Genomic DNA, 72,089 nt, shown 5'->3' on the forward strand with positions numbered 1-72,089 from the left:
TGATGACATGGTCATTATAGGCATCTCACTGCCTGACTTCAATCTTCTCCTGCCCGGGCTCATCTGTGCCTTCAGTTAGAGGATCCGTTGGGTTTGTGCGGATGGTTAACCCAGTTCTTAAAAGGTGCTGGGGGGGACAGGAGGTGGGGAACACAGCTCAGGGGCAAAAGAAACAACTCCAAGGACCCCAACTCTTCTGGACCATGCTGAAGCCTGCAGACTTCTGCTAGTGGTATCGCCGGTTAGAAGTGTGAAAAATAACTAGTTACAGCTGTAACTGTTCAAGCAAAACCAAACTGTAGTGAGGAAGTGGCACTTGAACTATCTTTTGTTTCACTTCAGGACTTGTGTTACTAAATGCCATTGCAGCTGTGCTCACACAAAGCCTTGATGTAGCAGAACCAAACATGTCTGCTGGTCTTTGTGTTACAAACACGGCCTTCCCTGGTACTGGTAATCTTACACACAGCAAACTACAAGAGAAAGCAGCAAAACCCACTAACTGTGCTTCGGTGTCTTTGAAAGTTATTTTTTTCCCTCGTGAAATACGCTGCCACGAGTACTCATCGTTGATTGCTGAGCAGTTAAAGGCTGCATGCGCTTTTACAGCACGGAGCTTTAATGTCCCCATTTTTCTAGTATTTCTGCTGCCACAGACGACTCGTGGAAGACTCTCTTTTTCCACATGCACGGCTACCATACCCAGGGAAACCTGTGACGGCCTAAACCAGGGCTTTGCCAAGATTGTTATCCAGCTTTAAACTCCCTCAGTGGGAGACCCCGTTCCACCGAACGCCCGGGCGTTCGGTGGGACGGGGTCTCCCACTGAGGGAGTTTAAAGCTGGATAACAATCTTGTGGAACGCGGCTTCCCTAGGAGGGCACCAACGCGTCCCGGCTGCCACCCCGCCCCCGTGGGGGCCGCTCCGACGGGCCACAGACTCTCCCTGCGGGGCCCCGTCCCGCCGCCATCATGGCGGGCTCCGCCCGACCGTTGGGGCGCGCGCCCAGGGAACGCCCTCCCCGCTTCGCGCGCGCCGGCGCCTCGCGCAAGGCCCGGCGCTTCCTTCCGGCCGCCATTTTATCCGCTGTGCCTGGCCTCGCCGCGCTGCCGCCGTTGCTGCCCGAGGAGCGGAGAGCGCGTCCCGCCGCACCCAGCCCGGCCACCCCCGGCCCACCGCCCGCCCGACCCACTGCGGCGTCCTAGCGGCTGCCTGCCGCCGCCATGTCCAAGCGCCACCGTCTAGATCTGGGGGACGATTACAGCTCTAGCAAGAAACGCAGCACCGACGGGTGAGGGGCGGCGCGGCCTGCGGCGGGTTGGGGGGGGCGGGGATCACAGCGGCTCCCGCGGCAATCCGCTCCCCATCCTCAGCTCTGGCCGCTCCTGGTGGGGCTGGGCTTCCCCGGGGAGCGGGGCGGCCGCCGTGAAGCGGGGAGGGAGAGGGTTGCAGCGGGCGAAACCCCGGTGGCGCCGCCTGGGCTGGGCAGGCCCAGCAGCCTTGGCGGCTCCCTGGAGCTCCAGGCCCGGGCCCGCCATCGGCCTTTGCGGTGGGGCCAAACCCCTCGGTTGTGGCGGTGGAGGCGGATGGCGGCAGCGGCGTGGTGGGGAGAGCCTGGCGCGGCGGCGGGCGGGGGAAGCGGGGGAAGGCGCCGGCCCAGCCGCCTGGGCGAGCTGGGCTGGGCTCCCTGTGGCGGCGGAGCCGGGGGCGGCGCGCTGCTCGGCCCACTCCCCGCGCCCGGCTTTGTTTGCGGCCCTTCTCGTTCCTCATCTGTTTTTTTGTTTGGTTTTTTTTTTTTTCTCCTTTTTTGTTTATTTCTTTTCTCCCCTCTCCGGCATGAGAGGTCTGGCAGATGTGGCCCTAGAGGTCAGCACGAGGTTTGTTCCGCCTGTATAATTAGTGTCTAGCCTAGTAGGAACGTTATTCCTTTGTTAACGTCTTTCAGTCAGTAGCCGGCAGGGATATGCTTGACTTTCAGTAGGAATCAGTGGTGAGGTGGGTTTCGGGATAGGGGTCGACGGGGAAGAATTATATTTTTTCTTTAGTTTTGCAAAGGTTAAAGTTTTAGGACTGTACTGCACAAGCTTTAGTAGTTTTCTTTAAGGTTAATGAAATTGTAGGAGCACAGACAATATGCTGATGGCTGTCCCTTTATACACAGTTGTTTTAGAGCCATCTCTGCATAATCTCTTACCCTCTAGTTGGGGGGGGGAGGAAGGTGGGCGGCTCTTTCAAGAAAATTTCTGAAGTCTAAAGGAACACAAATAAATATTATTTTTATCTAGTCTGTTCTTGATGGAGCACAAAAGACTTCCGTGAATTAATCCACTTCTAAAGTCCAGAAACATTGTTTTGGACTGGAGTATTTATCTAAGAAAAATACTTAAGCTAGTTCTCGAAGCTTGCAATAAAAATAAGTCTACTGTAGCAGTTAGTGTTTATCAATAAACAGTCTCTGCAAAACTCACCTTTTATTTTTAAAGGTGAGCTTGTATAGCTTCAGTTTTTAGTCCCTAGAGTTTAATGCTTTTTTTTCTCTGCTAAGAAAAAGTGAATGTTTATTACTGAACATCTATTTCCTGTGTGTAGGATCACTGTGATCTTATTTTTTAAATAAATGTATTGAGCTATTTATCTCATTTGATAGATTTTTTTGTGTGGTTTCCCAGAAGTTGAAATAGCTCTTCTGTGTGTACAGAGAAGTTGTACATATGCAGCTTCTTTGTACATAGAGATTTTTGTAAAACTTTCAAATGGCTATGCCAAAACTGGGCATTGTTTAAGTGTGGTACAACTGTTATGGTTGGTTGTAAAGATACTCTCAGGTCAGTATTTCCTTGTTTGTATGTTGGTGGGTTTTATAGTTTTGGTATAGTTTTATTTGGCATTGTTTTTACTGATTATCTTCTGTCATCCTGAACTCTCTTAGTCTTACCATTTTGTATATACTGTGATGAGTTCCCACCAGTGGTAAAACTTTTTAAGCAGAAGTCTTTGACCTTTATGGTGCTTAAGAACTAAACGAGTGCTAGTCTTGTGCCCCTTCCTTGTCCCCTCCTCATCTGCAAATAAAAGCATTAAATGGCACAGAACTGAGAACAAGTCACCACAAGCATAATTGAGTGTGATTATTTCTAGTATTACTTGAAATCTTAATTCATGTAACACAAGCCATGCTAATATTACATTGTCTTGATTTATTTTAGGGTAGTTTGTCTTTACAGCTTTTGGAAGGCTGTAAGGAAGATGCATAGAGATATTCTTGTTAATAGCATGTATGTACATGTCTTGCTCTGTACCAAGAGTGCCTTTACGCAATTTAGTTGCTTTTGGAGCTGGATTAAGCTGAATTAGCTCCTTGAATGGTTACCACTTCACATGTAGAATAGTAGTTTATCTTGCATTCAACCTGGACCACATGAGTAAATATGAAAGTTGTATCAAGTTACCTTCAATTTTTTTAGTTCCTTTTTAATTGAGGCCTGTATTGGTATGTGTGGCCCTACATGGCAACGATGCCAGGCCATCAGGCTTGTAATTCTTTGTGTAATCTTAAGCATCAGCATGACACCTGTTTTCTTCCACTCTTGAAGTGCCATCTAAAGTAAAAAACTTTTGGAAAAAATGGGAATTGTATAGAAAGTTTTTGGTTACAGTGTTTGTGTGAATTGCATACATACTGTTTAAAATCTGTTTGTTTTTTTTCCAAACATACTTCAGTTGTTGTTGTGTAACATCACAGTTGCTGTGTTAGTGGGATGTATTATTCAGACTAACTGTACTTTGTTTTTTTTTATGTATTGAACAGAAATTCTCCTTTAGCTGCATTGGCTTTATTGCATGAACTATTGCCAGGTTTAGTAATGGAGAAAAACCACTGATATTCTATTAGACGTGCTTAGACTTTCACTGTGATGATCAGGGGTTTTACTTTGTACCGCTTTCACTTCTACATGCTTTTCATCCTCTCATTAGTGAATGCTACAGTGTTTCTTTTGTATCCACATGTGTATGTTATATATATAATAGGGTGGTGAGGCACTGGAACAGGTTGCCCAGGGAAGTTGTGGATGCCCCCTCCCTGGAAGTGTTCAAGGCCAGGCTGGATGGGGCTTTGAGCAGCCTGGTCTAGTGGGAGGTGTCCCTACCTATGGCAGGGTGTTGGAGCTAGACAATCTTTAAGGGCCCTTCCAACCCAAACCATTCTGTGATATATGTATGAACATAAGGAAGTGAAAGCAGGTAGACCAGACTACTTCACTTAAAAAACAAAGTAAAAAACTCCTAAACTCTTCTGATTACGGAGGCTGTTAACGAGACTCAGGCACAAGATAAATGTGATTAAATTTTGAGTCTTCTATTGTTCATTTCTGGGTTTGAGATCAGTCTTCTCTGTGCAATAATGAAAAGTAACTTAAATGTGACACTTCATAAATGAGGAACTGACAAGTTGCATTTTTAGAAAGTTTAGTAAATTCATATGGCAGCATAAATGTCATTGCTCTTGTTCGTTGTTGACCAAAGGAGTCTGGATGTGCCTGCTAAGTTTCAGTAATAATGGGAGATTGGAAAACATTTGTGGGGGGGAAGTGCTACTATAAATAGATAAGTATTAAAGAGTAAGTTTGAGGGCATGTTATATGTTGTGGTTTTCTATGCTGAGATCTAGTTGCCCCTGCTTCTCTTCTTTTTTTTTTTTTTTTTTTTTTTTTTTTTTAAAAACAAGAAAGAGAGACAACTCTCTTGATTAACCCATAAGCAGTTGTTTACTTCTGAAACGTAGATAGAACTTGATAGGTTTGTTTTCTTATTTGTATGATTAAACGGCTGGAAGAGCTGAATGAAGAAACTGAGAAATGGGGGATTAACAGGACTTTCCATTCTGGATCATATTTGTAGTCCATTTAATCCACTGTCTTGTTCTTGAGGTTGTATTTTTATCTATGCCTTAAGCCCACACTAATTGCTACCAGCACAGAAGAACACAGTGCTGCCCTCTCCCTTGTGCTGCAGGTGAGTGTAAGACTAGATCACAATTAGAATTGACGTTAGTGGAGGGGGCCTAGGGAGGACTTGTGCTTCACAAGGCTGTTGAAATGCTTGTACCAACACATGGGAAGGGTGTTGTCTGTTCATTTTAGTGTGGGTCTGTTCATTTTAGCAGTAGCACTGGTTTATGTGAGGCTGAAGCATACATGAAAGTACACTTGAAGCTTCTGACATCATACTGTTTAAGTAAATGGTTATGGAATGGTTTGGGTATTTTTGGTGGGGGTTGTTTGGTTGTTTTTTGCTTTGTTTTTTTTTTCTTTTTTACACTTTGACTAGATACCAATGAAGAATAAAAGTCTTTCAGAAGCACACAAACCCACCAAAACCCAAACCTTAACCCCCCCTATTATTAGTGTGCTTTATTCTTCCCCCGAGTGAAGTGTGTGCTGTTACCACGTTGTTGCCGTTTACCATTCTTAAATTGGTTTTATACCTGTATTACCTTTTTTTATTAATGATGTCACTGTCTGACCATGCACTTGTTTATCTCAGTGCTTGCAGATATTTAAAAATCTGATTGTGAATAGCTCATTAACTACAAGTCCAAAGCTTTATTCCTGTCTGATACGTGCTATTAGACTCTTCCACCATTAAAAGTAGCATAACAGAACCTAGTTCCTTCAGTTTGTAACAGGGGTAACTTTTCTATACCAGAGAATATGAACCTATTGTATTCGGCAATGTTTGCCTGCCATTTTACAATAAGAAGAGATTTCTAGCTTCTACGATATTTAACTGTGTTAGAAGTAAGGGTATTTCAGATTCAAGCAAATTACCTAAAAGAACCTTAATTTTCAGACAGTTCAGTGCCTGATGGTTTAGGAGAATCTATGTACAAGTGACGGTAAACAGTATGTTTTGTAATCCTTCATTCTTTTCAATGGATCTGTGTTAAAAGAAGTTTTCTTAGAAAAAACAAACTTACGGTGGCAACCTCTGAAGCCATAATATATTGAAGTATTGCAGGGGGGGAAATACAGCCTGTTCGTTTACATAAGATCAAGAGTGGTGGTTGTTTCCAATGTGCAGCCCATTTTGAATTAAAATTTATAGAATCAATTCTAATATAATCTTGATTACTTCATTTTCTCTATGGGTAGGAATTTGTTTATTACTTCACCAGTTATATTTGCATGCCAGCTGCATGGTAAAAAGAAAAAAAAAAAGCCATGGAGAGGAGTGTTGGCCAACAGTTTTCTTCAGAAATGCTCTCTTTCTTTCAGGCATGCCTGAGTGCTGGTAAAGATGAGAGGGAGTTTTTGTTTTCCCTAAATGACTATTCCTAAAAACGTTTATATCTGCATTTACTATGAAGTTGGTGTTGACTTCACTTGTTGTTTTGCCGTTTTGATGGGATTCCAGTTAATGTAACGCACAAAAGAAGCTGAAGCTGAGGATATCCTCAGTTCTGCAGGCAAAGGTGCCGCTAATCTTTTGACTTCGACCGGTTTAGAATGTGGTGGGGTGTTTTGGTAAAGTGGGGCTTATTTCAAATTGCTGAATTAGGATAAAATTGGGATTTTTATCAAAATCATGTAGCTATAGTTCTTTGCGTCAAACTGGGTATTTCTTTGCAAGTGTTTCAGTGTAGGGAGAGTGAGATTATGTGCAAGAACAAGTACGTGGATTTGCAAAATCAGAAACTGCCACTAAGACTGAGGCCAGAGACTGAAATTTGAGTGGATAACTACAGTGAAAATAATACTGTTTTTCTTTTGCAAGTGCAATGAGCTTTTTTTTGTCTTTATATTTGGAACAAATGGGAATACATAAATGCTGGTCATATTAAGTGTGTGGTAGGAGGTAATACTGGACAAGGTGGTACAACTTGGTAGTGCTAGGTTAATGGTTGGACTTGATGATCTTAAGGGTCTTTTCCAACCTAATTGATTCTATGAACTGTAGTGGCTGGTTTTAAGTCTTAAGTTTCAGACTCAACAACCTGTATATGTTGATTGAGTCAGAATTTTACGGAAGACTATGACGAAAATAACCTACAAAGTAATTGTGTGATGTTAAAATAAAAATTTTTCTTCTAGGGCTTGCTTAGCATCTTGAGTTAGTTTTTGTGTCTTAGCATAATTCCCTTGCTAGGTAGGCAAGAATACTAGTGTTCTCTTATTTTTCTGCAGCAGCAGCAAGTACAGGTGGAAAGAATTGTGAGAAAAGTCTGGAACATACAGCTGATTCCTTACAGTCATTAAATGAAGAGGGTGAAAGTGATGCTGTCTTCATGTGATAGCTTTCTTCAGTTTTGCCTGTTATGAGATGCACTGTGGCAGTGCTTATGTACAATGGGCGTAATATGTATACTTCATGTTCAGTATGCATCATGCACTGTTTCTCTTTGATGCTTATTCTTCCAAGTAGCTGTTGCAAGGCTTTTTAAAAGATTTGGTTTATGTCCACTTTGTACTAGATACCTTTAAAGTTGTATTGTATATAAATTCCTACTCTGCATTTAAATATTCAAGTATTTCTTTTTTCTGCTGTGTCTCTTAACTCATTATAGGAAAGATCGTGACCGGGACAGGGACCGTGATGACCGTTCTAAAGATCGTGACAGAGATCGTGACAGAGATAGAGATCGTGACAGAGAAAGGGACAAGGAAAAAGATTTGCGAGCTACATCTAACTCTACGTATTACGCGGCTGCTGGGTTACCAACTATAAAGCCAGCAATGATTCCACACAGTATTAACCCTTTCACAAATCTACCACATACACCACGATATTATGACATCCTGAAAAAAAGGCTACAACTTCCTGTCTGGGAATATAAAGAAAGATTTACGGATATTTTGATTAGGCATCAGTCGTTTGTGCTGGTCGGAGAGACTGGGTCTGGTAAGACAACACAGGTGAGTTCTTACCTATACGATGCTACAGTTTTTTAAAGGTTAAGACTGTTGCTAGGTGTGCGTGTGAGGGAAACTTTCTTTGGTTTCTTGAAATCCATTGTATATGAACACCTCACAAACTGTGAGCAAAACTGATTTGATTAATATTTTATTATCTTAATGAATATGAAAGTGAAAGGAATCTTTCAGCATTTTCCCCTTTCACAGTCTAGTCTTGTTGTCTGGCCCCTTATAATTAGGGCCTTATAGTTGGTATTTATCTTTTTTGGTAAAGGAAGGTAAGAGATTTTAATGGCTAGACAGAAGTGTACTAATTCACAAACTGAGATGGTGGTTCCAAATTTACATCTGTAGTTTATTTAGCTGCTTGTGTAGGTAGCAGCTGGAAAGTAGGAAAAAAATCACAGAAGTGGGGACTTGTTAGTGTTTTATGAAACTTGCTGCTACAAATATGAACTTGAAAGGGAATCAAAATGTCAGACACAATTCTGACATGATCTGATTGGATCATGTGTTTTGCTGATATTCAAACTTAAGAGGAAGTGACTTGTAGATTCATGGCTTTAAAAAAATCTTCCTCAGCACTGAAAATAGTGGTAACAGATATGCAGATCCTCCTCAACCCTTAAGAAGAATTTTGAGGACCAGTAAACAGGGAAGATCTAAGATACAAGGAACATCACTGTGTATTTATAGCAGGACAAGCTTGCTCAAAACTTTAATCTATCCTCTGGTTTGCTGCTAAAAATCTATGTGGAAAAGTGATGTAAAAAAGTTCTTTGTGACCTGATAAATTCCTTTTATCTAGGCAGAAAATAAAAACTCAAGGATCTTTTAGTCTTTATAAAATGGATTATAGCTAACTTAGAGTAAGTCTTACAGAAATAAATTTTTAGTCATAAAATCTGGATGTCTAGAAAATGTGAAGGACGTAGTAGTTAGTACATTGGATACCTTTTATAGCTGTACCTGAAATATTTGAAGTTATAGGTCCTTCTTGCTGCAAATTTTAGGAACCAATGTGTTGTTTGGAAAGTACCTTATTGCATTATCTGTATTCCTTTTTTAACATGTATAAGCTGAGATCAGGATCTTAGAGAATTCTTCAGAAAAGTTTGATTATACAGTTACTTAGAAGAGATAGTATTCTGAACGTTCATGTAAAAAGGATTTTCGTACTTATCTATATGAAAACAAGATTTCTCGTTGCATCATATGAGAATTTGAAGATCTAAAGGGGGGATGTTCTTAGTATCTGTGACTTAAAGTTCAAATACTTCTTACTATCATGTCGTTCCCCAGGCATAAAGCTTCTCCTAAATTGTCTTACTGCTTTACCCCTTACTTTCTGAAATGACTTAAGAAACCTAAAGCATCTTTCCTAAAAATGGGATTTAAGCTACCAAAAGCACATAAGCTGTTTTGGAAGCTTCACTGCTTCCTCTGAATTATCTCAATGAGATAAGTTTTGAAATAATTGAGTGCCTGTAGGAACATACCACTGAAAATGATCCTGCTGCTGTTTAATGAAAACTTAGTTTTGCATGTGATAGTGTCGTGTCCTTTTTGCCATCAACTGCTGTCTTAAAACCAGTTGCGAGTAGTTGTTTTTCTTCTGCTTACGTTAACTGGTCAGAGCAAGAGAAATAACTATCTGTGGTTAAGAAACCCTCTAATGCTCAAAGTGAAGGTGTACATCTATGCTTGCTTTTATTGGTATAAAGTTTGCATTATTTGAAATATGTAATGAATTGTTCTTCACAAATGATTATCTTCCCTTTCATGGTGATAGGAGAAGGCTATATAGTAGTAGATAATATTTTTGAGAGTGAGCTGCTGCCTGTCAGTTCCCTTCTCTACTTATTATGTGCAGGTTTTCCCTTTAGTCTTGTAGAGCACACAGGTTTGGAAACTTCTGGCTTTGACAATGGAAACAACAGGAGATAAAACTTTTCTCAAAGTCTTGTTCTACATAGACTTAATCCCAAAGTGCTGAAGTAGTATATTGGAAGCCAAGACCATTATTTTCAAGTCTTCGGTTTTGCAATGGCTTGATTTGTAATTTAAACTTAACCTTCTAAATTAACTGTTTTCTTTAAATGCTCTTGGAATATGCTCAGTGGTGGAACAGGTGGGCTAAATTTCTTTTAGAAAGAGGTTAAGTACTTGCTATAATTGCAGTGTGTGCTCCCTTGTAAATGTGGGATCATGTGTGGTGCTGATATAATAATTTAAATCTCTTACATAGGTGGAATAGTAGAGTAGCATCTGCTTTCTTTCACTTTAGAGCCTTAACTATAAAGGGTTGGATGTTTGTTGACATAAGGGATGACACTTTGTCAGCAAGTTTTCTTGGCAGGTGAAGTTCAGAAGCAAGGTGATTCTGAGTGTAGCTTAATCTGCTGTCCTTGCAGTCCACAAGAGAATTAATATGGGTAAAAGTCTGACACATTTTCAACTAAGGAAAATTCTGAGAATTCTACCATATAACTTCTAATGGAGAAAGTTTTTAAGTGAAGCGGCTCAGAAAAGCCAGAAGGACAGTGCTTTCCCTCTCTTGTTCTGCATCACTTCAAAAACATGACTTCCCTTTGCCTTTGGAATAGTCTTTAACAGCCCTCACTCCATTTATCTTTGATCTTAGAGGCTGCTGTATGTGTAGTCCTGTTAGCAGTTTGAAGAAGCCACAATGATGTATTGTTGTTTAAACAATTATTCTATCACCTGATTACCCCTCCACACCTGGGAAAGGGTCATTGGGAAGAAACAAGGAAACTCAAGGGTTGAAATATAAACAGATTTAATAGAATAAGATTAAATAATTGACATTAATAACACTGAAGAACTGATATTAATGCTGATACCAATATAAAATATACAAGGATTATACTGAGATGATTATATCAGCAGGAAGCCATGCACTCCCAGCAGTGGGCAGCAAATGTCGGACACTGCAAGCGCTATGGCTTTAGGAGGAGGGGAAGGCCTCAGGGTTCTGGTACTGGAGCAAGAAGTTCTCTGGATCACAGCCATTAGGGAAGAGAGAGACCCCTCAGCAAACTTTCTAATTTACATTGAATGTGATGTTTATGGTATGAAATAATCCTGTTGGCCAGTTTGGGTTAAGTGCTCAGGTCTCACTTTTCCTTGTCCCCGTACCTGGCTAGCTTGAAAACACTGAGACCTTGAAACCTGCATACTGTAGATGGCTATAAAGTAAATATTTTCACAAATTCAGACACTAGAGTCTTCTAAAAGTGCACTTTTCCCAAGCATTAGAAGAGACCTTACTGAAAAGTAAAATTACTGAAAGAGAAATTAATCCTGTGTTGCTCAAACCAGGACAAGTCCCTACCTCCTCATGTTTATGGAGGATAACCTCCATTTGATAATCTCTTAAGTGAGGAAGACCTTGAGGTTAAGGGGTCCTAGCGAAAGCTATTCCTCATGCTTTTGATAATGATGAAATAACCTTTTTTAAGCAAAGTCAAGGGTTTTGATGATTTGTAGGTTTTTTGGGTCAGTGGAGTTGAGTTCACTTTTTATATTAGGTTTTATAGGAACCAGATGATAAGAAGTGTTCAGTATATTCCCAGTCACGAATGAAGTAGAAAATGTAGTATGGCACAGTCCTTTTTCCAAGTATTTGTATGTCTCTTAAAGCTGGTTGTGAAAAGTATTCTGGTGGTCATCTAAATCAGCTTAACACATTGAAGTCTGTGTATCCCTTTTATTTCATTTGACATCAGTACTGTAGGTTTTGCTGTTTACTGGAAAACCACTTCTAAATTATTTTTATTTCATGCTACTGTGGCCCAACAGACCTGCTGTTTTAAAATTTATTGCAGGACTTCTGTTTAAAGACAAGAAGCTTCACCTAATATGTTGAGTTTTTATTAGTGTCTTGGGAAGCAAATTCCTTTCTCTACACTACACGTTAGGGGAGTGTGTACGTCTTGCAGGATAGGGTTTCAAGTAGGTGTTATCAGTGTTCAAGAACTGCTATTATTTTTAGTGTTGAATAGAGTTACGGAAATTTGAGTTCTTTTTTTCTCGACAGTCTAGTAGTCTCCTGTTGTATTTTGATAGTCTTTCCTTTTTTTTTTATTTATAATAGAAATATGTTCTTCATTTTAAAAAATAATTTTTCATTACAGTCTACACTTGTCTGCTTGTGAGTGTGTTTTAGTGGTCGCTTATGTCCATTTTGCTGTGTAAATATGGTATTCTGGAAGAGAAATTTTCCTGGTTTAAATTATACTGCTTTTTCCATATTTCCACATTAGTGCAATGTATAAATGTTTTTTTTTCCTCTGTAAATGTGAGCTTCTAAGAATAATTGAAAAACAGTTACTAAGGAAGAGTGGATTTTATTTGATCTGTAGACTTGGAACTAGTTATGCCTGGACATACCTCCCCATAAAACGTCACACTGAGAACAAGTTAGGAATATTCCATCTTCATCAAACTGTTACTGACCTTAGAAGTACTTCTGAATATAGCTTCTTATTTTGGGTGATTCTTACTGTTTCCAGATTCCTAACAGGAGCAGAAAACTCCTGACTGATCAATAAGTGCTGACATAGGAAGCAAAACATAGGAGTTTCATATCTGGTTGATAAAATTTCAGAAGAACAATAACTAACAAAATTAACATAACTAATTAATTGTTCATTTTATTTGCTGTGATTCCTGGCTAAGACAATTTTTATATCACTAAAATATTTCTTTTTGCTTAATATATTAATAAGCATTACTGTTTAAAGCCACAAAGTGTAAATTGCTTACTGTAAAACTTGAAACAACAAACTATGCTATGGATCTCAAAATTCTGAGTGTTAACTTGATTGCTTTGGAGCATGTTGGCTGCTGCTAAATCGTTATAAGGTACTGATCTGACAGTGCTTAAACATACTGTGAACCTATTTCCTTGGTAACTTCAAAGATAGTTATGTATATACTTAATGTGAGCGTGCTTTATATAGTGGCATGGGATCCAACTAAATAGTCTATCTGCTCTCATGCTTCAGATATTTTTCTGCATGCAGTTGGCATCTCAGTGGAATTATAAGTAACTTTATTTGACACAATAGAAAGGTTGCAGATTACATCTTGCCATTTGAAGTGTGTTTAAAACTGAATTTTATTCTTGACAGATCCCTCAGTGGTGTGTTGACTACATGCGCTCATTACCTGGACCAAAGAGGGGAGTAGCATGTACCCAGCCTAGGAGAGTAGCCGCAATGAGTGTGGCACAGCGGGTTGCTGATGAGATGGATGTCATGCTGGGCCAGGAGGTTGGTTACTCTATTCGATTTGAAGACTGCAGTAGTGCAAAAACCATTTTGAAGTAAGTATGGCAACTGTCAGGTAAAGGTATAACACAGCCTGCTCGGAGGTGGGGGTAATCATAGGGTAATGAAGGGTATGAGCAGAGTTATGAAAGGAGTGAATCTGTGGACAGGCACTTTCTATGTCTGAGTGAAAAGAGAGACAGGAGCCATAGCATGAGCCGAGAGAAACCTCGGGCGCGGGGCTTGAGTAGAATTTATGGGTCATTCCTCCTTGAGAAATCACGGCACCATATGGAAATTAATTTTAAGTCATCCATAAAGAAGGGGGTGATCTGAAGAAGTACTTTTATGATTAAGGTGCTATTCAGAATAAAGCCCTTCATCATTCAATTTCTTTTCATGTATGCATTCAGCCCACCTTTGTCTGTGGTATCTTCCTACTCGGGGTAATCCTGGTTAAGTGCAGTAGCTTACTTCAGTAAGGAGAACTACTGCAACATTTCAAAACTGGCCTATACCTGACTCTGCAACACATAATCTGTAGTGGTTTAGTTGCCAACTGTTCTAGATTTGCTGTGCTGTGTAGGTGGAACCAGGCCCGCTTCATACGTCATTTGCAGATGGCATTCAGCATGCTCAGTTAAAAAGGATTCCACGTAGTGTGGTTCAAGGACTAGTGCTTTTCTATCAAAAGATGTCATCTTCTCTCTTGCTTATACAAGTAGTTGAAGGCTGGGAATAAAGTTAATGTGTAAAAAGAAATTTAACTGATGTGGAAAAGTGAACAGATGATCTGCAATCAGAAGAGGGGAGAAACAATTGCAGAAATAGTATTTCTAGGATTTCTGAGGATTTTTTTCCCATTCTTTTCCTGTGTCTGATTATAGACCTGGAAGTCTGCCACTAATAGTCTACAAACTAGTTATATATGTTGCTCAACCTTGTTCCTCCTTCCCTTTTTTTTTTTAAAGCTCCCCCCCCTCCCCCCCGTCCCAGATTTCACTTACGCTCTGCAGTAATTTCTATTTGAAAAGTTAAAATAGGCTTGTTAGGCTTTTTAGCTTGTTGGAAATAGTTTACTGATGTTTATATTCTAAAAAAGTTGATTAAAGGCTTAGTTCAAGCAACCTAGTGAATGATATGGAAGAGGATTCTGTATCAGACTTACTTAATAAAATTTGTGTTGAAATTGTTTGTGTTCAGGTATATGACTGATGGTATGTTACTTCGTGAAGCAATGAATGATCCTTTGCTGGAGCGCTATGGTGTTATAATTCTTGATGAGGCCCATGAGAGAACACTGGCTACTGATATTTTGATGGGAGTTTTGAAGGAAGTTGTAAGGCAAAGATCTGATTTGAAGGTCAGTAATGATGAAGCCCAAGAGCATATAATTTCTGGTTGCAGGCATACCAAATAAGGTATCTGTGTGCTTACCATTACCTGATTTTTATAATCAACTAAAGTGTATCAACTGTGTTGTGGTTTGTTTTTTGTGTTTTTTTTTTTTTTTATCTAATGGTAGTCTTTATTGGAAAGGTAACTCTAGGAAATTCTTAATGCAATTTGTATTGAGGAAAATACTAGAAACAACACAATTGTAGTTTAACCTTTCTGTATTTGACTAGGAATTTTTTTGGACCTTCGTAACAAGTGTGCTGCATTCAGTTGATAAAAGTATGCTTAAATTGCAGTCAGCAGTTGAGTTTAGTTTCTTCCTATTACGTATTGTATGCATAATATCGCACAAATTCTTTTTAACCTTTGGAGTAACTTTTTTTTTTCCTTGAAATCTACAGGTTATAGTTATGAGTGCTACTTTAGATGCTGGCAAGTTTCAGATCTATTTTGATAACTGTCCTCTTCTAACTATCCCGGGTCGCACCCATCCAGTGGAGATATTCTATACTCCAGAACCAGAAAGGGACTACCTTGAGGCTGCTATTCGAACAGTGATCCAAATTCACATGTGTGAAGAAGAGGAAGGAGATCTCTTACTCTTTCTTACTGGACAGGAGGTACTTTCTTCATTTTTTTTTACGTATTATTCTATGCAGAAACTGTTTTAAGTGACTTGTGTAGACTGAAATGTTTTGTTCCCTTTTCTGTTTATCATTGGAGTGACCTCGGTCTTTCTACCTGTCGTACAGTTCAGGTCGTTAGTCATTATATGTATCTGTAATATGCTGTGCAAGCCCTTGTCTTACATGGATACTTCTAAAATAGAAACTCAGAGTGTGAATGCTGTGTTTGTACTGATGTGAACTCAGAAGTTCCGGGTATCCAGTAGCATCCACGTTTTGACTGAAAATGTAGTTTTGTGCACTTCTGGGTGTGTATTGCACAATTTATCTAAAGAATAACACTTTGCTTCTGCTACTTAGCTGTCAGGAGTAGTTTTAATAAAAATGCTTGGGTTTTGTTTTTTATGAACAGCTTTGAGTATTAGGTTGTAGTTTTTTCATTCTGTACCACAAATAGTGGGAGTTATGTCTCAGAAATGGACTCAGTGCCTTGCAAAAGACAATTGTACAAAAGCACTTAAACTAAACTACATCAGAAAAAGAGGATTTTCTGGAACTCTTAAATCCTTTGCTTCTTGAAATAAACTGGGGTGGTGGTGGGTGGGTTTTTGTTTTTCAGTCCTAATCTCTTGCTTTGAAGCTCTTTTGAGTGTCCCTATTAGTAGAATGAGATGGAGAAGAGGTAAAAAAACCCATAGGCATTGTGAAAGTTTACTTGACTGGGTCAACCTAAAATTAGTATTTTTAGTAGGGGGAGAAACGCAGCTAGCAAAAATGTTTTTCTGACTTGTTCTTAGTGCAGTCAGTCCTCTTGAAGAAAAAACCTTCAAAGGATGTGGAACAACTCAGTGTCTTTAATCATACACAATCTTAACTATGCCAAGGGGGGAAAAAAGGTACAAAAAACTTGTAATGCTAAAGGTATGCAGGCTTCTTGAGTAGATTTGCCAGTTGTGAAGATGTGTTGCCTCTTAGATGAGTTTTAAAGGACATTTTTGATTAAAATGTCCTCTGGCAGGTCATCTCCTCCCTTAGAAAACCAAAACAATGACTGTTGCTGTAAAAGCAGATACTCTAGGCTTTACATTTGTCCTTCTTTGTTTGGAGTGTTGCTGTGAGTTAAAGTACAGGTAGGGAAAAATACTTTAATGGTTGTGGCTTTGAAGTCTCCCTGTTTGGTTTTAGTTAGAAGTTCTAGTTCAGACTAGTGTGGCAGGTAATGTGAGAATTAGTGAAACAACTGTGGGTGAATGAACCAGTGGCAACAGACAACGCTGCTGTCCAGCTGATTTTGTTTTCTTACCAGGATGATAAATCAAGCTGGTCTTTAACCTTTCATGAAGAACAAATACTTGCCCTTCTAATTAGCAGCTGTAAATCATGTCCTTGCTACATCAGTTGTTATGTATTGCTCTAAAATATTTGTTCTAACAATTTGAGGGGGGGTGTGGCTGTCTTCATATGTTACCAGCTCTGAACACCACTCAAGTTTGGCAAATGGCTCTAGACCCAACTGGTCTAGTACCAAGGAGTGCTACAGAGGTACTCTGTTCTATTGTATGAACAAGATCTTTGATTTCCACTGGGTTAATTTACAGAACAAAATGTGATGTAAACAAATTTTTAATAAAATCATGCATGTAGTACATATGAATATGTACAGGTATAAACATGCAATTTATCTAACAATATCCCTGTATTAAAACTTGCATCCGTAAGCCACTATCCTCTGGTTTTTTTTGTCTAGAGTTCTCCACGTATCCATGGATGATACTGTTCAGGGGCACTGGAGTGGCTCTGTCTGCAGCTAGTCTGAATTTAACTAGTTAGCATGAAGCTGAAGTTGGGTTTAGCTTCTGTAGAGAAGCTTTGAGGGGTTATATTTGTTTTAATTTATGATGTTTTGGGGACTCTGAGGCCCACCTTTGAGCCTCATCGTGCATTCTACATGTGTACTACTGTTGAATCTGAAGTGATAGGATCTACTGTAATCTCAAGAAGTGGAAAGTGTGCTCTAGGTACCGCTACCACTAGTGGTTTGGGTTCAGTAGGTTTAGTAGCTCAAGTCTTGCCATTGATTTTTGCTGGGCAGAAATGCTTTGTTTTCCTTTTGGATTCTGGAAAACAATATGAACATGGTGCAGAATGATTTGATTGTCTTGTCAGAAAGATGCATTCTAGGTGAAACCATGCAAGTGTCAACTGTCTGAGGCTTCATATGAGGAGTAGTTGTGGTGGTCTAAGGCAGAATGAGGGTCCTTAGTAGCTACTGCCTTCAGTTCCCACTGAACTTGAAAGTAATTTTATATGAGCAGTAAGATGGATAGCAGTTAACTTGTACAGATTAGTTAAGACATAACGTTGATGGTGGAGCTTGGACATAGGGAAGATTCTGTGTTGTCAGGCCCAAAAATAAAAAAAAAAGTCTAAATACATTTGGAAACCAAAGGAATCTTAATTGTATAAGCCTGTTACTGGATGAATATAAAATTGTTGTTAATGGTGCAGAAATAAGTGTTCAATAAAGACTTCCTTCATGAATCCTGAAAGGAGGAAAAAGTACATGATTATGTTGCATGAACTGCTTTTCAGTCCATTAGTAACAAAAGAGGATGTTTTAAAAACACTTATTAGGAATAAACACTTTGAAACAGGACTTGTATCTCACAGTCCCTGTAAGAAGGAGAGCTCATCTGTTGATTTTTAAGAACAAACAAAAAACAACCCTGGTACATCAGGGAGGTTCCAGAAGATGGAAGTAATGTTAATGTTTCATGCTGATAGTTAAAAAAAAAAAAAAAAAAAAAAAAAAAAAAAAAAAAGGTATAACCTGGATAACTGTAAGCCGGGTTGCCTGACGTCAGTGACAGGCAAAACTGGAAACTCTGACAGGGAATTCTGTTCGCAAGGAAATCGTATAATTACATTTCAGTCAACATGTCTGTCTTAGACAATAGGTTTTGTCAAACTTGTTCTCAGTCATTGAGATTACAAATATGGTAGTCTAGTTGTGTAGATACACATTTGTTAAACTTTACTTTAAAATGTCTCAAGACTGGCTCACCTGCAGATCTCAGAGGTAGCTGGTTTATTGTCTACTGGAGTTCTGCTAAAACAGTATTAGATTTCACACTCCATCAAGATCAGTAATCTGAGAGTAGGTGTAAAATCCTTACAGATGAAACTCGTGGGGTGGGGGAGGCAGAAATAGTGACACAGAAACTGTATAGATCTATCTTGCATGTTTTGTTAATCTAGACACTCAGGAATGCCGCCCCAATACCCTTTTCTCTATAAAGCTAAATGCATCGTTACACGTTTAGGAGGAAGAATCCAGGCTGCACCTGGAGATTTGAAGTACAGATCAGCACTGTTTTTCTTGGTTGTAGATAAAAATACTGAAAAACATTGCTGTGAAGCTCTGTTGTCAGTGTTCCAGAAAGGTTTAAAATGGGATGTTAGTAAAACTGATGTTGGTGTAGAAAAGAGTTGCAAGATATTTCTGAGGTTTTGGTAGAAGGTTTTGGAAATGATTTATTTTAGAGGTACGCTTTTTTCATCACAGTGAGGCTAGTTAAGCACTGGAACTATGAAAGAAAGTAGCAGAGACTTTCTTATAAGGAAATTGAAGTCAAAATTGGACAACTTTTTTGGTCTCAGTGGTAGTGACTGGGTGAGGTTAAGGCAATAAATGTACTGGGCTGCAATAAACACGGGTTGTGTCTTATTTAGCCTTGCATACAAAGTATTAAGGGGTTGGGAAGCATAAACTGAAAGAAGTAATAATATTGATGCTGTACAAGTGCTAAAGGGAGCAAGATTTTTTTTTTTTCTCTTCATTCATTTGAGATGATGTCAATATTAAGTATTTCAAATAGACCACGTCAGAAAGATCCTGAATATAGGAATCGTGCTGAGACAAGTTCAGCTTTGACTTGTTGACAGAGCAGTTCTCAGTTATGGTTAAGTGTTGACTTGTTCCATGTACGACTTTTTTGTCTAAGTATGTTATTCTACAAACTTTTGTTTCTGAATTTGTATTCAGAGCATCTCCTGAAATGGTGCAGCTCTTGGGGCCAGTTCTGGCAGTAAACTATTGTTTCTTCTTTTTAGCTTGTAGCAGTTTGCTTTCATTCCTATAGGAAAAAAAGGAAATTAGTGAAGTTCCATATAGCTTTAAGGACAAAGACAAAATTTCTAGAAGGCTCACGATATCAAAGCTAGATGTGGCTGACAGTGCCCCTCTTTCTGATGGGAATTCAACAGAGAAGAGGGAGGATTAAGATGTCTGACAAATATTTCTGGTTAGGGAAGTCCTTTTTATTTATGCATTTTGTCTTTTCCCCGTGTACTCATTTTACACAACGAAAATTGTCATATACTTTTTTGGGCATTAGTTTCCTTCAGGGTTTAACAGTTATGTCTACTTCACTCATTTATCCAAGGTGAAGCTAAATCTAACTGTACATAGTGCAACAGCTGATCTGCTGTAGGTAAGACTGCCATCTCCTATTTAAAAAAGTTTAAAGTATGCACTAACTGGAGCATCCTGAAGTTTTGCTCACCTCATGAGATTCTTTGTAAGTGCTCCACATACAGGATCAACTGAAGAAAGGATTTCTGAAATAATGTTGCCAAGGACCATGTTTACAAAATCGTTGAATTCTGTTTTGCATGCCAAGTGCTCAAATTGTTCCATTAAATGTGCTTAAAATGACATCACTAGTCAACATCTTTCTGTAGAAACAGTTTTTCTGAAGATAATGAGATACAGTTTAGATCTTAAGACTGAGTGGAGCCTGACCAGCAAGTTAAATGGATGTTTACATACACCAGTTGGGCCTGTGAGCCAGAATGAATGCCAGCACTTGAAGTGCTTTGGTGGCTCAGGGTAACTTGCGGTCAGTCATTTGGTAACTCCTGTCGAGTATCAGTGTTGATTTCAAGCCTCATCCATGGCAGCATGGATGAGTCCTGCACGCAAACAAAAAGGAAGGGAATTCAGTTTAATGTTTGTTTTTTTTGACTACCGTTCAATGGAACTTCTTTATGTAAGACTCTTGACAGTGTTTGTTCAGCACAAACTTGCTTCTTAAAGATGTGGTGCACTAACTAAATAATATATGTAACCGTGCCTGTAATTCCTTTCCGTTTCTCTTCTTGCTAATAGTAACCTTTCAGTATGAGCACCTCACTTCTTACTGCAGAAATATCATCAGGAAAAGAAATGAAAGTGAATTTCTACCGAGCATTCGGTTTGAATAGTGTAATAAAGACTTTATTTTCAACAGCAGATAAAGAAAAAAAAATCTACTGTGCATGATAAGAAGCAAAATTGGTCTCTTTTGGGGTTAATTTTGTACAGCTCCTTTTAGATGAACTGCTAATGATATGTTCAGATCCTTAGTTTTTGCTGCAGAGCTAGGGAATATTAAGTATTGGAGCAGCGAGATGATAAACTTCAGCAGTGGAGATGCGGTGTTGGAGGCAGCTGGGGAGGTATTGGTTTGCGGTTCATTTATTTCTGAGCCTCTTTTTCTTATCTGTGTGTTCTGACAGAGCCTAAGGAAACAATGTGTTTCTAAATTAAACTGGCCCAGACCATCTTTAAAAGTCGCACCTAGAAGATTTTCTGTGATAAGGCTTTCAAAAGTGAGATCTATTAGAAAAAGAAGAGCATTACTAAATATTATTTAGTCATGTGAACTCCTGTGCATGCTTTTAGTCTTGTTAGTATTTACTTATGCAAATCAAAGAGAATGGGGGGGAGAATTGGGTGTCATTTAAGCACTAGTCCTGTAAGTGGTACTCTTGAAGTTAAGGCATAGGAAATCTATCAGTTCTGTCCCTCGGTTTTGAATGCCGACAGCTTTTCATCGTGTCTTCCCAGATCATTTCTATCATGCTGAAGAAATGGGCTTCTTCTGGAGACCTTCCAGTTGCCGCGTTCCCATGCTGTCCTTTGAATGTGGAAGTTTTTATATTTACTTCCTGTACTGAGGGGTAAAAAGGAAAATTTGTCACTGTTAATGGTGACAGAAGAAAGAGTTATTTAGTTTTACAAATAAGAGGGGTGTGAATTCAGCTCTACCCTATGTCTCTTATTCTAGCTGAAGTAGTTTTTCTGCATGTTCTGGGGTGAGGGATGGAAACAGTACTGAGCAGTATGAGAGAGAGATAAAAGACAAAGGGGCAGACTGTGAAAAGACAATCTTGAGCATTAAAGAAACTGACCTGCAGCTAGTGCTTTCTGTGATTAAACTGTTGCAAAGAGGTAAGAGGCTGTTGACTAGGGAGCAGCGTTCAGTACTCATTGTACGAAGAGTTACAGTCCAGCAATTTTAGCTGTGAAATCTTTCCAGCTGACACTGAATATGTTTATTTCACTTAATGGTTAAAAGTGCTTTGGACTACTTAATTTTGACCACAACCGGAAGCATTAAATACACTTCCTTTAGGCCTGAAAAAAACTATAGCTCTTTAGTTTGCTTTGTTGAAACGGTTAGATGTGTAACCTTTGTCAAAGCGTGTGCATGCTTTGTGTGCTGTTACTGTAGTACTTAACAGTGTTCATGGGTGAGTGTGTGTGTGTCAGGACTGCCATTTTGGCTTTTGAGTACTTGTATGTGTAGTTATACACGCTTACGTGAAGTTTTCTCACAGTATTTCACTGGACCTGGAGCAAAAGTTCTGCTCTGTGTCAGCTTGGATGATTTAACATAACCAGTTATTTCACTTGTAGATGTATTGATCTGCCCCAAGAAGAGAAAAATAAAGAAAGCACCATGCTTTTAATTTCTTTGGAACTTGATATGAATAGCAGGCATTGCTGTCCCCATCCAGAGAATGATGAAATTTAATATAAGCGGCAATCCTGGCATTCTTAAAATCCAGGACTCGTTTTGTCAACAGGCTTCAAACTTGGAGTTCCCCTCTGGTTTGTTAGATCTTTGCATTTCTAGCTGCCCAGAAACGCAGGTTCAGTGAGAGGAATAAAAAATATGGCATTCAAGGGGTTTGTGGTTTTTTTTTTTTTTCTAGGCACTAGTCATCAACCTGCCTTTTCTTTGGAAAAGTGGGTTAAGATGGAGTAAAAATCCTGTCAGATTCAGGAGGCATAAGTAACCTACTTACTGTTATGTGGAAATATAGGCGGCTGCACTACTATTTCTAATAAATCAGAGGGAAACTGTTGCTTTGTTTCCTAACAAGACACTGCTGAGCGTTGGTTCCCACGCAGACTTAAGTCTTGCTGAAATTCGTGGCACAGCAAGCTCCCGTTGAAACCCTAAAACTTTTTTTGACGTCTCAGAATTGCTTTCTGATACTTAAACTCCTGAAATCCACCTAATGTGACGGGTAGTCTAAATATTGCCTGTTGTATACCAGTTGTTTGAAAACCAAGCAGCCTGCTCAGGATTGTGCATAGAACCAGCCTTAATCACACTAAGTTCTTGGAAGAAATGCCATTTAAATTGGCTTAAATTTGATTTAATAATAATAATAATCTTGTTTAAATTCTTTTCCTGGTTACTGGATTTTTTTCCTTTTGTAAACTATCTTTATTTAGCTGTGGGTACAAAATACAAATTGTTGACTCTCAGTTGGATGTTTACATGACTTTGTTTTTCCTGGTCGAAAAATATTCACCACCCCATTAACTCCTTGATCGCTAGTATATCCATAAAAAGAAATATTTTTCTCTTTGCTGATTCTTGTCTGTCTTTGGAGCTTTTCCAAGGAGAATTGCTTATGCTGTTTAGGGTGTAGAAGAATGCTGAGGACTCTATTAATATTCAAAGCGTGCTACCATGGAGCTCTTAACTGCTCCTTGATTCTGGTTTCCATAGTGTTGCAGCTGAGCTATAGATACTGTACACGTATCGGTAGTTCATTTTGATTGGATCAAGCAACAAGTTTTAAAAAACTTTACATAATAGACTTCCTGGGACAATTCTGATGACTAGATGTTGTGAAGTATAGGTATGTTGAGTGTATGTGGCACTTGTAACTTGAGATATATGAACATTTTAGCTAAATGTAACATTTCCTTTTTGTAGTTTGTTTGCTGTTTACCTTTTGGTAGCTGTGTATCCTTTGACCCTGTGTCTGTTCCTGCTTCCATTACCCTGGTATCGGTTATCGCAGGTAGTCAGTGTGATAGTCAGGGCTCTGAGGAATTTTTTCAGGCATAATATAAATGCAAGGCAAGTTCCTTTTCTTCCTCCAGGAAGAAAAACATCCTCTTACGTTTGGGTTGATGGAATGACCCCTCTTCAAAGGGTTTTGTAATTGGTTTGGAGTAGATGGTGTGCAAATACTTAAATGTGTGTGCTTTTTTGTGTTTTTTGGTTTTTTGTTGTTGTTTGGTTTTTTGGTGTTTTTTTAGTGTTTTTTTTTTTTTTGAAAGCATTTCATACTTGAGTAAGTCAGGACTATTGAATTGGACTTGCCGGATCTTCAGAGTATTAAAGTTAGGATTGTGCTTTCAACTGTATCTGTCATATCTCCACACTTAAATGTTTTTATGTGATACAAATGAATCTTTTAACACCTAAATGAATCCTTAATACTTTCAAACTATTCTTACTACGTGTAGGAAGAATGTGGTCTAGTGGGAGGTGTCCCTGCCCGTGGCAGGGGGACTGGACTTAGATGGTCTTTAAGGTGCCTTCCAACCTAAACCATTCTATGATTCTGTATGCCTTCTAGATTGTGTACTTTGGCATGCCAGTTTTAGTTGTCTGCTGGAATTGGAGGGTGGCTGTGGATACAGTTGAAGGAGAGATGCTGTTTTCTGCCAGTGTTGTAAATGAAATGAAACCACCCTTTTTTTTTTCTTTACCCTTTTTTATTTTTTTTACATTAAAACAATTCAGTACTAAAGAATTCTCTTTTACTGTCTTTAGATGAGTGGCAGTGGCTTTTGGTGACTTGCATTTTTCTTTCGGCAGTTTATGATGAGAGGTCTGTAGTTACCTCTGCAAATCTGCAGAGACCAATGGTTATATATGCACTTGTCATCTCTATTTTGAAGTATTTTAATGAGCCCTGATTAGGGATACTTTGAAACTGCATGAGGAAACTCTAGGGAGAAACAACACTTTTATCTCTTTTGAAAGATGGTAGGTGGCTGTGAACACATGTGGCCTGAAAAGTGTGGTGCTTTCATTTATCACTGCTTGCTTGTATTTTGCTATCTCTTAAGTATCAAACTGTCCTGGAGTCTCCAGTCATTACTGTTGAAGATTAAGCATCCTGTCCAGTATCAGAGCTTTCCCAATTACACAGTGTAATCTGCTCAAATTTCATGAAACAGTGTAGTGACCTTTAGATCAGGAACTAAGGTCTGTGCTGTATTTTTGTTTTAGCATTTGGCTTGTGGGGTTTTGTTGGTGTGTTGGGTTTTTTTGTTGGTTTGTTTCTTTTTTTAAAGATACAGTCTGATTCTGTGTTAAGTATTTAACAGGCTCAAGCGTCAGCTTGTCAAGACTGAATTGGTGCAAAGTTGAGAGGGAGTCTCTGTTGCTGCCTAGTTAGTCAACTATTTACTTATAACATGTTGTCTTTTTATATAAGCACCATTGTTAAAGTACTGAGCTCCTGTGTATGATCTGTCAATTGAGTTAGGTTTTTCCTTTTCATTGGGAGGCTGTTACTGAGCTTAAAGGGAGTTATCAACAGAATACTAGGTATTGACATCTGTGTAAAGAAATTAATTCTCTGTTACTAAACCAGTAGGGGGCATTCCAGCTCAGTTTCTTCTATGCCTCTTACATTTTATGAAGGGTGTGTTGGATTTGTTGGCAAAGTGCACCTTTGTTTAAAAGGTTTTTGTAAATATCTGCACTTCATTCAAATTGGCAAGATAATGCCAAAAAGCGTTAGGCGTACTATTAAAGGTCTCTTTGACAAAATGAAGGCTCTTCCTCTTTAATGTTATGCTTACATTAATTATATGTGCTGATCAATACAGAACATGATTATTGTATTGTCTGTGCTACTTCAAAACGTACTCAATACAGTTGCGCTGAAAACTTAAGTCTCTTTAAGAAGAAATGAGAAAGACCTAGATTTGTTCCAGGATCTATCTGAATTTATGGTTCCTAAAAAGGAGTCTGCTTTTGTTTTTCTAATTGCAGAGTAAAGCAGTAATTTTATAGAGCCTTTAGGTTAACCTGTTCTGTGTATTTGCTTGTATTAAGCATCACCATCACTTCAGCTTCAGGCTGGTGAATTATTTGTGATAAGGGAGGTCTGGCCTCTTTTCTTGGGCTATATTGTAGCTATTTTTTGCTTTTGCCTACTGTTCCTTCTTGTCATGATCACTTCATTCTTCCGTCAGTGGTTCAGCTGAAATATCAATAGTTGGTAAGTGTGCCTCTTAGTTATACCAGTGGAGGTCCTGTTGTGATTTTTAAGTTGAAGTTAATGAATTGTATTATTCATTAACCTAAATTTCTGTGCGCTTTAATTTTCATTAAATCTTGTCATAACTGTAGGTCACCTAGCTGCCTTAAATATAGGTGTTTTTTTAAAATTAAATGGAATTATAAATGATTGAGCTGTGGTGAACTTTTTTTTGTATGGTAGCTAGTCAGAAAGTAAGCTAGAAAATAAGAAGGTAAAATTACAGCATGAAAAACCTTTCATCTTGAGAGTATTTCACTGACTTTTCTTAAGCTTAAATGGGATGACAGTTAATTTTAAAGTAAAATCTGAAACTCTGAATTGAGAGGTTTGGTTTTGAGCATCCATGTTTATACTGTAAAGGTGTTTGTTCTCATTAGGTACAATGAAGCAAATCTTCCATATAATTGCATTAGTGATATGTGACATTAAAGCTTAATTGGCTTATTTTAACTATCTTGCACATCAATTTCTTTTAGATTGTGAAAATTGAAAAGGTCGTGAGTGCGGTTTAATATTCCAGGGTGAGAGATTTCAATTTTAGGACAATTTGCAGAGAATTAATTAGGAAACATGACTAAAAGAAAAAGGATGTTGAATGCAAATTAGGCTGTTCATTAGAGTATAGAAGCTGAAGCATCTTAAAGTATTGTGGAAATTTGATTGCAAATTCAGTAAGCACCTTGATTGATTTTTTTCTTTTTAAATTATTGTTATTGTAATTGTTCTTCAGGGTGTAGACTTAATATAATTATCATAAGGCACTCTAAAATAAAATATGCTGCCTTTTTCATGGAGTTCTCTTTTAACCAGTATTTCTGTTTTGCAGGAGATTGATGAAGCCTGCAAGAGGATAAAGCGTGAAATTGATGATTTAGGCCCTGAAGTTGGTGACATCAAAATCATTCCATTGTATTCCACTCTTCCTCCGCAGCAACAGCAAAGGATTTTTGAACCTCCCCCACCTAAAAAACAAAATGGAGCAATAGGAAGAAAGGTAAGTAGTATGCTGTTCAGGAACTAGCTACTCACAGTCGTGTGGGCAGTTTCAGCTGTTTTAGATGTATTTGGACAGCAACAAGTAGAAGGCTTTTTTGATGAAGCCTTAATAATCCAAGATTTTATCACATTAAAATTTTTTAAGATAACTTGGAGTTTGTTTCTCAGTGAAACTCAAAATTCTGGCTTTCATCTGTAAGGCCAGAATGTTCTAGTAACAATTTGGTTTGAGTGAATGGGAGTGGCATTGATTTAAGTTTCTTGTAAGAAATCCAACCAGTCAGATTAAATACTGAATTTGACAACCACGTGATTTGTGGGGAGGAATGGGATTTTTCTCCCTAAATTATTATTCTGAGGCATCCTTTTTTTGGAAACAAAATGGAGTATCTCTTCAAGGGATAGCAGGTTTTGTCTGTTTCTCAAGGTTTTTGAGAAGGTGCAAGTTAAGACAAGTACATTTAAGTGTTAGGTTTGTGTTTTCTGTAGTAGTAAGCAACGGATGGAGGTTCTTTCATTTGGGCAAAATAGATTGAGAAAAACTTGAAATGGCACTAGTGAATGAATGTTCTTCATAAAATTAATAGTTCCATTCCTTGAATGGTCACATAAACTACACTAGAAACTATGTGGTTATCTCTTTAAAATTGAACATTTGGAAGGAGTCTTAATAGAGCGTCCTGAAGTTAAACTAATGCTATATGAAACTGTAGTGATCACAAAGTTAAGATTCTGAAGGTCAAAGCTGAATCATACTATCTGCTCTAGGCAGGGTTTGTTCCTTGATTATTTGGTTTTTTGTGCAGTACAGTGCATGTAGAATACTAGTGACAACTTTCTAGTGTTCTGGAAGAATAAATCACTTAATAAATTTAGTGAAAGGATCCTCTTTTTCCTATTGAAGTTGATTGCGAAAGCATTCAATCTGAAATCATGAAACTAATGCTGCAACAAGATTGTATTAGCAAATGACTTGAATGAAATTGTTTTTCAGTGATGAAGAAGTGATAGCTGTGTATTTCATTAAATTTTCATTCATGTTTAAAACTGTGCACTTAAAAATGGGCAGTTTCTGGGTTTCTTGATAAGAGAATAACAGGTGCAGCACGTAGCTTTCATTGTGTTGAACTGACAAAGCCAAGTGTACCAGTGTCGAAGAGGAAGACACCCTAAATGTAGTAATGACTTTACTACAAGAAAAATTGCCATGCTGGAAAGGTATCAGCTGTAGGCAAAAGTAGGCATGAAATATGTAAGCAATGGATTCAGACCTATAAAGCCATTACGGTGTTTTGTTTTGTTGTTTGTTGTATTTTTTGTTTTGTTTTTTTTTAAACAAAAGATCACTTTTCCTCTTTGCCTGCTATGACTGAAATGTTCTGGCTTCTGTGTTTTGGTTTTTATCTCCATAACAAATCTAGCAATGAGTTGAAAGTGTGTCTGTGTGTTGTAAATTTGTTTAAATGTTGTTTTAGTTTCAGTCTTAGTGATCGTGATATGTGAAGTAGGACCGTGTGTTGCTGTGCCTCCACTATCTTACAAAATGTCTGCTTTCACAGACTCTCCTGTGGGAGTTGAACCTAGTTTTTCGAACTGCTGAGGAGAGAGAGCTAGCAGGAGGTCTGAATCGTTTTAAAGGCTTTAATGGTCATAAAAACTAAGTGAGGTCCTTACAGTATTTGAATAAGTATCTTCTGAGCTTTAACTTTGTGAAAGAAAAGTAATATACTGGAAGTCTTGTGGCATCTTGCACCAGTAGTGATGGTAACAGCTAGTACTGATACAGCTTGATAGCTTAGCACTTTTTTGTCCTCTCAGATGTGCTAGGCAAGATCAGCTATTATTGTAAGAAGTCTTAAGATTAAAGATGATAAAATGATGATAAGATGATAACTAGTTACAGTTAATCAGAGTATTTCATTTATATTGTGGAGGAAGATAAAGATGACTTAAGAAGGAGCCTTCTTACTCCCCTTTCCTGTCTTATCCCTTTTTTCCAAAATGCGTTCTATTTTCTTTCAGGAGTCTTAAGCATTACTAGTTAGTACATATGCAATATAGACTTTTATAAATAGATAATATGTATATTTTAATATTCAAAATAACCTGCTTAAATTGATCTCTGAAATTCTTTGGTGTATCAAGTGGTTGATACTTAAAAACATTTTTAACGTAACCATTTCAGTAATTGCAAAATGGCAGTTACATACAATTTATTGTTTTACGTAGTTTAGCACTAATTTTCATTTGTTTGATTTCCAGGTAACTTTGATTTAGGCTTGAAAGATGTGGGGTAACTTCCTCAAGTTTTTTTCTTAAATTTCATGTGGTTTTATATTCATTAGTTGTGGATTTTAAGCAATGTGATTTTAACAGATGAGATCAGTACATACAGCAGAATCCACTGTATAAATAACTGTGATTTCCTTCTAACTTTGGAAAGTTCTGTACAATTCAAGTACAAATAAATTGCTGGACCTTTGTGGACTTAAGCATGCTAACAGTACTGAGTTATTGGTATTGAAGTGTCCTAATAGAAATTGGTGGTTAAAATCAGGACCAAAACCTGCTCTGTAATTGGTATTTGAACGTTATGGGTATGGATGTTTCTGTACATTAGTAGACCTGGAAAAAGCAGAGACTTTTTAGATAAGGTACACTCTGTAACACCAAGCTGAATGTAGATCAACTAGTCTTTTAACATGGGAGTGCTAGTTTAATTTGCATATTTAATGACTTGCAATTTTTTTATGAAAATGTATTGTGCTTTTGTATCAGCACTTAATTGCATTTATGTTTGTGGCTTTTATCTCTGAACTAATCTGTGCAGGTTAGCTGTGAATGGAAGGTATATGGGATTTTTTTTGGGTTGGGGAGTTGTAAGTAGCACATCATTTCAGGGTGGAATACTGTAATTCCAAATAATTTCTTTTTTTTTTTTTTTTCCCCACCCCACTGAATTATTGCTTTCAATATATAGTAGTATTTGGGGAAGCTTAGACCTTAAGTCTGCTTAAGAAAAGACAAGCTGAGAGTAATAAGTAGCTGACTGGCAAAGCGATCAGCCAGGAGGAAGAGAAATCAGCAGGATTATCAATCTAGTCCAGCCACTGGCTTCATTGTAATTCTGAACAAATTGTTAGGGGTCTCTGAAATTCTAATTGCTAAACTGAAAACAATGACAGAATGCTCTGAAATTAAGAGGTGAAAGGTAAGTAGTTCTTATGAAGTGCTGAATGGGTTTTGGGTCTTTTCTGAGGTAGCTGATTCAACTTGCTGCTAATATGTGATTTTGATGTGGTCACTACTGGGATGAGAGCTAATGGTACCTATACACTGTTACCCTGCATCTCTGGACATAAAATTTAAATGATGGCAAATCAAGCTTCGGAACTCGGATATCACCTTTGCTTTAATTTTGGCATGAGACTTAACCTTCAGAAAGTTTATGGAAACTTAAGAATGTAATCTTAAAAATACGTAAAGATGTTTGAATATCTGGTAATTTAAACGACAAAGTTGAAATTAAATCTGTGTTGTTCAGGATTTTAGCTGAATGTATTGATAAATGCTTTATTCCAAACAAAGTAAAATAATATACTGTGCTGGTACAGTTATATAACCTTTGATTTTAATATTATTTAATCAGTTTGCCCTTTTTAGGCTTTTAAAAACAAAAAAAAAAAGTTTAAAAGCTGGAATTAACCAATGATGTTAAAGGGATCCAGTGTAAGTTGTGGGGGTTTTTTTGTGTGGTTTTTTTTTTTTTTTTACCAGAGATGTGAGAAAAACTTTGAAGTAAAATATTTGCTCTTCTGTTTCTTTTTCTCAAAACTAACACTTGTTACAATGTTAATAGAGATGCAGGGGAACAGAAACAGTGGACAAAAATTGCTCTCATTTCAGTAGAAGCTCATCTAGATCTGGTTGATTTCAGATCATCCTGTAAAAGTGTTGGAGCACAGTTTTGGTAGTTATTGGTGAAGTGAAGGAAAGTGCTGAAAATTCTTGGTGCAGAAATAGAATCAGGTCAAAGAGGTTACACTTACTATTTTGTTTTCCAACAGGTGGTTGTGTCCACCAATATTGCTGAGACATCATTAACAATAGATGGTGTTGTGTTTGTGATTGATCCTGGCTTTGCAAAACAGAAGGTAAATACTATTTTGATTTCTCTTCCTTTGTAGTAGGAAAGACACTGGAATCTGGTTTGCTTGGGTAACTCTTCCCTTTGTAAACACTGCTAGGTCTTGTCCCAGTTGAAGTCTTGACCCTGGTTGTTTTATTTTTGTTTTGTTTTTAACTTACGGTGGGTTTACACTTAGTCTGCAATCTTTAGATGTCTAGAGCAGTCCAAAACAATGCAGCACAGAAGAATTCTATTTTCAAAAAAATTAAATGTGACTTTAAGAGTTAGGCCTGGAATATGAATTTGCTAGATACTCTAGGAAGTGTGGTTTTGTACTGTGTGTCTATGCTTGAGAATACTCAGAAATCATGTGAAAGTAAATAAAAATGTTGCTAGAAGCCACCTGTTCTTTTAAGTCATGTTAACATAGAAAACTCCAGCACTAAAATGAGAAAAGAGAAATGATACCTAGGGTGTTGCTGTTTCTTGTCAGTACTGATCATGTACTGTTGCAGCCCTGAGGATTGTCCTCAAGCTTGTGTTGTGTTTTTTGGATCCTGAGGTGTTCAGAGGAACTGAAATAGCTTGCCTACAGTAGTCAACCCAATAACTGAAGAAAGAATGAAACACAAATCTCTTAACCTTCATTTAGTTTTTTCACTAACTATAACTGTCCTTATAACTTGGTTTCTTAGACTTTTCCTTTAATGCTCATACACATTATCAGCCTCTTAAACTTTTGCGAAATGAGAGATACAGCAGAATATAAATACAGTCACTACATCTTCATACGCAAGTTTCAGTCACCATTTAGACTGAGGCTTTTTCAAAAGTAGTTCTTATACTGGAAAAATACCTTCTGTAATAAGAAGTAGTTTTTGTACATGTTTTATACCTGTTCACACCAGGACGTTGTTAAAACAAGGACCAAAGAACATCTTGAACTGAAGGTACTATCTGACTATTGCATTGGGTTTTTTACAGTATATTCTTTTCCATGAGGCCTATTGAGTTGGCAAGACTGCTGTTTATGTATGACTGCAATGGAAATTTTACAGTAAATTCCAGCTTATATTTTGTACTGTGGCAGTCTGCATGTACCCTTGAAATAGTCTTGCTTTGTCATCGGTCTGATTTTCACAGTTGCGTTCAAGCTTAATGTTAGATTTTTCTGACCTCTAGAACTTTATTATTCAACCTTATAATTGTATCAAGACAGCTTTTTTTTTCCCCATGGAATTATTTGAGCATCAAGAGTGTGTTTAGCACTCCATAGAACAAATTGGACACATTCCTTCTGCCATGAAAATCTTATCTAAAAATACACACATTTAAGGAGGACAGGGAGCCTGGCAGGAGTTGTTGTTAACAAATGAATAAAAAGTAAATGCTGTTCTCTAGGCAGTTGTATTTTTGAAGCTTTCTGTCGCCGATCCAAAGGCTTTTGCAGCCAATTTTTTTTTTTCTCCTTTTAGATACATACAACTTGTGATTTCGTAGTCAGAAGCTGTGTTTGAAAATAAGTTTAAAGCAGTCTTTATGGTTTTTTAGATAGTTGTCTTATCCACAAGTGGTTTTCACTCTCTTCCTTCTTTCCTGCTCTGATTCCACTTTCAAATAGGTATACAATCCTCGTATCAGAGTGGAGTCTCTCTTGGTGACTGCGATTAGTAAAGCTTCCGCTCAACAGCGAGCTGGCCGAGCTGGTCGTACTAGACCAGGCAAGTGCTTCAGGCTTTATACGGAGAAGGCTTACAAAACTGAAATGCAGGTAAGATTACTTTTTTTAGATTGCATATGTAAGAACATCTGAAAGATAACAGGTAGTCGGGTGCCATGCTACCAGATGTAATCGGAATTTGAATGCTTGTGTAGTTCAACGTGTTTGGAAGAACAAGTGTCATGAATTTTCTTTTTTTTTCCCCTCCCACCCAGGACAACACATACCCTGAAATTTTGAGGTCTAACTTAGGATCTGTAGTATTGCAGCTCAAGAAGCTTGGTATAGATGATTTGGTGCACTTTGATTTTATGGATCCTCCAGGTAGTATCTATTTTCTATTTTATCTTGTCTACTGTGTTATGTTTTGTCTTCTGAAATCTTTATTTTGGTAAATGTTTTATATAACAACATGAGATAAATTCTTTTATTTTTTTTCACTGTTTTTATTGTAATCTGTAAGGAATGTCTTCTACTTATCCTGAAATTTAGTGCTCTGTGTCTTATCAAAACAAGCTTTTTATGTTTCTGTCTGCATAGCAGCTTTTAATCAAAACAAGGAATCTACTGAGTGCCCCTTACCTGCAGAGGATAAGGCAAAATTACGGGCATTAGAAAATTTATTACTTGATGAGGGTTTTTTACTTATCACCTTGATTACACATTCTAATTGTACATCAGTTAACAACTGTATGTAAATAAAATTGGCTAGTGTTTTTAAAGCTGAATACATGTTTTTGGCTCAAACCATAAAGTTAATATGCCTCTCCCTTCTAAGTGTGTTAAATGTTCATATATACTTTAAAAATAACTGGGTTATATTGCTAATGAAAATAGATCAGCCATATATAAATACATCAAAGTTGGTTGTTTTTTCCCCCTAAAATAAAAAATACAATTTATAATCTTTAAGCTTTTAAATAGCTCTACAGAACAATTGCATTCTTTGTGCTGTGTAGCATGTACAATAGCTTAGCAGGAAGGCTTTTGGATTTCCTTTTATTTTTCTTTGTGGGTGTAATACTCACTGTGAGGAATGCAGAGTTAAGAGAATGTGCTTACAGGTTCAAATGTGTAAAAGACTGTAGATATCTAAAGTTTACATGGCTGAGATCTTAGGACTGCATGAATCTATTTTGTATGGAACAAGGGAAAACACATCAGTGGATTGGGTGGGATGTAGTATTACCATGATACGGAGTATTTCACAATGCCACTGCTGCCTGAATTTTGAAAAGCAGTAATCTTCAAATATTCAAGCTTTTGATCCAGTTAAAAGCTCTTCTAAATAAGTTATTTCTCCCTTACCCCCAGTTAATTCATGTCTAGATGTATGTAACTGAATTTGGTAATAATTTTGTGTTTGGAAGTCAGTTGAATGGAGAACAAAAAATAAGATAGCTTACATTAGTCTGTGCTTCCTCATTTTTTGCTTATTCAAAGCAGTTTGATTAATGTGCCTCCCTAAATGTTGTGTTTTTTTTTTTTTTTTTCTTTCAGCTCCTGAAACTCTGATGAGAGCCTTAGAGCTTTTGAATTATCTGGCTGCTTTAAATGATGATGGAGACTTGACTGAGTTGGGATCCATGATGGCTGAATTTCCTTTGGACCCACAGCTGGCTAAAATGGTTATTGCAAGTTGTGACTACAACTGTTCTAATGAGGTCCTATCTATTACTGCCATGTTGTCAGGTAATAGCAGGGAAAGAGATACTAAACAAAATGCAGATCTTCAGTTTGGGGAAAATTTGCGTTTTCCACATCAAAAACGTAAACAATATAAATATTTCTAATCAAATTAGATTTTTTTTTTAACGTCATAATCAATCATTATGGGTGTATGTAGAGACCTTGAAGCTAATGAATAGTAGCGTTAGGAGATTACATGCATAAAATAGTCAAACAATTTGCTCCTAACTTTAGTTAAATGTGTATATATTTGAGTTGGGGATGGGGGGTGGGGTGGAAATCAGGGTAGTGAAAGAGAACTTTCTTTTTAGGCTCGTAGTCAGGACCAGAAATGTTGACTCAACCACTCAGTTTTTAAGGCAGTGAAATCTATTTTGTATTGTGCATTCTTTTGCACTTTGGTAAATCCCAGTATTTCCAAAAGGATTACAGTATAATTTATACTAAATCATAAGCTTGTACATGAAACGATGATACGTTTTTAGTCATTAAGTGGCAAAGCTGAAGAACAGTCGTTTTAACTTTTAAAGGGAAGAAAGAAACTTTGGGGGAGGGTGTATATTTATAAGAATTAATTTGTGTGCACAGCTGTACTTTGCTGCTGTGTTATGTGAATAGCACTGCATCGGAGCAGAGCTGCTTGTCGGGAGAGCTTGATGAGAGAAAAATGTTATCAAGCAAGCCTTGTATTTCATTTCCCAGTTATGTAGAACTGGCTTCATTTTATAGTTAGTAGTCATAGGACAAGCAGCAAGATTTAGTCTGTTATGAAAATGGGGATGTTCTTACTCATAACTACGCTTTCATCTTTTGAGTGTGCTATTTTACCTGGCTCTTCACAATGCAGGTGTACTGGTTACATGCTTAACTCGGTTGAATAGAGAAAAAAAAATGTTTTGGCTAAGTGTAAAACCTGTTTTTTTCAGTTTAGTCTTACAATATATTCATATAAAAGTTTTTAAGAACAAGCTAAAATGTTTGTTGCAGAGTTATGATTGTTCAGACTCAGAGCAGATGGGCAGGGCAGAATCGTAACAATTTTTTTCATTAAATGGTAGGCTTAATTGCGGAGGTGGTGGTAGGTTGGTGCCTGTCTTTCTCTTCCCTTCCCCCCCCTTTCCCCCCAATCTCTACTACAGAACAGTAAGTCTAGTATTTTTATTTATGGTCTTCAACTGATTTGTCTTACTCCTTTTTCTATTTACCTTTTCCCAGACCAAGATACTTTTTTGTTTTGAGGCACAATTAATGTCATGATAAATAAGTTTTGGAAAAAAGAAAAAAAATAAAAGGGATTAATGTATGGGTTGTAACTAAAATTCTGCTCTTAAAAAAACCCTCATAGTCCTAGTATTTGTAAGGACTATTTCACAAAGTAAGCACTTCTTTTTTTCAAGCCAGTGGCATGACTGTAAGTTATGGTGCCTTAAGTCCATATAAAGGTAAAGCTCTGGATAGAAATCCATGTATTAATAGTTCGGACTGAATGGAAAACTAGAAAAGAGCAGAGAACAGCATTGAATAAATAAATGAGCAGGCTAAATGATTGTACTTCATTTTATGAGCCATGGTGTCTTGCTGTGGGGTAGAAAGTGCTACTACTTATTCAAAACAGTGAGTTAAGCCAGTGATAGAATAACTTGAGATTTGCTTTTATTGGTCTGAGTTTGAAGTTAAAATACACTTTATATTATCTCTTTTTTTTTTTTTTGAAATGACCCAAAATACAGGGTGTTTATTTTGACCGTGCATTTCTATTTTCTTTAATGCATTGGTCTTTCTTGATTTCTTACTACGTGATTTTGCTGTTGCAGCGTGTATTTTTTTTTTCTCAAGTTCCGTCCAGTATTCAACTCAACATATTTTTGAAATGTAGTGTTTTGGGGCTTTTATGGGAATTTAAGAATAAAATTCAGTAAAACCACATAACACGCCATGAAAAGGCCCTCATCTGTTAGGGACAGATGAGATGCAAAGAGGTGTTCTCCTGAGATTGGTGGGCTTCAGTTATGAGAAAGCTAATGTAGTTGGAAAAAGATAAAGGATTTGTAGCATCTTACTTAGCATTAATTTTATTGAAATTTAACTACTTAAAAATTACATCCACTTAAAAAACAAAACTGATTTTTTTTTTTCCTCTTGTAGATCTCTATAAAGTAAAGTTCTCTTTTAACTACCTTCAGCATCTTGTGAATTGGTATTGATATTACAAACCTATAAGAATGTTGACAGACCATGAATTAAGTTGGCTGCGATACTATTTGTGGTCTTCGGTAGTCTGTATTTGGAAAGGGAATATTAAAACACTATTTTTGGATTCAAGTCAGTCTGAGTCAGATTTATGTAAGAGAATATAATGATAAAGATCATCACATTGCAATTTTTTAATTTTTTTTTTTTATTTCAAGTAGTGCCAAAGGACGGTTTAACCTTCCACCACTACCGCTACCATCACAACATTTAGACTTATTAATATCGTCATTCACATGTTTGTGTATACCAGTGCTGATAACAATACCATCTGGGGAAGAGGACTTGACTTTACCAGTGCATTCTGTCTAGTAGCAGACTTGTGATAAAACTCGGGTTTATTTAGACTGTGCTAGTGCAGTACGTTTTCAGAACTATCTTCTTCACTCTGTCCATAGAGGCTTTCTGAGAAAGCAAATTTGCAAATAAAGTGTTTTGTTACATGGGGTACTAGCTCCTGGTAGAGCTATCAGCACTGGGTCTTGAACTAAGATCTGTTTAGCCTTACAGTATACATAGGCAATCTTGATGGCCTTCAGACTAGAGATTTTGATGCATTCATATAGTTCTATTAAAATAATCAGGTACTTTGTAGCTTTGAAACCCTCTTGTCTTACAGATGTGGTTAGGTGTTGATGTACCAAATCAAGGTAGTAAACAGTCCAAGATGCAGTTGGAGGCCATCCTGCCCTGCCCTATGCTCTGTGAACTGACCTAGCTAGGCCTTGTTCCTCTATCTGTGAATGCGTGACTCATCGATATGGGCGTTTGTGTTGGGCCCATACCAACCTTGTTTAGTCCCACAGTGTTTTGTTCGCCCCACGGAAGCAAAGAAAGCAGCAGATGAAGCCAAGATGAGGTTTGCCCACATAGATGGAGATCATTTGACGTTGCTGAATGTCTACCATGCTTTCAAACAAAGTAAGTGTTCACCTGTTCTAGCAAAGTTACTTGTAATAATGCTTTGTGCTGCCAGCTTTCATTCCTGGGTTCCAAAGACAGTTGAAGTGATTGGGCTTGTTTTTTGAGACATTCTATTATAATCTTAATTTTGTGTTGTTTTTTTTTCTTTTCCCTAAAGTATGTAAAAGAGATGTTTAAGCACTGCTTTCCCTTTAGGGGGGAAACAAAAACAAAAAACTAGCTAAAAGATCATGTAATAAACTGAGTATGGAATCAAGCCAGGCTTTTAAATCAATGCTGGGTAACCTTGGACAGAAGGAAGTAAGCCTTCCTATAATTAAGAAATATTGGAAGTTTGTTATCTGACATTAATTATAGAAAAATCTGCATAATTGCTTAGTAATTTTTCAGGGAGAGCAGTGCAGAAAATACTCTGAATTTGGAGAAGGATATGTTCCTAGAACCAAAACCTTTCTAATCCTAACTTTTTAATATAGTTAGGAATTCTGTAATAAGGCCTTGGGATGGGTTGAGGGGCAAAGGCGTGATGCATCAACAAGAAGTAACTTAGAGCCATAGGATAGATTTATGTCGTTTACCTCATTTATGTGTATGGATTTTAGGGAAAATGTACTGTCTTCCTCAGCATAGCTGAAGTATATTTTAGCTTGAAAAAGATGGGAATGAACAGGTGAAGCTAGGACTTCTCTTGAAAAATGACTACATAAGTGGCAAACTTTTTTAACAGTGACTTATCCTGGTGATAAGTAAAAAGATTACTCTGAGCTGCCAACCAGGTTAAATTAGGTGCTCCAGTTGCATTTTACTGTAAGCAAACAAAAAAGCAACAGTCTTTTACCCTGAGTAAAAAAACGCGCAACTCGGTGCCCCTTTCTGTTGCAGCTTTGATCGAGAAATTTTCCATTGAAACGTTCTAACACTCTATAATGTGGCAATCCAAAATAAGGGTATCTTCAGAGTAAGAGTCCAAACAAAAGTATTAAAAACTGCTTAAAACAATAGCTGAGAAGCTTCTACTAAATACTTGAGAACTGGAGACATCTGTTGCTTGTGTTTTCTGTTAGCTTTTTAGTTTAGGATCCAGTATGTCTTGCAGATCTTTTGTGCGTGCACATTTCTGGAAGCTGCTGCTTTCATGCTGAGGCTACTGCGGGTTGGAATTATTTGTAGGATAACCTTTTGTTCAGTTCCACTGGGAAATTGAGTAGAATTTCTGGGATTCAGTATCAGAAGACAAAATGGTGCTCCTGTTTCTATCTAGAACAATATAAAACAGTTCTGGGTCCTCTAAAATGCACAGTTCAAATGGCACAGAACATAACATGCTATGGTACTTCAATTATGATTCTACTGTACAGTGTACAAGAGCCTTAGCACTCATAATTTATTATAAATATATTCTGTAAGATAAAGTGCAGAAATAACTTAACCTTTCCTCTGATTACATAATCATCCTTTTTTTTAAGTGGAAATTAAGAATAGTCTCTGTACAAGAGATACTTTAAGTCTTAAATTTTCTTATGGATAGGTTTGGATTATTAAACTGACAAATATTAGAAGAGAATCACTTTAAAAGTAACAGAATTGGTAGGGACATCTGGGTTTCTTGATGTTAAACATGCAGGGTTTTATCCTAACAGAATGGCCTAGGCTTGCTGTCTTAACAGACTTCTCATTAGAGCTATCAACAGTAGAAACAGTCACTTAAGAGTACTGAGTGCCGTTACTGACGCTGTATTTTACAGGTCCCTTACATTTACTCAAACTGCTGTGAGGTGCATCCCACTTCAATATTAGAGAAGTCTGTTTGTATAGCTCTTAACTGTTGTTACTTGAAGGCTTAATTTAAGGAGGATTTGGTTTCTCAAATACAACATAATTATGTACAGTCTTCTTGTGTGTTCACTGCACGCTACATTAAAGATTGTGCAGTGTTCTTTATGTTCAGTTATGTTTTATACTGCAGGTTTGGAAGACTTTTCTAGTTGCAGGATGTGTTTGTTTTGTTTTTTTTAACTGTGTGAAATTTATTGGTGTGGTATCTCAGCAAAACATCACTGATTGTGTGTATATTCTTTTGTTGGTGAGGGTAAAAAAGCTAATTTTCTCTTGCCCTGACCACAGTGCTTCCTGAATAGAAAACAACTATTTATCTAATGCAAGAAATCAACTGATTAAACTAAGAGCTGTTGTCATTTATAAAAGTTTATGGATGTTTTTTCTGGTTCATCTGACTGATCAATTGGTTAGTTGCTGTTTTATTTACTTGTTCTAATTGGACGAAATAATCATTTTTGATTCATGTTTTTAATGTTGCAGATCATGAGTCGGTTCAGTGGTGTTATGACAACTTCATTAACTACAGGTCCCTGATGTCTGCAGACAATGTACGCCAACAGCTGTCACGAATCATGGATAGATTTAATTTGCCTCGTAGAAGCACAGACTTTACCAGCCGAGACTATTATATCAACATAAGAAAGGCGTTAGTTACTGGGTATTTCATGCAGGTATGTGTGTGTTCCTGTAAGGAATGTAGTTCAGTGTTCATGTGACTTCTAATGTTAGTATCGTTGTTATAACTTATCAAAACTTTATGCATGTTACTTAAATTATATATGGCTAACTATATTACCACTTAGTCTTTGTCAGGTTGTTTGGTTATTACTCTAGTACATTCTTTAGTCAAATCTTATTTGGAAGAGAAGTTGTAGGTGATCTTACTAGTGTCAAAATACTGTTTCTGGCATAACCAGTCAGGAATTGACCACTAACTTCTGAATAGCCAAGGAAGTAACTTCATTACAACATTTCAAAGTAACTGCAGAACATGTAGTTTTTAAATTTATTTGTCATCTGATACAAACAGGAGCAGTATAGTTGTATATAAAGTATATGTAAACCTTATAGAAGGAGAATATTTTCTTTTGCATACTTTTTCCATGTTTATATTTCACTTTTAAATGATGTGAGTCACAAGTACTGGAGTACTGGCACAGGTCACTAATCTCAAGTATGCTGTTGGTAACTCCTTTACCTCTTGAAGCAGGATGGTGTGGCAGCCAGTCTCCACTGCTACCTCCTGGATGCTCTGCATTTCATGTTGAGCATGCTTCCAAGCTAGAATGCAGGCTGTGGCTTATTCTTTTGTTGTGGTTTTTTTTTTTCTTTTTGTTATTTTTTGGCATAGTCTCTTTGTGCTATCTTTTTTCTCTTCAGCATTCATCCCTGGGGCTAGAAGAGACCCTCTGGCTCTTGTAGACCCAGGGGTACAGAACCTTTAGTGGGAGTGAATCTTCATCCTCATTGACTCTGGAATGTCGTGATAATGTTTTTCCCAGCAAACGTGTTCTGACACATCTCAGCAATGTCTCTGCTAGAGCCTAATATCTCACTTCTGGAGAGCACAACCTTGTTATCCTTAAGAGGCTGACCAGAGCCCAGGGCGCTTCCTAATTTTTCACTTGAGCTGTGCTCCAGTGATATTTGAGCACAGAAACTTGCCAGTTGTAAAGGGAACCATTGATCAGTGCTGTGCAGCTTAGAATGGCAAGCAGCTTGACAGGCACGCACTTACCACATCCTGACTGGGGCACACACTTGGGTACCGTGTATATTTAAACTCCCCTCCAAGGGAACAGTGCCTTCCCCAGGGCTAAGGCAGCCAGCTAGTCTGTAGCGAAACGTGTTTCTGGATTTTCAGAATACAGGAATATCAATGCCAGCAACTGCATTTCACTGTAATGCAAGTGGAAGATTAAGGCTGTTGGCTGCTTTTAAATATTGAAACGGTTCTAAAGACTGGCTTGCTGTAACCCTTGCTGCAAGGCCAAGCACGCTAGTCGCTCTGTTCAGTCCTTGCTTTGGGGACGTTTTTTCTTCATCTTTCTTGGAGGACGCTTTAGTACACATTCCCACCTACACCTTTAACTCTGTTGGGCCCCAGCTGGCTGAGGCAGGTCTGATTGCCACAGTTGCGCTTTTGTTGGGCAGAGTACCCTATGGCTTCCTTCATTTGCCTGGACCTATAGGACGTCGTGCCCTTGGAAGTTTGTGTGCTGTCAGTTTGGTTAATGTTACTCAGCATGAAACTCTTCCTCTAAGAGATGTCTTCCTGCTGTGGATGTGGAACTGCACTGTTGGTGTAGATTGCTTTTTGGTCTCTACTGCTCGGGAATTGGAGATCTGACTTTGTATTTTTGCTGTGACTGGAGTAGTAGGCTCACAGAGATGAAAAGGAAAGCCTTTCCATAAGTCTCGTCAGGCTTCCATGGTCAATAGGTTGTTTAGCACCCTGTCGCCCAAAATGCCGAATTGAACTTTTGGGCTGAATCAAGAGATAGTTATGGCAGGCCTGTTTGAAGGCATTTGGAGATGAAGCTATTTCTCTTCTCCTTCTAATAGTTTCTCTTCTCCTTTGTTGTGTTTGAGTCAGTTTTGAGTTTCTTTCACTCTTTAACCTCCATGATAGTGTGATACCCATTTCACCTTGACTCTGAACCTTCTCTCATGAATTCCGTGTTGCTTTGAGTCACTTTCAGTAGAAAACTTACAAATACTTATAAAAACTTATAAATACTCAAAAGAGATGTTAGTTACCAGTAGCTGAAGTGCTTAATGTAGTCTGTATGCACACTGTATTCTGTCGAAGCAGTTTTTCAGGCTCTGGCATTTGGGGACTCTTGTTCAGAAAACCTGAGTAATGAAATGCATACATCATTCTTTGTCTTCTTAGTACCGAACATACATGGAATTCCAAGTCTGAGCACTTGCAAAGTGTATGCATGTAATGTAGATAGTCTCTGCATGTCAAGTGCTAAGGTCTATGGGCAATACATAGCAGAAGTTGATTTTTTCAAACTCTTTAAAAATGCAGTGTGAAGTGGAAAAAACTGTAGTAGCCACAGTTCTAAAATATTTCTCATTGACTGCATTGTTTTCTACTTTGCTAATTGCCTAGTGTCCTAAAAACAATCATAAAATTTTACAGTAGAAATTTCTGTACTAATAAAGACCTGTGGTTGGTCGATGTCAGTGCAGGCCTGTATTAACTATTGAAGTAGTACTAATTATGTAATTAGTAATAAGTACTGTAAATTTGCCTGCCTTCAGTTGTGTGTCAGTGACTGATAAATGTAGAATTTCTGCTGGTAACAAATCATCTTTTTACCCTTCATATTTAAATAAAAATTTGAATTCTAGTAAATCTGCCATAGACAAGCAAAAGGGAATAGTAAAATAGTTTAAAACTGCCAACAATTCTGTGTGTAGAAGAACTTCTGGAAGGATAGATGTTGACAAGAAGTGAAGTGTCTTATAATATCTTTGTGCTATGTCCCTGGTTTCTTCTAGTTTTTATAACGGAAGACTTCTTTGCTTTTTTCAGTGACTGTTTCTGTATGACCCATTAGAATATGTGAAGTATATATAAAATAGAGGAAGAGTGATGCTTGCAAAATCACTAAGAAACTCTCATTGAAAATAAAATACATCAGAGAAATACTGATTTCTCACTACTTTAGTGCTAGACGTATCCTGTCTTAAGAAGTGAGAGGGACTGGAAAATTGTACAACTTAAACACAATTGGAATTTGGCATAGGTATAGATGATTATTTGCTCAACAGAAGTAGAAAAAACTAAGCTTATCACTTGTAAAGTGTTAATAGATGTGTAGCTGAAATAACTGTATGGTAAAGACTAAGCAAAAATTATTATACTACAGGAAGTTAGCTAAGGAAACTGTTGAATTGGAAAAGACAAGCAAATGCCAGACTATCTTAAAGATGGGTCATTTTCCTCAGCAATTTTTTTTTGAGACAGATATTACCAGTTGTCCTGAACTGAGGTTTTTATCATTGTATTTCCACTCTACTAGTGAAGGCAGAACAAGAATTGGTAGTTGAAAATTTAAGTCAGAATGTAAAGGTGGAAAATACTACAGTATGTGGTAGAGCCACCACTGTCTTGTGGTGTCTTTTTTGGAAGATGTGGCTTGGTCAAACACAGCATATATGAGGGTCACTACAGAGGATGAAGTTAAATGGCCTGTGCTATACAGGAAGTTAGATGTCAGATGATTAGACTACTAATTAAAATCTCATTGTTGCTGCTACGCAGTCTTTGATTTGTGTATAGAATAATACATATGTTGAAGTCTTTACAGAATCGGGCTCCTACACGAATACGATGGTAATAAAATAAACCTATGACACGAAGGTCGTCACCAGTGCATTTAATGGTATTCGTTTTGCCTTTTAGGAATGCAGAAGAACAGTTTAAAACTTTGTAATAGCTTCAGAAACCGTTGCGTGCTCTGCAAGCAGAAATTGCAGAAACCCAAGCAACTGACACTGCTCTTTGGTGCATGCTAGCATTCTTTTTTCTAAAAGACAGACAAGAAAGAATAATTTCTCTCAACTGTCTGTCAAGACTAGCATGACAGAATTTGTAGCCTTAAATCTATAAAAAGGTTGGATCTTGTGATACTGGTCCTGCTTTTGCCCTTTTATAAGTGCATTTGTATGTAGTGTCTGACACGCGTGACTAAAGACCCCTGGTTGGGGCCTCCAGGTTCAATTATGTGATAGATAATAAATAAGCACAAGCACACTTAAAATTTCAGAGGAGGGTGTGTCATTCTTAATAAAATTGTGACATCTTTGAAACCTCTATTACTAGAACTTAAACTAAACCCTTTTCCTATGGTGGCATGTGCTATAGTGGCCACTGTTCCCATGTGAGTTTGTCTCTAAATTATGATTATAATTGTCTCTAAATCATCAGCAGGTGGGCTTTGGTGGTCTGCAGAGTAACCTGTGGCAGAGATGCATGGGCTGGCTTGGCTCTTCCTGATCCTTTTAGTCATGTCTGTGTAGCTCCTTATGTTGTGTAGTCAATAGTGTTAATAGCTTTTTCCTCCATTTGCAGCCCCCTTCTTTGTTCAGGTAGCCTAACTCACAAATGTTTTATACTGATACATGACAGATTCCTTGATCTCAAGGTTAAAGTGTGTTTCCTAGTATCTTGCTTACTACCATTACTCACTGAAAAATGAACCTGTTTCATAGATGTGCTTTGTATGATTCTGTGATTTCTCCGGAAGCTCATGCTTTTTTGCTCTGAAAAACATGACAGATCACAGAGTGGTTGAGTTGGAAGGGTCCTCTGGAGGACATCTGGCTCTGCCACCACGATGCTGTATTTCACAGGCGCTGGAATTGGTTGTATGCCAGGGGTTCAAAGGAGCATAAGTGTATATGCTGCCTCCCGTGTGTCCCTCTTCACTCCCTTATGTCAGCCTTGGTGCTTGCCTGTGCCCATTGTAAATTCTTTGAGCACAGTGATCTGGCAGGCCGCTTACACCAACAGAGAAGAAGCAGATTTGGCTGTGTCAGCTCTGCTGAAACTGCTTGGGCCAGGAGGGAGCAGGAAAACCTAGTAGCTGACTGTTAGCTCATTGCTGCTTGCTGTGGAGCCATAGCTTCTCTGTGCATATTTCGTGATAGAGTGTTGCCATTACTGAACCTGAAATTCTTTACCAATCTGTTTGATAAGAAGCATAGAAACCTCAAAATAGGATAAGTAGCTGGATGTTAGCTCAGGTTCTGCCATGTGTTATAGGAAGAACAGAAACAGATAAAGCATCCAAATATTTTTGTATGCATGCTTTACTTTTGATCTGAAAAATGAAATTGATTTAAAAAAAACAACCCCACCACCAAAATATCCTTTGAAAAAACTAAAGAAACCAAAACAAACATAATCCCGCAGCAACATATGTGCTGTGGTTGTGCGAGGTCTGTGACAGATGAGTGTCTAGTCTAGTCTGGTTTGCAGCTATACTGCTATTTAATTTTGTAAATGTTGGATTGAGTTGGATGAAATTAAGCCTAAATCATTACAGACAACACACCGTTAATCTCCACTTTAAAAAGCCTCCGTTGGCTCCCCAGACTTGAAATAAAGTAGTAGTGTAATATCTAAAATCTTGGGTGAAAAGATTTGCAGGCTGTTGAAATACTTTGTTCCACTCCTAAAACATGTTCTGGATATTAATGTCATAAAATATAAAAGGGAAGCCCACTCAAAATAAGTGATTTGTTACTGAAGAGGTATTCTGAAAATGTGAGACAGCTATTGCTTTAGAAGTCCTGGGATTTTAATCTAATAGATGGAATTGATCTTTGACTAGGCAAAAAAAAAAAGAAAAAGATAAAGGTGAGATATACCTAGGAATGAGGAAAAAAAAAAAAAAAACCCAAAACAAACCAACAAGGAAGTATGTAGTGTATAATAAAGGAAAGCAGCTAACGATGATGTGATTAAAAATGTGTCTTTCGGACATTGTCCATCCTGCTTAATCTTTTTTGCAGTATTTTTCTGTGTGTATATATTTGTAATGAAATAAGTACTGAGGTCATCTTGAATTACCAGTATCAAAAGGTTAATTTTAGTTACCTGTTCTGTTAGATTACCTGTTCTTATAGAGGGTATCCTTCTAAGGATAACTGTCTGCTTTACCAAATCTTAATGAGGTAGATATCAGAGCATCTCAGTGAGGTAGGCATTATTCCCTTTCATAGAGCAAGAAGCTTGGTCAGAGAGAGGTTAATTGATTTTTACCAAGGTCACAGCAGAAGCGTGTTGCTGAACCTACATTTTCCAGCTCTGAAGCTCATGCTGTAACAAGACTGTTCTTATTTCTGACATACTAAACTTCCCATTCTTACTGGACCGACATATTTTTTTTCCAGGCCTGCTATGTGAGAGGATTTGGAGAATTAATACGTGCATTGGTAAAATTACTGCTGAAACACTGCACTAATACAAACTTGAGAGGATGATAACGTTGTGGCTTACCGGTCTCACGGTAGCTACTGCAGTGAAGTGCTTGAAGCAGGTGTCTGTAGTAGACCACAGTTGACTTTGTTGATGTTACAAACCTGTCCAATAGATATTCCCTTCCAGTACCTTCTGTTTGCATTGCTTTTGTTCTAATAATGATTCTTCTCTTTGGGGTGACAACTATTTTTATATGTCGCTGGAATTGTATATTGGAATATACATTTACCATGGCAGTTAGCAAAACATCTGGCATCTTGATTGTGTCTATAAAAAAACCTGAATAGTTGAAGTGGCCAAGTCATGTACCAAATTTAGATGAGGTTTGAAAGTTGGGATGGTATATTTTGCATAAAACACTTAACAGTCAGCTTAAAATTGCTTAATTTAAAAATTGCTTGTGGTAATGAAATAATGTCTTTTTACTTAGGTGGCACATTTGGAACGAACAGGGCATTACTTAACAGTAAAAGATAACCAGGTGGTGCAGTTGCATCCCTCCACTGTTCTTGATCATAAACCGGAATGGGTGCTCTATAATGAGTTTGTCCTTACAACAAAGAATTACATCCGGACATGTACAGACATCAAGCCAGAATGGTAAGCCAAAAGTCTTAACACTGTTGTGACCTACTGTAAAGCTCTTGTTTCTCTTTTTCCTTTTTTAAATTGAGATGATTCCTTTCACTTCTCCTGAAGCTAATATTACTGCAATGGTTCGGGTGACGGCAATGGCATGGACTTGAGGTCTTGTAGACAACTAAAGGTTTTCTTTGTGGGTACTTGTTTCTGTTTGTGGGAGTTGCGTGTAAAACTGGGATGCCCAGGCTCTGTATGCAGTGCGCAGAGAAGATCCTTGACTTAAAACCAGTTGCTTTAGTAAGCCTGTTGGGAAGGAGCAGCTTGGAGATGCTAGGCTTGGGGATATGTCCTAGCACCCACTCGTGTAGCTAAGTTAAGAGATACTGGTAGATCCCTCTGTTCTCAAGCTCTCTTGGCAGTAGGTGTCTGTAACTTTTTTGAAGGATCTGAACAGGGACTCAGTGCTTTCTTAAAATATGAAGGAAAGAGGTGGTAATACTGGTACAACCTGCTATGTCTTAACATTTATTAGTCAGTAGAGTGCAGATCAAGGAGGTTAGAGGCCTGATCCTCAGCGGACAAGCAGAGATCTGCATCGTCTTGCCCATCTTTAAGGTTGTACTTAGACTGCTAAGTTGTAAGCTCTGGGGATGTGGGAGGCTCTTCGACTGTTGTTGAAACTGTGCTGTTACGCAGAAAGAGTTTAGAGATTCGTAAGCCAGAAAACATAGCATGTGTACATTATCCATAGTATTCTAATGGAAAATATGTGTTTGAATCCTTCCTCAGAAATCTTCTTGTGAACAAGCTGTGTATTGCCTAAAGCAGGATCCTAGGGCCTTGGTTGTGTTTTTGAGCTTCAAACAGCTAAGGCTGAACTGTACTCCTGCACAAACTGATTTTTAGGTGGGCTTCTGTGGCTTGTGGTCTTTGACATTAAGCAGCAGGTCTGACTGTGGGCTGCTGTGGCGTGTCCTGAAGCAGCAGTGCGGGTCCGTCAGGGACGTGGGGTTGAATGGGAGCGTCTCCCTAGACTAGTGAGGACTTTTTTGCTTTGGACTTGGGCGCTCGCACAGGATGGAACTGAGATGTAAATGTGTGTGCGTGTGTGTAAACTTTCATTAATCTTAGAATCGCAGAATGAGCTGAAAATAAGGGATAATCCTTTTTTCCCTAAGTTGCAGAATTTCTGTAGGATGCATCTTAAAGTTTGAGTATTAGTAACGAACTTCTCCTTTTTTGACAGGCTGGTGAAAATTGCCCCTCAATATTATGACATGAGCAATTTTCCACAGTGTGAAGCAAAGAGACAGTTGGATCGCATCATTGCCAAACTTCAGTCCAAGGAATACTCACAGTACTGAATTTATGCTTTGAACTGAAGTTATTCAGAGGACAGCTTTAAGAGATGAAAGGATTCAAAGTTCAAGTTGTGCTCTTCACTTTGGTTCAATAATGGCCTTTATTTGAAAGCTTTTTAATTTTTCTTTACAGTAAATATTCCATTCTGATTTCATAAATTAAACATTTATGCCTCCCTTTTGTGTTGACACTGTAGCTCATACTGGAAAAGCTGATCAATGTTTTGCAGTTTATTGAAAGTAGTTCTATATATAACAATGTTATAAGCATTTCTTTAGAAATGGTTGAAAATGCTTCTAAAAATGTGATTATCGACCATGGTATGCATGATCGTTGTAATTGTTGACATTCCTTTTAGAAGTTGTGAAATGTTACAACTTGTGCTTATGTAGACACAATCTTCGGCTTCAGTACAAAGGTACTGACTTCAATAAAGTCTATTTATACTAATTTTGTGCCACAGTATGTCAGTATTTCTATTGTTTTGATCAAAACATGAGAAGCCATTTAGTCTCCCCTTTAAACTGCTGTTTATTGACATGGCAGTAGTTTAATATTTTAATATTAAAAGTGCGGATGCTTAAGCAGCACAATTATGGTGACATCAGTATAATACATACAATGTCGATCCCTTGCAAAGTTGTTTGAATTATGTAGGAAGTTGTTTTAAAAATGAAATGCATGCAGAATTTTTTTGGAGAATGCTTTCTTCAAACATACTCCTAGATATTTCTTGGACAGAACTGTAGTAATATGTCCTGTAAAGTGAAGTGTCTGTGGCCAGTTAGAAATTACCCTGCTGGGCAACGTTCAGGTGCAGCGTAAGATCAACACAAATAATGCCATAAGTGACACTGTAGGTAAAATTACACTGCACCATTGTAGTTTTGTAGTGATTTTTAGTGAAATACGACTTGACAGCATTGTCAGTTTGGGAAAGCTAATCCCATGTGGAATTTATACTAAGATTTGATCAGAGGGCTGGAGCACCTCTTCTGCAAGGACAGGCTGAGAGCATTGGGGTGGTTCAGCCTGGAGAAGAGGAGGCTCTGGGGAGACCTTATTGTGGCCTTTCAGTGCTTAAAGGGGGCCTACGGGAGAGATGGAGTGAGGCTTTTTCCCAGGGCCTGCAGTGACAGGACAAGGGGCAGTGGTTTTAAACTGGCAGCGGGTAGGTTTAGATTGGACATGAAGAAATTTTTTTGCCACGAGGGTGGAAAGACACTGGAACAGGCTGCCCAGAGAAGCTGTGGATGCCCCATCCCTGGAAGTGTTCAAGGCCAGGCTGGATGGGGCTTTGAGCAGCCTGGTCTAGTGGGAGGTGTCCCTGCCCATGGCAGGGGGTTGGAACTAGACGATCTTTAAGGCCCCTTCCAACCCAAGCTATTCTATGATGTTCTGATTTCATGTATTTGGTCAGATGTGAGTTTTTCCTCTCCCTGGAATACGCTGAGATTTGGTTCCTCTGGTAAAGAGAAGCTGAAGCAGCATTGGCTGAAACAGGCTCCCCCAGAAGGGGAGCTGTGTGCTGTCGTGCTGTAAGGCTGAAGCAAAAATAGATTATGCTTGGAGAGCTGGCAGCTATCCTCAGTTAGACTAATCCTAAGCACTGATGTTTGGGGTATCCTATTTAAATTGTAGCAGTTGGCTACAAAATTATTTGGAATCAAGTAATTTGAGGATTCTTGCCCAATTTCAACTTCTTTTTTTTTTCTGAACTGACATTTGTATGATGGGGAGTGGAGAAGTTTTGAGAATTTTTTTTTTTATGTTCGCAATGAAAACAGTATTGTGAAGGAAAAATGTCTGAAAGTGAAAATTTGAGTGAATTTAGAATAAATAGTGGGACTTGTGAGTCTGCCCCAAGTTTGATGAACAAGTGAGGGAGCGAGGGATCTCCCCCACTTCAGGCAGTGTGGGATGGGTCTGGACTCTTCTGCCCTGTGAAAGAGTTTTGAGTAGGAGGGAGGGAGGTTGACTCTTCATAAAATGTTGAACTGGATTAAGTTTTCTGATTGCAGTTAGAATTAAAGCAGAGGGATCCTGAACAACTTTAAGCAATTTGATTTCAACCTAGTATTCACAAACACACAAGTGTTTGTTCTACAAACTCCTGCTCTAGGATAACCGCGGTTCAGTCTGCAGGGCTTCACCTGGCTTGCTGATCCTCCTTCTGGGGGGCAGAGGGGGCTACTTTGTGCAGTGCTGAAAAATGGCTGCTCCCCAGGTAAGAATTTCTCTAGTGCTTGTGTGCAGCCTTCAGCTAAATGGTGTAGAACCACCTTCTGTACGACTTTCCTTCGGTATGGCAAGGTCCACGAAGGCAGCCAATTCCCAGCGTGAAATCCCTTGAGGACCCCAGAACCAGCTGGCAGAAGCTGCAGTAGTGTTGGTGCTTGCGAACGGGGGAGCAGATGGCTACGGCTGTGAGTGGAACTTGACATGGGAGAGACTTTGGCCTGGTTTGCTTTTTTTTTTTTTCCTGTTTTTTTAATTGTCATAGCCACAAACTCAGCTTGGGCTGTGACAGCCAACCTGGGATCTTTCACTCTCCTCTTGTCTTTGCCACCAGGAATGCAAATACTACAGGCCAAATTAATGTCCTCTGACAGCTGTGCAACCCTGCCATCTTCCAATTAAGTCTGTGACACCTGTGCAGTCCACCTAAATAAAGGCACTGGGGTGCACCGGTGTCACTGGCTTAATTGGAAGGCTGTCGGGTGTCCCAGCTGTCATCAGGGACAGGGCAGGCCCAGCGTCCTCTCCCTGCCCTGGCAGTGGGAATGTGAGCTATGGGAAGCGGCTCGGCTGTTGGGATCTCACTGGGATCTGGGAGCCAGTGCTACGAGGAGGTACTGAAGCTCAAACATCTGGGGAATCTAGTGGATTGGATACTTGGGTGACATTTGTAGATGTCGTCATGGAAAAGTGCTTCTCTTGCTGAGATCTGACAAGCAAATACTTGCAAATGCTTGCAGTACTTCAGTTTAGGAGTGAAGTGTTTTCACCTGCTGGGCTGTGTGTGCTAAATACACGGCTGTCCCTTCTCCGGTGATCCTGTAGTGGGGCACGGCCCTGGGGCTGGGGCATCCTCATGCAGCATCCTGCAGTCGCTCTTCTGCTGCACGAGGCTGGTTTCTAACAGCTGAGGGTATTTAGGGGTTTGGGGCAGTAACATACAGACTTATTTTAGTCACTCTGGATACCTCAGAGTTACTGCAAATGTAACTTTTTTTTTTTAATGTGATTTTAGAGCCATATAAAAGTGGGAAGGGAGCAAGTTACCTAAGAAGTAACTGGCCATCTGAAGGAGCGGTGAAAGGCAGAGTGTGGCTTCTCAGAGAAAGGCGTTTTCTAGGCCCTAAAGGGAAACTGTATCAGGAACCCCCTTCTTAACTACAGTTATCTCAGGGACACAACAGGTGTGTGCAGAATAACTTGGTTTTGAGAATAGCCCTAGCTTTTTGTAAAGTTAAATGTTGAAAGGTAAAAACTCATGCCCGTTTTTCTGGTGCAAAAACTGTCAAAAAAGGTTGCCTGGAGAAACAAAAAGACCATGAAGGAGGTGTAGGAATGAGGCCGCTTTACCTATGAGCGTATGAAGGTCACTGCCTCCTTCTTGCGACGGTTAAAAACACCTGCAGTCCTGCTCAGCACCGGAGCTTTCGTTTTGTCTGCTTATACTGCAGTAAATGGGGGAAAAAGTTGGAAATTCCAAACTACAAGAGTTTGCTCATGTTAAATGGAAATTCAGCTTACCATGGGGTTGTTTTTTTTTTTTTTTTTTTTTTTTCCCCTGCTGGGCTGGGGAGTGAGGGATCCCAAATAAAGTCCATCAGCTGCCCCGACAGCAGCTGTAGCTCTTGGCTCTTCTGCTGCCTCCCTCCTGCTGCTTCAGAGCCTTTAAACTGCTACCTGGCGTGTGAGCACATGTATTTCCAAGTACTGAGGGCTTGCTCCCATAGGATTAGTTGGTTATCGGCTTTGGAACAATCTGAAAGGAAAAGCAATGCTTTGTTTGCTTACAGTGATTTTATATTTTTTTTTTTTTTAACCAGAGGAATTCTGGTGCGTTTTTGAAAAGACATGGTTTGTATAAACTATTTATAGCGCAGGACTTCTGAAAATATAGACTGGATTAGATGATAGGAAAATAGTACTAAGTGAAAGGAGTATATTTTTTTGAAAAGAGGAGAGTCTTCCATCTTAATTTTGCTTCTGTATAATACCTCAAAGCGGTAAAGGGCTAATATTGATGTGAGGTAACGTTTAGTTTATCATGTTAGGCACAGAGGTAGTTACTAATGACTGAGTACGTAAAGCTGTGGTTAGATACGTATCTATTAACAGTATGGGGACATAAAGAAGTGACCAGTTATACTGTCTTTAGATTTGTAGGGGTGTTATAGCATTTAGAATTTTTGTCAGAGGAAAGAATAAACGGTGGCTGCATGCTCCCCTATGTCTTGGTGTCATAAAAAACACCCTGAACTTTTGCTTTTGGGAGATGTGTACATACCCCAGTGCGAAAGACGGGCGATGGAGTTCCCTTGAGGGGGTTCTGGGGATGTGTTGGTTCGTTGTGCCTGCACTCCTTCACTGGAGGGGGAGCTGCGGGGACCGGCCCGGTGGTGTCGAGGTGTCGGGTCTCAGTGTGGCGGGCAGTTGCCGGATGGAGCAGTGCCCCAAGGTCCAAGCACCACCTCCCGCTTTGGGTCAGGGTTTCTCCAACAGCGTTAGTGCGTGATGTGTAGTTCTCAACCCGCGCTGTCACACGGTGCATGCTGGAAATGGCTAGTTATTTGCCATCAGAAATGCGGTTTAAAGAAAAAAAGCTGAAATTAGCTTTCGGTATGTCATTGAAAAAAGATACCTTAACAAAAGTCGAAGGGCGGAGAGTGTTCCATCCATCCAGTCAAGCTACAATTATTAATTTGTAATCAGATTGCTTTAGTTTTCTCCATTTTCTGATAATTTAGCAATAAAAAGCCATACCAAGCCATGATACTAGGAAGCAGAGTTGTATTCTAAAATACATGAATTTATTCGCTTACTGTAATCTGTGAGGAACAGCCATTTATCTTGCTTTTAGAACAGACGAAGGTTTTAATAATAAACATCTTTTACTATTAGAAGTATAATCTTGTGTCGGTACTCTGTTGACCTTTTTAAAATTATTTAACTTCAGGACTATGTATGTGACATAAGATTTATGTGAAGCACGGAGGGAAAAATGATCTACTTGGTCAACTGAGTTCATTTTTCTACGAATATATCTTACACTGGGAGCTTTCTTTTGTGGTAACGCTTCCTACAACCGGTACGAAGCTGGGCATTGGTCCCCAGTAACGCAAACATCAGGTATTTTTGAGCTTGAAACAAGCATCTTTAAAACCAGGATGAAACCATTGCGTGAGAGCGTGTGCACCTCTTCTCACTTTTCCTTTCGCAAGTGATGAGCTTGGGCTGCCTCTAATTTGCACTGATGCGTTTTGAGATAAGTGGTTGGCATCAAGGAGATCCCAGCTTCCAGTACCAGGGGATTAAACTAAATATGGTAACAGCAGTAAAATAACATTCCTGTAGCAGCGGTAACAGACTACTTCTGCTGCTTTGGAGGTGTTCTAATTTTGCGGTTTCAACTCAGATCTGGTAGTTTCTCAGGAACACTGAATGTATGTTGGACAGATGATAAAATAATTTTCATTTGTGTACATCTTGGCTCTGAGTGATTCTTTAAGCTTTTTCCAGCTATGAAAGCCTATGCAGTAGTTATGTTGTATAGAAAAATAAAACATAGCACAAATTAATGTTGATAATAAATATTTCCTGTGGCTCTAAACGTTTATTATTTTGGGTTCGTCTTATTCTTTTAGCTAAAGTAGGCTCTTGCCTTCCGTTTGAATTCAGTGCTTATTTTGTAAGCGTATCCCATTAATGTTCCCAGCCTCGTTGCTTCCAGCAGCGTAAACAATCCACACTTAGAGCATCGAGCACTTACTGGGCTCCGCGGAGTGGAGGTATGCTGGTGGACCTGCTTCCTGACTGCTCTGTCTATTTAAATATTCAGCCGTCTGGTGAAACCGCTTCTGCTTACATTAGGGACCAGTTTTGTCCTCAGAAATACCCACCCTTTCAGCTTTATGAAGATGCTAGTGTTTACTACCAAAACTCGCGTGTGATTAAAGAATTACAAACTAAACTCGACCTTTCCAGCCTTAGAATGGTATCTTTGAGGTTGCTTCCTTTTGCATGTTGAGTAACAGTTGATAAGCCTTTTGTTGTGATGGGGATAGTATTGTTCTTTTAAAAAATTGAATGCCCTGTGACCCTTTCCTGAAAGGCTTACAATTTGTACAGTGGCGGAAGGTTGAAAGCAGTGCGATTCACAAAATGTTTCTATGAGCAGCGAGCTGTCCAAGAGGATATTGACAGCTTTGTGCCCAGGAGTTACTGGGTTACGCAATATAATGGAAGTAAACTTAAATTACTGCTACTTTTACAATACTTTAAGAAAATAATTTGATTAAGAGTAGAAATCAAAGATAAGAATTGGCAAGAATTTAAAACTCCAGTCTTAATGTTCAAAATAGTATGTACCCTGTGTATTGAAAACAGTCATTTTATTTTCAGTAAATTTACGGACAGTGAACAGCTTCTCCCTATAAGCAAAGCGGTGTTAAAGAAAAATCCATACAAGAACGCTAGCATATTTATTTCATTTTGGATGTTAGATTGGGGCTGTGCTTTACACTTTTCTGCTTTAAAGCTCCTTGTTGGACGCGCTGCTGTGTCAATCCTAACGCTCCGTTCAAATGTCTGTTCTCCGCATTCTTGAGCGTTGTCAAATTCAAGGTTAAATGGTAATGTGGTGGTAGAGTTGTGATTTTTTTGCAGCCTAGAAGAATCCTGTTCATTTTTGGAGGAGAATGACGGAAGGAAAAGTGAATAGGAAAATACTAAATTATAACAAGTGGTAATGGCCTGCTTCATGATCTCCTTCATAATCATATTTGTTCTTCACACAATAATTGCCTGCAATGAATATTATTTTTGCAAGTAAAGCTTAAGAATCTGACTGTTTGTAGTCTGCTGGCTTGATATGAGACTTACGTTTAGATCTCTCATTAGGTATAGTGAGGTTTCAGAAATTAATTTGCTTTTTCTAGCAGTCTCTTGATCAAACTAATCTGATTAGAAAAACAACTTTATCAATGCTGGGCTGTCTAGACTCAGAACAGAACTTCCTGAATTAGCAACAAAGTCAGCAGCAAATCTTTGTTGTTACTACTTCCAAAACTTTGACATTAAAAAAAACCATAAAAAATTGCAGAGACGTTCTAATTACCTTTCACTGCATTCACTTTAACCTGCTTTAAGAAAAACAATTAGTCTTTTCCTTGATTTGGGGCAATGTGTAACAGAAAGGACATGTGCCTACAAGCTGCAATACCATCTCTGGTACAAACGCCTGCCTAGGCTTCCTCCTAGTGAGGTTTGTTTACATTAATTGGATCAAATAGGATGATGTCACTGAAGAAATACAAAGTTAATGATCTGTCAAATCCCTTTGAAATATCTATCAATTATTTCTGAGGGTTTGCTGCCTCTTTGTGGTATTTCTTGTGTAAAAATGGAACTCTGTATCGATCAAAGCTCTTCTTGGGATTGTGCACAAGACAGTTAAACGCAATTTCCCCGAGATCCCCAATGTGGGACCGGGAGTCTTTCTTCCTCCCTCCTCCATGTTTTTTACATGTCTGTAATATACTTTGTGATGATGAGGTGCTACTGCTTTATCAATAAGCTTTGAATAATAATGTGCTGAACGGCAAAGCCTCTTATCTTTCTCACTATCTGAGCGATGACAAAGAGATCTCGTCATACCTCTCCGTCCATTCATTCTTAGATGACATCTTTACTGTGACTGATGAAACAGTGGTGAGTCTGCTCCGTTTCCATCACTTAGTATTTTGCTAATGATGTGAACGTACCAAGAAGCAGGCAGAATTGCTGGTTTGTTTTTTTTCAGATGTAAAGATACTTATGCTAGAGGCCATGACGGGCCAACCATCTTGATTCCTGCTAATTTTGGGTTATTCTAGGATTCCCGCCCCCCTGCCCTTTGATTAGTTACTTCATACAGTTACTTCATAACTATAATCACAGAAACATAATCACAGAAATGTTATTTTTGGGAAAGTATAATCTCATAGGGCTTTAGTAATTTATTTACATTGTTAATTGGTGGTGAGACTATAAAAGTTACGAACTACCTCATAAGTTCATGCCTGCCTACATTTGAATGGCACGTATTCACTGGTTGTTATTTATAATCTTGGGGGTATTGAACTGATGGAGATTACTCATGTTGAAAAGCTGCTGGAAGGCCTGAACTAGGAATTAAATTATCATAGTGGTTTCATTTTGTTAAGTCTCATTGAAAATATCTTGCTTGCAGGACAATCAAACTCATCAGTGTTCTGCTCTTCCACTTCAGTAGACAAAGTTTTAATCAGTGGCACACTTGATCTTGCAGAATTCAAGGAAAATAATTTCCTGCGTTTTTGAGATGAGCAAAAATTCATGTAATCTAGCTTTTAAACTCCTGGCACTTTTTTTTTTTCTTCCTTTCTTTTTTGAATAATCAGCTTTACTTCATTCAGTTGCCTATTTCACGTAACTTCAATTATCAAGATGACCCAATGCTTAGATGGGATTAGCTCATGGATGAAGAGGAAGCAACTGAATCTGCACTCAGGCAAGGCAAATAATAGACTGATGGTGAGATCAAAACATGTTGAAAAACGTACTGTTTTCTCTGAAGCTGTATACTTGCAATTAGTCTTTGCATTTAGATGGCTTTAGAGAACCCTGTTACTCATTTCTGATGGTCTCACATAGCAGCATTTATAAAAAAAAATACTTTTCTACTGTCCTCTTTTCCTTGGAGCTGCCGTCCCATTTTAGTGGTCGGTCATCTAGCTTCAATTGTCTTTTTATCCTTTGGATGAAGCACAACAGCGTATGCGCTATTCACCATCTAACAAGCTTACAAAAATGAGTTCTATTCCAGGTCTTGAGTTTTTTTTCTTCAAGACTCTTAATAGCCTGGACTCAGCTCTGGGATGAAGACCATGAGTGCCAGTGCCAGTTATTTCTTTGGTGTAACTGAACTTTCTAAAATAAGGGTAAACCTTGTCTGTGCAGTAACCATAAGTACAAGATGATATAACAAATTTCAATAGTAACTAATAATCATCTAGAATCTCACTGCCTTCTGCTTTAATTGCAAGGACCATTTCTTGAGTGTTTCTTCTCTCACCATAGACAGCAAAGACTCCAACACAATACTGCCGTATCGTGTTGATGAGAGGAAGAACAAGCAGATGTTAGTCACCTAGTTTGGCAGTGTTATTCCAGGGTACTTAAGAAAAGCTGTATTTTCATTAATCTTGATCTGTTACGGTAATATTGGAAAATCTGCATATGTAGCTCTTGTGGTTGAGGCTGACGACTCCAATGTGCGGAAACAGTTCTGGGAACTCCAGGCCTCTCAGATAGCTTGGAACTGGGCTGTCTAGTCACGGGAAGGTGAAAAAAGCCACCTGGACTTTAGCTAGAATACAGTGAGAAGCCAATGAAAAAAAAAAGCAGAACACTGAAATGATATTTTAAAGGTGACCGTGGTATCTGTGATCTCATCCACTGGTGGTTTCATTCTCAGTTACGCCTAATCTTACATTTTTTTTTTTATCATAGACATGAGTTATCTCGAAAGTTAAACAGAAACCTAAACACTCTGAAATCTCCACTTGTTTCTGCCGTTAAGTAGTTTTTTGCTCCTCTGGGGCTAATTGCTTTTATAAACATTGTCTAACGATGTTGCTCGACTTTTCCAAGGGTCTGGTACTTAAACTGTTGATCTCCTCAAATATTAAAAGGATGTAATACCTGGCTCCAGAGGTGTTCATAAAGCAAAATGAAATCATTTGATGGAAGGTGCTAAGGAAGCTTTGAAGTATTAGCCTAATAGAAAACCTATCAGTGGACTTTTAAAACCTTTCCTCTTCAATTTTTATGGACTGTCTTAATTGACTTTAAAAGGCTTTTATGCACTTATGAATAGGCTAAGTAGAAATAGTCTTTTTTTTTTTAACCTGCAAATAAGGTACAGGGACAGGTTCTGACTTTATTTTAGAATATCTGATATTACAGGCTTTTGCCCTGTGACAAGGGATTTTCAACTAATGAAGTCTAGTACAGTCAGGAATAAAGAGTCACATGTGTCTGCTAATGATGAAAACTTGGGGGGAAAAAAAAGTGACAATGGTGAATAAAATAATAGTACCCATAAAACATTTTGGGGTATTTATGATCGCAAGCTTTAATAATAGTGGGGACCACAGCACTCAGTTTAAATGCTACACTGATTATTCAAAGGACACTAAACTGCCTAGACAAGATACACAGCCATGGAGTATCATTTTGTGTTGTAGAATCTTAATTTAGAGGCTACAGCTGAGTTGAATCCTGATCCCCTCGAGACTGTTCCGATACAAATCTGTCTGCTTACATGGAACATGTAAGTTGAAGTCTTTTCTATCTCAAATTCTCCATATGTTTCTCGAACCAAAGACCTCTAGAAGCCTTGCTTTTCAGGGAATTTCTCAAGAGATCACTCTGCATAAAGAAAAGAAAAAAGATGCGTTCACGATGCTCTGGCTTTTGCTCACAGCAATGGGGTACGTTTACTCTTTGAGAGATCTCCCCCAAAACTTGGCACGTGGTGATGCCAGCTCTGTTATTGGCTCAAAGAGCAGTGCCTGGCCTTGGCCTTGTCTCTGTGCTCCAGCCTCAGGGGAACAAGGATGTGCTGTGAGAAGACAGGACCAGCCTCCATCTGAAAGATTCACCCTGATTCACCTTATTCCCATACCAGACAGGCTTTGCAGGTAAAAAAATCCTCACACACACCCCCTTCCCCGCCCTCCCCTCCCCCCCCCCCAAAAAAAAAAACAAACCAAAAAAACCCAACACAGTTTCTAGTGTAATAGACCTTGAAAGTCTTTAAACTGAAAACACGGAAGCAGAGCAAACCAAATTAAATTCTAGACTGTATTTAAGAAAATGCCTTTCTGCCTGCATTGCTATCCTTTACCTAGCACATCCCAACTGCACAATATTATGCTGTGTGCATCTCTGAAGAGATTTGAGTAATTTTTTCTGTTCCACCTGCATCAGGCCTCTTTCTTTCAGCACAGATGGAGTATTAATTGTTATCCTGAGGTAACTTCTGTTATTCAAACATTTCCTGGATTTTGCTGTTTACTACACCGCTCTTCAATCCATTTGTTCCAAGTTCCTTACAGGAGTTTATTTTATTTATCTCCACTTTACCCCTTCCTGCCCACAGGACGGAATGCTCCTTGGCATCTATGCTATGGAGCTGTCAGCACAATGGAATATTAGACAAAGTTTATTTGTGGGTTTTTTTATGTTTGGTTACACACTTCTAGTAACAGAAGTAACATACAAAGTTTTTTTGCTTCATCACCAACATCACAGTAACAATGATGCTAAATCACGCAACAAACAAATAGATTATTATCCATTTCAGTAATGGCCGTTTGACTTGAAAACATCTTCAAATGGTCTGGAGGAGCAATACGTAACGCTATAAATAAGTTTTCAGACCTTGTTTTGCTGCCAGCAGAAGCGTGCTCTGCGGAGGCCTTCAATAGGTTCTGCGTAGTTCCGCAGCTATAAGAAAAGACTACAGCTGGATCTCCATTAGTAACTGATCACTGTGCAATTAAGCTTAACCTCCTACCAGTGATGCTCCCCCAGGGGCAGCTCTCTGAACTTCCACTGAAGAGATTTTGAGCTAGAGCAAATGGTTAACAGCGGGATGAGGAACATTGTTTGAAGGGAAAAGATAAGAAAATCACCAAACATTTAAGAACCCATAATCTCTTTTGAGACTTTTAAAGAACAACACGTTGGAAGGGCACCTAGTAGGTCTGTCACTAGAGGAGAGGAAGTAGGGTAAATGCCACCTACTGAAATGTATAAATACATCAGTTATTAAGAAAAAAGGACAAGAAAAAAAACAAGAGAAGAGTCCAAACTAGAATTTTCAGGAACTTTGTCTCAAACCATAGAATTTTATAGTGCAAACTTTACCTGAAGAGCATAAATAGCTCAGAGGTCAGGCTATGCTGGAGTACAGGTTCAGGATGGAATGCACCAAGACTTAATACGAAGATGAAACATGCAATGTTTCATGCAATTTTAGAAGCAAGACGCTTTGAGCACTGACTCCTCAGAAAGAATGGAAGAAAACAATTCAAGAAGGATGGTGAAGTAGAAGGGAACTTTATGCCTTAATTATTGCTGTCTGAGAAGTTGAAATAAATTCTTAAACCACATGAAGTTTTGTGGGACACTGATGAGCAGCCTTGACAGGCTGACGTCTCTGAAGGAAAATACAGAAGCGATTTGAGAAACAAATGATTGTGGACATCCTGAACACCTTGTTGCTGATGTAGTTTCCATATTTCATTGCTGGGAACCTTCCTGCTGTATTTTTACATGGTTTAGGGCAGGATGAAAGGCTCTTTGACCTCCTATGGAACAGAGCCATCACAAACGCTCTTCCGGATGATGAATTCAGGTAATTCTTGGCTAGCCTTCCTTCAGACAAAGGCAACTCACATGAAAAAGATGAGTTTCTACTACACTTGGGTGTGTTTCATGGTATTCCATGCTCATGGAGAGACTGAAGAAAAGGTTTCCTCAACAAATAGAGTGGTCAAAGGGTTCCATGGGTATTGCTAAATGGTAAATATTAAAATATCGGATGAGTGGGATGAGGAGCTTCAGTGAGCCTTGATCAGAGTTGTGGGAGAAAACTCTCTCTAGTGTTTTTCCATTGATGGCTATGGGCTTTTGTGTCTGCGGCGTGCTGCTCAACAAACCGCTGACCCTCCCAGTTAGGGTCTGGAAGCAAAAATATTTTTTTTTTTTAAATGAAAAACAGGTACTATATACTTATATGAAACAGAATAATCATTCTGGAAAAAAAAAATTACCAAAAAAAAAAAATATAAATTTTGCTTTCCATTTTCTGAGTTTTGTGGTATCAATGTTAGCTGATGAGGAGCGTGTTCCCCTTGTCAGAGGACCCTGCTAGAGGATAAGGAATACTCGAAGAACACGGTCGACACAATCCAGTCTATTCCCACTACTTGCTTGGCTAGCACTTTAGAATCATGATGTTCGGTGTGACTGCACCGTGGACAATTTGAGGACGGCTCTATGGGCCGCCGGGTTTACTTTCCCGTGCAGCGGGCGGGTTCCCCGATGCTCCGGGCCGCGTTGTCACCGCGGCGGCTGCGACGGGAGCCGGCAGGGGGGTTGCGGGTGCCGTTCCTGTGACCGCTGACACGCTTAAAAAAAAATAATATATGTCATCCTGCTTTTCTCCCGCTCCTTAGAAACGGGATGCTGAGGAAAATACCCCCTCAAAAACCAAGGAGAGAGCGGGGGACATTGCACCTGGCGGGCGGGGACTGGCTGACGACTCTGAGGCGAAGTTTCCCGCGGGCGGTGGCGCGTGGCCCCCTCCCCTCAGGCGGCCGGGCCCGCGCTGCGGCGCCGAGGTCTCGCCTGTGCCCGCAGGCCCCTCGCCGGCCCCGGGGTCGCACGTTGAAAAGCCAGCTCCAACTTTCCCGGCACGGCAAGGCACGGCGCTGGGCGGGGCGGGGGAGGCCGGGCCGCGGCCGTGGAGGGCGGTCCCGCCCGCGGCGGCGCTGCCCCGGCGCGGCGGGGGGAGGACGGCGCGTCGCCACTTGCCCCCGCCGCCGTGCAGCCTGCAGGCGGCCCCTTCCCCTTCCTTCCCCTCGGTTTCCTTGCGCAGGCTGCGCCGCCGAGCAGGGACGGTGGCGGGCAGGGATGGAGAGGTGGCCCGGCGCTGGTGATTCAGTGCCGGTGTCGGTAGCGCAGCCCGTCCCCGCCGGCGGCGGCAGCGGCGGCGGCGGAGTGAGCGCGCGCACGTGACGCCGGCCCCGGCTCCTCGGTGCCGCCACAAACAGCCGCGCACACACCGGCACGGAGACAGACCCACGGACACGGGCAGACACACGCGTCCGCCCCCGCTCCACCATCCAGCCGCCTCCGCGCTCATCCCTCTCGCAGGCACCGCCGGGGCGAAGCTGTCGGCACACTCCGGCGGCGGCACCGGCAGCGATCGCGCAAGAGGCAAGAGTTTGTGAGGGCTGCTGCCTGTCTTCCCGAAGAGGTTTTGCGCCCAGAGGATGGCCGGCTGCGGGCTGTCGGAAGACGCTTGCTTCTCCTCCGCCTTCTTTTACAACTACACCTCCTCCTGGGAGACCTCCTACAACCAGGTAAGGGGCGGCCGGTGCTGCCGGGCGGGCTCGCCGGGCTCCTGCGGGGAGGCGAAGGTGGTGCCGGGGTGTGCAGGAAGGGTTTGTGTTCAGCGTGCGTGGGGGGAACCAGCCGAGGAAAGAAATGAGGGGGGAAAAAAGCCTTTTTCTTTTTTTTTTTTTTTTCCCCCTCGTGTGCCTTTCGCCCCGTTTCCCTCCGCCCCTCCTGCAAGGAAGAGGAGCGGGAGGAGGGCCGGGAGCGGGAGCCGCGGTGCCCGGAGAGCTGTGCGTTTACCCGGGAGCAACTCGGGGCACGACGCCGCAACTCCAGCGGGGCGTCCCTGAGCTTCCCCCTCGGCTGCGCCCGCCGCCCTCCTCCGCGCACGGAGCGCTGCCGGGGCGGGGAGGGGGGGGGGCAGCCATGGTGCGAGAGGGACCCCCCCATCCCCATCTGTTCCCCTCACATAAATGGCCGCAGACGCTTTCAACCTCGCAATTTCGGTGGGAAGAGTTCGGCTTTACCAGTCACTCCTCCCTCTTCAGCCCCACACTCACTCTTCCTTCCCCCCCCCCCCCCCCCCCCCCCAAATCGCCCCCCCACCTCCATCCTTCGCGTACTTAACTTTGATGACTGTGCAATGCGGAGCGCAGCCGGGTACCGCCGGCCCAGCTGGTGCCTCCTTCCCGCCCGCCCCGCCGCTCCGGGGGTGGCCGGCGGTGTGGTGAGGGGTGAGCTGCGGGGGGAGAGCACAGACCAGAAATTGCGCCTCGGAGGTAGAGAGCTATTCCGGGAGCCTCCGAAATGCCTTTAATTAAATAACCGTTGTAGTCTGCTGCCCCCGCTGCTTGTTTGGTGGAAGGCTACAAGGCAACTGTGGCTTATAAACTACCTCGCCGTGCGCGGGTGCGGGCGGGAGGGGGGTTCTGGGGCCTGACGTGACGGGAAAAGTTGGGCAGCGGGTGGGAGCGGGCTGCGGGGCGGGCGGCACCGCCGGGCTGCGGGGGCGGGCGAGCCGCCGGCGGTCCCCGAGGCGGCCGGAGGCTCCGGGTGGTGATGATGGTGGTGGTCGTGGTGGGGTGTTGCCTCCCCGTTCCCTCAGCCCGCTGAACTCATGGAGAACCGCGCAGCCCCCTGGTTTCCAGGAGACTGAAATCCCCCAAACCAGCAGTTGCCAGTTTAAGGTTTACACCGCGCAGGGAGGGGGAGAGAAACCGGGCGCCGCTGCTGCCCGGCCTCGGGGAGTTCGTAGCGCGGAGCGGGCCGCCCCCCGCCCGGCAGCCCCCAGCTCGGGGCGACTGGCGGAGTTGGGGGGCCGGGCCGTCGCGGTGGGGCCCTGACAACCGCGTCCTCCCTCAAAGCGTAGGAATAAACACCCATCTCCGGTGTCCCGGCTGCCAGCGGGCTCGTCTCGGAAGGCTGGGTCTTTACCTAGCCGCGTTTGCCGCCCCATTCCCGGGGGGAGCCGTCCTTGGCAGGGAATGAGCCAGGCATGCTTTCGCTGAGGAGAAGTGGGGGTGTGGGGTGTCGTGTGGGGAACAGGCACGTATCAGACCCAGAGCCACCGCCGAACTGCGGTCTCCCGACCGCGCCGGAGCACACACCACCCCCTCCTCGCCGAAGCCGTCGGGTGTCGCCGCGCCTGGGTGACAGGGACGGGCAGGGCGGCCGGTCCGGGGCGGGGGGGGTGTCTGCCCGAGTTGCTGCTGCTGGTGTTCAGCAGCACGGCGGGTCCGGCCACCCCGGGGAGGGGGGCTGCGGCGTAAGTTTGGTCGGCGGTTACCGGGAGCGGTGGCTTGTGGCGGCCGGTGGCCCGGGGCCGGCGCTGGTGTGTGTTTCCGTGCGCATCCCGGTGCACCCCCGGTGCCGGTGTGTCTGTAGAAGCGGAGAACGTGCACTGTCACCCTGCTAAACACGAGTCCACGCAAGTAACTGAAATACAAGCAGGGCTCATGCCTGGTATTAAAGGTAGGCAGTCATAGGAAGACTCCTTTGAAACCACCAGCGGAGGAAAATGGTTAGGAACGCCGGCAATAAAATCAGGTTTAAACCAGTTCCTTTATCTAAAGTTAGTTTCGTTCTGTAGCGAAACAGTTCGGCGTCGTGAAATGGTGGGTTCCCTTCACATTTCTCTTCAGAGGAGCGAGCCCGTGTCACAATGGAGGCAGGAAGAATTAGTGACAAATCCAGAGTTGATCCATTCTAAATACCGATGTTGAACCGTATCTAAGGGGAAACGGTGGAGATAATTCGGGATGCAGGAGGTCTATTTATAGACAGACTATATAAACTCTAGGATATATACACAAAGTTGAATTAAATATGCATGATTAGGAAAGGAGTTTAGAAGGAGAAGGTGTAATCATTATATAGTGTTACAACAGGAACAGATGAGCTTGCAAGACTTTCCAGGGTGAAGATGAGAAGAATTTTTAAGTTACATATTCTTTCTGGTGCTCAAGGCTCCTTGCTATTTTCATCTTTTGCGTATTACGTTAGCATTTACATCAGTCAAATTCACCGGCTGAGGATTAGCGGAAGATGTTAGTCTGAATATGAAATCAAAATGAATATGGGATTTTGCTGCAAATAGATTTTTCTTACAAGTTTTAACACTTAAAAAGGCAGGGCTGGCTCAAATTTGACAGTCAGCCATGTTCATGTTTGTTTGTTTTCACCTGAATTGCATCCAAAAAAAAAAAAAGCTTACAAACCATTTCTTCTTGCTAAATATAGCAACATCGCTGAAATAGAATTTGTTTTGTATACTCTGTTTAAAACAAACTAAAACAAAGTGCTGAGATGAGAAGATGGGTTGACTACTGGAAAAATAGGTTTTTATTCCTAGATCAATATGATGCACTCTCAACATCTAGTACGAGGTAAAAGGATCCCTTGTATAATATCAATAGCGGTTCAGCCATAGCTTACTAAAAAGAGTCTTTTTCCTGGCATCTCAAGACTTTAATGAGAGTATAAGTAATCAAAATAAGACTTAATAATGGAACCAGTCAGGTTAAAGAGAACAGTGATTTCTTCTAGAAGCATAATATACTGTCTGACAGTTTTGAAAGCAGAGATAGGACATTTGCTTTATAATTCAGGGAGGCTGAGAGATGCATTTCAACTTTTATATTTTTGATGCGTTATTGCAGTTCTTTTTTAAGCACCAGATTATATGCGTGATTTGTTGGTAATATTCTTGGAAGGAACTTTTTTCATTGCATATTAAATTCCAAAGTACATCACAGAAAAGCTTGTATCGGGGAAAAATTATGTCTAGAAACTTTATGAAGTCTGTTTTGAATCCATTTCCAGAAAATAAGGCTCTATAATAGTTACAAATAAGTCTTGGCATTACTAAGGAGAAGTCCAAAAAGATTGACTATTCTCCTGAAGTTTGCTGTCTTTTTTTACAGTTATTTTAGTACAGGGACTTAACCATTATGCTAAATTCTAGACTAGACAAACCTGTAGACTTAAATCCTGAGAACTATGAAATGTGGTTGCATAAATGTACCTGCGTTGTCTTGCCAATGTGTGTAAACCTGAGGCAAAGGAATATCCAGCAGATTTCCCGTTGATTCATTCTGTGATCTGCATTTTTAGACCGTCAATAAACATTCTAGTTCTTTATTTTGTGAAAACGTGTTCGCTGGAGACTTCTTGAGTATAACTTCTGGCTTACTGAAATTCTTTTTACATCTGTTTCTTAATTAGTAGTCAGGAGGAAAGAACAGTTATTTCGAAGTACCGCAAAGGGGGTATTCAGCCTTGCAAGAGCAGTAATATTCTTGGGCATAACCTGTCCATGCTGAACTGGCAGCATTATTTGTATTAATTATTTTTCACTCTCCAGTCCAGAGCTGGATACGTTGTTGTGTTACTAATCTATATGGTTGGGAAGTGCTTGAAAATAATTTGAAATGTAGTTCATGAATGGAATCCTATGACTAAGGCATAAATCTGGATACTTATTTTAATTCGACCTCAAGAAAATCCCTGCAGTATGGAAGTAAAAAGAGAGTGTGGTGCCTGATTATTGCCGTTATTTCAGAGATTTTTCCCGGCAGCGCTCAGCTGAGGGCTTGTTACCTGGCACCATCTTTTTGTCCTGTGTTTTCAAACATGTCAGTGCTTTATACAACACACTTTCACAGAATGTATTCTGTGGGTATAAGTACCTTGGTGAAAGATCAAGCTAAGAGCCAGCTTTGTGGCTTGGCTCATTGTCTTTACGTATGGAGGGATAAAAGTACCCCAATGCAGTTAGAGCTTTCTGCTGGTATTTTTGGTGTGCTGGACTGCACGTAGTTTACTGCTTTTATGCATTTTCTTCTTTTAACTAGAGTAAGTCCAATGGCCATTTCTGTTTTGATCTGTAGATCTGTAGTGAGACTTTTTGACTTATTTTTGTTCCTGTGGTCTCTGGAGATTTTTTTTTCTTTTTTGGTTGGCTTTTTTGTTTTGTTTTGTTTGGATAGTAGAACTTGGAGTCAGTGCAGGTTTGGAAATACGTTAGATGAGTTTGTGTTGATGCACATGCATAGTATATACTAAGTATGTATGTGTATGAGGATGCTGAGTGAGGGATACTGTATCAATCTGCACGAGATTGGGCAGTGTATTTTTATGATTTTTGTAGACCTTTTTATTTAACAGAAAAAGACTCCGTTGATAGTTGTACATTGTTTGGCCATGAAAACCAATGGAAGAAAACCATCATTCAACTTCAGTTATATTTTAGCAAACCCTGTAACATGTCTGCAAATTAAAAGACACTGTCAAAACTAAATTATTTAAGAAAAAGCAGCAATCTTGGTTTAGTATTAACAGAAAAGACTTGGTAATTAAAGAGTAAGTTAATCCCGGATTGGAAATTTTCCTGACTTTTCTATATCCAAGGGGTGTTGTATGCTGGTGCACAAAGCTGGGAAAATGGAACACTGTAAAAATGAAAGTGAAACTGAAGAGACCTATTTTCTTGGCAAAAGATAATAGGATAATGAGGAAGTTGTGGTTGAATAAAACAGGTAATAGACTTTTTAAAAAGATGATGTTAAATGTGATTCTCTTGCTTTCGGAGGTTAATGCCTTAGTTGGTCATTCAGTACAGTAACTTTGAAAAGCTTCAGTTGTCAGTGCCATTGCACAGCATTTACAGGGTAGATTTCAAAACATATTTTCTCTCTATTTCCTGTGTTGTTACTGTGGTTGTTGTTTAATAAACCTATCCACAGTCTGGATGAAAAACCAGTGTATTCTGATGGCAGTCTCATCTGGCAAAAAAAGCAGAGTTTTAAACTGGGTACAAATCATTTTCTGATGCCCCAGAGCAAAACAGCTAAATAGTGGTACAGTAGAGCACAACAAAGTGAGTTTAAAGCACATGCAGAAAAATGGGCAAGATGTTATTTTCGTGTCTTAGTTTAGAAGAAAAGCTGATGTGCAAATTGTAAATAACAGTTATGGCTGTGATGAACTAATGCATTTTAGTGCTTTACACATAAGACGGGACTTTCAAAAATACAGTTGTCTTCTGGAGAAAATGTCAGTAGTTCTAGCAATGTGTCCTGTAGGAAGAGGGCAGGGAGTTCTTAGCTGGTCAAATGTTCGTGTGGTCTAAGCAGAAATGTAAAAATGCAGGGTTTGCATTGGAATGAGAATGGGGTCATCCACCCTTTGTACTCATCATCAGGGAAGCAGAACCTTCTTCCAGAGAGACCATAGGAAATCAATGAGTACACTTTGCTAGTGTAGAGATAAATGTGTACTGCAGAAGGGTATTAAATATAAAAGGGCAGCAGTAAAATGATTTACTACTTGAAGCAGTGGAACTTTCTTCTGGTCACCTAAAAGGCAATTTTCAATTTTTGATAACATAATTGTATTTTTTTTTAATACCAATAACTGAAAAAAGCTGGCAAATCAACTATTTTACAGGGATTTGAGGTATATAATGTAAGCTAGGAGAGGCTTGTTTACAAATGGCAGCTTATTTGCAAATATGTACATGTTTTTGAAGATATTATCTGGCACTTATCATTTAGATTATAATCATCTGATCTGACTTATCAAAAGTTAATGTTTTTTTTTTAATGTCTTTTCCTGAGGCAGTGTGGATGCTTGCGATCCAGTTTGTCTCGCCATGACCAGAAGGTATCACTGAGGGATATCAGCACAACGGATGCACATAGGAGAGAACCTGACGTACATTTAGGTGTAGAGGTTTAATGAAATGTGGAAGAGCAGGTGCACAGTCCTAATGTGTTGGGCTTTTTTTTTTTTTTTATTTCCTCTGATGTGTCTGTTTGCTGTGTGAGCAAATCTCCTTGTACATTTAAACCCCATAGGACTGTAAAATTGCTAAAAAGGATGGAAGCCCGATACATCTAAAATGTTTTTTGTCTGAGACTCTGTGTTCTCTACAAGTGGCCGTTGAAATTCCGCCTCTGCTAAGTAGCTGTGTGTTACTGTCTCCACTCCAAAGGTAAAATTAAGGTGAAGAGAGATTAATAGCGGAGTGACCCTTGCTCTGGATATGGCACTTGTGACACTGCGGTCCTAATTTTGGAAGGAAAAATTGGTCACTCTTGGTTCCATATGAACTCAGTGGGACCTGAAATGAGAAGAGGTGTGTCTACACTGTCTCTTTTCTTGGGAGCAGGAGTGCGCTGCATTCGTCCTCGCTTGGCTGTGCTTTAGTTAGTGATGTAGGTTGGTCTTGTTGCAAACGAACGGAGCTCCTTTTGGATAGAAATGACCTGGGAGATGTGTTCCAGGAGTACCCCTTGTGCATTTGGGCTACAAATGGACATTCAACTAATGAGATGAGACCAGAGCTAGGATGAAGTTCAATAATGAAACCAATCGCGCCCTGAAGTGCATGTAGCATATAGTGTAGATGCCAGATCCTCAGCACCAGCTCTCTGCCTCTTCCAGTATTCCATTTCTGTGTCACTTGTCCACCTTTTAGGGAGCGCGTGAAAGCCCACGTCTGGGGAGCTGGTTGGAGACCTGTGGGTAGAACAATCACCTGACACGCATCCTGATGCTGCAATCATAAAACCATTATTCTTCCCCTCAAAAAGGGGTAGTTTGTGTTGGCATGAAGATAAAAGGTTCGTTTGATCCCTTCTAATATAACACATGAGCGAGTAAGAGGCACTGGTACTTTGGCTCACAAAAGCCCTCCACGTTTTTAACCCATTTTATTATTTGCAAGAGCAATTTAGTTCCTAATGTTAACAATGAGTGATTATGATTCTGTACTTCCGTTTACAGCATAAATTAGCATTTTGTTTTCCATTACAGCTTTTGAATGAGGAATTATAATGTATAATTTGCTGCAAATAGATGTTATCATCTCTTTGGATGTGAACAACCACATAAACTTGAGCAAATGATAAAAATGGAATCAATTACTTCTCAAATGGAAGTAGTTTACAAACCTTCACATACAAAATGGCAATAGTAGCTGGTTATTGTAACAAATAATTAGTTTTTTTTTAAAACAACATTTATTGAATTCCATTGACAATTTAGTAATTGTTTATAGAATATTTAACCATCCCTCTCACAAAATACATGCCTCATAATATATGCATTTTTTAAACTGCAGATTGACTCTGTAGTCCTTGTGTGAAGCTTTACTCATGTATATTCACCTGTACAAATGTTCCAGAAGGGGAGCACTGAGCCACAAATCACACTGATGAGGGTGGTGATTAGAGATCTTCACAGCATTCTGGAATTAGTAGATCAAGATTGAAATTGTAGAGGAGAGAAGAATGAAGAGTATGTATTGTAGGCTGTATCCAAAGCCTGCTGAAGGTGATGTGAATTTTTCTGTCACTTTTAAACTTACTATCTAGGTCCTGGTTATTAGAAGGATAAAGAAGAGGAAGAGACATTGTTATAGTTGCTTGAATGAGTGAATGCTGTAAGCCTCTACTGGAGGGGAAGGTAGTATCTTATGCTTTAATGAGTTTACTAGTTTGAATTTCACATAACAAAGTTTTCACTGTCAGTTGCTGCGATATGTTTCTGTATTATACAGAGTTATTCATGCTTGGAAAAATATCAGTCCACAGCCAGAAAGAATGTGAGAAACAGTCCAGAATCCCACTCATTCTCTGTCTCTTGCAGAGACTTGCTTTATGTCACTAAAGGACATAATCCAAGCATCATTTCCAACCCCTTCCTTTCAGAAAGGCTGTCTACATTCTGATGACTTTCTACATGCTGGTTTGCATCTATGTTTATTTCTGATACTCTAAAGCTCTGACCATAAAGCCACCACCTACGTCACCTCCCGTCAACATGAATTCACCAGCCTTTTTCTTATAGTCTTCCCTGGTAACCCCATTGCATTCATCCATGCTGTGTGCAATATAAGACCCTCTTGAACATCCTGTCTTGATTGCCCACACCTTCTGTCTTACCCTTACTTAAAAAAAACAGATCAAAGTCCTTACTTTGCCTTATTTATTGCTTTAGGTTCAGACTTCTTGTTGTCCTTTTAAAGCCTTTGCATAATTTAGCTTTTCCCTGTTTACTGTTACCGCCGGTTTTCAGATAATTTTTTTTCTTGAGACAGATAGCACAATGTGCCCTGATGTATGTGCTAAACTTTGACTTTTTATTCATGATGCTTCTTACTATATCTGTCTGCTACTTCTATATGCTCATAGTTTGCTTAGGCCTTGATCCAGCAGACCACTTAATTCCTCAACTGTAAACACTTGAAGTCAAGAGAACTGCTTACAGGTTTAAAATGAGTGTGTGTTGTGTTGGATTGGGGCCTTTGACAGCTATATCTTAAGGACAGAGAACTTTACTTCCTTCTTGTTCGTCAAGTACTTGCCATACTTCCAGTACATTAGAAGTATTAACGGTAATTATGGCAGTGGGAGCAAGAAAGCAATGAGGAGATCAAGGAAACCTGGTAGTGTTTACAACATTGTTTGCTGGCAGTTCAGTCTCTTTATTTATTAAATGGATTTGCAAATAAAAGGTGATTCCTCTTCCTCTCCCAAGCAAAAAGCCTTGTGATGAAATGAATAGGTAGTTCATTAAAATGCAAAATTATGTGCAGTGACAGAAAGCCATGCATGAAAGATACTTAAGGACAGGAAACTCCTTTTGGTTCCTAAGCAAGGTTTAAAAAAAAAAAGAAAAAAGAAAAAAAAAAGATGGCTGACAACATGTAAAGGTAAAAAAAAAAGATTCTAAGTAGGACACACACACACTTAAATATTTAAGCCATGCGAAACAATGAGTAAATGAACTACTGACCAAATGAATTAACAAAACAAGAGTATGGTTGCACTTCTAGCCTTCTTTATTTTCATCCAAAAGACTGTTAATTGCTGGAGGATTAAAATATTTCATATTCAAGTATAGAAAGTGATAACTGTGCAGAAGCTTGGATGCTCCAGCTATACAAGAAACAGTGAAAGGAGTACTTTCCTCTTTGTGTGATGTCAAAGCCAAAAGAAGGGGGGGGGAAGAGGGGGTTGTGGCTCTTTGATGTCACTTTCAGAATAAAAATAATGCTGTAAAA

General features: G+C 39.7%; 1 protein-coding gene across 2 annotated transcripts; it reads left to right on the top strand.

Annotated features, from left to right (window-relative positions):
- The first annotated feature begins 1,080 nt into the window (after positions 1–1,080).
- Positions 1,081–48,589, top strand: DHX15 (DEAH-box helicase 15). Of its 2 annotated transcripts, none has more exons than XM_054201991.1 (14): positions 1,081–1,292; positions 7,566–7,914; positions 13,071–13,264; positions 14,412–14,571; positions 15,008–15,226; positions 26,472–26,639; positions 30,709–30,795; positions 32,392–32,541; positions 32,706–32,814; positions 33,991–34,182; positions 37,228–37,350; positions 39,673–39,863; positions 46,626–46,795; positions 48,024–48,589. In XM_054201991.1, exons 1-14 carry the CDS (start codon positions 1,225–1,227, stop codon positions 48,139–48,141), a joined length of 2,298 nt encoding a protein of 765 aa, XP_054057966.1. In that variant the 5' UTR covers positions 1,081–1,224; the 3' UTR covers positions 48,142–48,589. The 2 variants fall into 2 exon arrangements, with proteins under 2 accessions (XP_054057966.1, XP_054057967.1); XM_054201992.1 differs by lacking the exon at positions 1,081–1,292 and adding an exon at positions 1,823–1,878.
- The last annotated feature ends 23,500 nt before the right edge of the window (positions 48,590–72,089 follow it).

The sequence above is a fragment of the Rissa tridactyla genome, chromosome 5 (genome assembly GCF_028500815.1).
Source record: "Rissa tridactyla isolate bRisTri1 chromosome 5, bRisTri1.patW.cur.20221130, whole genome shotgun sequence".
Classification (NCBI taxonomy): Eukaryota; Metazoa; Chordata; class Aves; order Charadriiformes; family Laridae; genus Rissa; species Rissa tridactyla.

What these genes read in the sequence shown, in the direction of transcription:
- DHX15 (XM_054201991.1), top strand. Translation starts at nt 1,225, where the DNA reads ATGTCCAAGCGCCACCGTCTAGATCTGGGGGACGATTACAGCTCTAGC. An exon ending in TCTTTCTTACTGGACAGGAG is followed by an intron (nt 15,227 to 26,471) that starts GTACTTTCTTCA and finishes TCTGTTTTGCAG; the next exon opens with GAGATTGATGAAGCCTGCAA. An exon ending in CTACCATGCTTTCAAACAAA is followed by an intron (nt 37,351 to 39,672) that starts GTAAGTGTTCAC and finishes TTAATGTTGCAG; the next exon opens with ATCATGAGTCGGTTCAGTGG.